Source organism: Dipodomys merriami, unplaced genomic scaffold, assembly GCF_024711535.1.
Source record: "Dipodomys merriami isolate MVZ:Mamm:240054 unplaced genomic scaffold, mDipMer1.0.p SCAF_2402, whole genome shotgun sequence".
Taxonomy (NCBI): domain Eukaryota; kingdom Metazoa; phylum Chordata; class Mammalia; order Rodentia; family Heteromyidae; genus Dipodomys; species Dipodomys merriami.
The window spans coordinates 1-53,061 of record NW_027203830.1 but is presented as its reverse complement, the minus strand read 5'-3'; the positions used below and the strand labels follow the sequence as shown (position 1 = coordinate 53,061).

General features: G+C 41.5%; 2 long non-coding RNA genes across 5 annotated transcripts; one reads left to right on the top strand and one right to left on the bottom strand.

The window, feature by feature from the left end:
- The first annotated feature begins 478 nt into the window (after positions 1 to 478).
- On the top strand, positions 479 to 12,947 carry LOC138835912 (uncharacterized). The gene is made up of 3 exons (XR_011374795.1): positions 479 to 586; positions 3,104 to 3,256; positions 10,410 to 12,947. It is a non-coding gene; the product is annotated as an uncharacterized lncRNA (long non-coding RNA).
- A 5,237-nt stretch (positions 12,948 to 18,184) lies between these two features.
- LOC138835911 (uncharacterized) lies at positions 18,185 to 51,620 on the bottom strand. Of its 4 annotated transcripts, none has more exons than XR_011374793.1 (7): positions 49,906 to 51,620; positions 47,937 to 48,058; positions 46,421 to 46,459; positions 41,959 to 42,074; positions 39,630 to 39,714; positions 30,407 to 30,623; positions 27,356 to 29,320 (listed from the first exon to the last, which is right to left on the bottom strand). It is a non-coding gene; the product is annotated as an uncharacterized lncRNA (long non-coding RNA). The 4 variants fall into 4 exon arrangements; XR_011374792.1 differs by lacking the exon at positions 41,959 to 42,074 and having other exon boundaries at positions 49,906 to 50,060; positions 50,585 to 51,620; XR_011374794.1 differs by lacking the exons at positions 27,356 to 29,320; positions 41,959 to 42,074 and adding an exon at positions 18,185 to 20,235.
- Positions 51,621 to 53,061: the final 1,441 nt, after the last annotated feature.

The window sequence follows — 53,061 nt, the reverse complement described above, 5'->3', positions numbered from 1 at the left end:
AGGCTGAGGTCTAAGTATACTGGTTTGAAGCCAGCCCAGATAGAAAAATCTATGGGATTCTTATCTCCAACTAATGAGCAAAAAGCTAAAAGTAGAGTTTACTCAAGTGGTAAAATGCTAGCCTTGGGGAAAAAAAAAACTAAAGGACAGCCAGACCTTGGAGTTCAGTCTCTGTACTAGAATAAAAAGAAAAGGAAGGAAGGACAGGGAGGAAGGAAGGAAGTAAAGAAGAGGGAGGAAGTAAAGAAGAGGGAGGAAGGAAGAAGGACAAAGAAAAAGGGTGGGAGGAAAGAAGAGGGGGTTAGAGGGAGAGAAGAAGGGAAGGAAACCTAGTCTCATATGTATCACTATGGTTCTATCTCTAGCCAAGTAATTGCTTTGTTCAGAGACCTGGAGGAAGTTAATACTCTTTAAAGGTCCTGGGAATGTAAACGCTTACACCTTTACAAATGCACTTCCATTCTGCTGAAGAGAAAGGGTCTGTGCAGGAGCTCTGAGGGTAGATGGAATGGATGCAGTCCTTCTCTGCAAACATCATTTCTACTTTGAGGTTCACTGGAGACCTCAGTAGTTACAGCCATTTAAAGTGAGTTGGCAAAGAGAGAAATCCAATAACACAACTGGCATGAGAAATTAATCTACAGGTTAATACTTTCACATCCCAGACTCCTCTGGGCCCAGGGTTTGAAAGAACTGTAGCCGACTGCAATGTTAGCAGAGGGAATTGCTAGTCAAGGGCACCCTGAGAAGAGATGAAGATCTCGTTCCTGATAGGATGGAATTCAATTAGAAACTGGTCACACCCCACCCAAGTTTTTCAAAGCAAACCAGCCTATGGCCTTTCCCTGATGCCTATGCCCAACGTCCAACAGAGACAGACATGTGGCATTTTCTGTTTCTTTTTGGAGTCCCAGGTTGGGAAAAGCATGTACTCAGATAGGACAATGGGAGAACTGAGCATCTACATCAGGATACCACCAAAAAAAAATGTATACCAAAAACTAATGGACAACAAATCAAAAGAGCTGCTTTTACTAGTACTCTGCTGCTGCTGCTGCTGCTGCTGCTGTTCTGTTTTGTTCTGTTGCTCTAGCTACTGAGCCAGTATGGTGGAGTGGGGATTTTGCTGATTGGCTGTCTCCCTTTTCATGGACCCTGTTGATGGGTTGTCTCTATTACAGACCATGGTTGGAAAGTTGCATACATGGGGAATATCTTGGGAGCATCTTCCACTTAGTCCCTTTCTTGCTCTTGGTGCACCTGGTCATTTTCTCCTGGCTATTGTGATTTCTCTGTCCACCATGTTTCCTTAAATGGGATCTCCACACTGGCTTCCATCTGACAGCTATAGAAACACATGTTCCTCAATTGGGAATGTTTTCCTAAGTCTACCTGTCCATCAATGGGAACCAGTGAACCTGGTTAGCTCTGAAAGTGAGTCGAAGGAATCTGTACTCAAATACTCATGGCAATGAGAGGAGTTGTTACCATTTGGGAGTGAATTTCATACGTGCAATTGCAAAACCCTGTTTTCCCTAACTTCAAGAAACTTGTTTAAGCATGATTGCAAATGAGAAACAGTTGTAATGAAAATAAAATTCAAGAACATATGTTGCTTTTTTTTAGTCAAATGTTATTTTATTTAAAGATATAAGTAAAGCAGGTGTTAGTACAATGTCAAGGACACTGAAGACACAGTAGTTTAAAAAGATCCCTTATGAACCCCACACTATGGTGAAAAGATGAATATTAATCAAATTGTACTAATGAAACTGCACTGAGGGTTCTTCAAAAAATAGCCATCTCATTCCTGTCATCCTAGCTAAACAGGAGGCTGAGATCTAAGGATCATGGTTCAAAGCCAGCTACAGCAGGGAAATCTATAATGTTCCTATCTCCAATCAACCAGGAAAGAGCTAGAAGTGGTTCAAGTGACAGAGTACTAGCCTTGAGTAAAAAATGCTAAGAGATAGCACCCGGCCCTGAGTTCAAATCTTAGTACCAGCAAAAAAGAAAAGAAAAGAAATGGAGAGAGGGATTGGAGAAAGGAGAAGGAGTGTGGGGAAGGAGGGATGGAGAAAAAAGAGAGAGCAGAGCTTTGTTGTGTTTGAGTGATATGTGACCTAAAATGACACATGATAGGAAAGTAGCCCTGAGAAAGGAAGGGAGGGAAAGGGGAGGGGTGTAATAAAGAGTTTTGCGGGACTGGGAAAGTGGCTCAGTGTTAGAGTGCTTGCCTTGCATGCATGAAGCCCTGGGTTCGATTCCCCAGCACCACTTAAGCAAAAAGAAAAAGCCGGAAGTGGCACTGTGGCTCAAGTGGTAGAGTGCTAGCCTTGAGCTGAAGAGCTGAGGGACAGCACCCAGGCCCAGAGTTCAGGCCCCATGACCAGACCAAAAAAAAAAAAAGAGTTTTGCTGTATTTGAGCCATGTAAATGACCTAGTAATGACCTGGTCAAAGGCCCTTGAAATGGGACAGGAAAAGCAAATGCTTTGTTCTCTGCAGCAGTGGCAGCTAGCTGGACCTAAAGCTATTCTATGAGGTCATAAAAGGACTATAGGCCAGGTGTTTGGTGGCTCATGCCTGTAATCCTACCTACTCTGAAGGCTGAGATCTGAGGATCAAAGCCAGCTTGCACAGGAAAGTCCTTTAAGACTCTTATCTCCAATAAAGTGCTCAGAAAAACCAGGATTTGTGCTGTGGTTCAAGTGGCAGAGCACTAGCGTTGAGCATAAAGAAGCTTAGGGTCAGGGCCCAGGTCCTGAGTTCAAGCCCCGGGACTGAAAAAAAAAAAAAACTATACACAGTGGAAACATTTCTCAAAGGGAGGCAATAACAGCCTAAACAACCTTGCCTGGAAACAGGGGATAGAACTGGGTGGGCCCAAGTGTATGTTTCTAGAAAATTCTGACACATGATAAACTCAAAGAAAGAGCAATTGCTATTTCAAGAGGGAAATATGCAAGGTACCATAAACATCAAGAAGTTCTCATAGAAGTTTTTTAACCTTAGACTTAAAGCTACAAGGCCAGTTCTAGCCACGTGAATATTGACAGCTTAGAACACTGACTTTTCTTACCTGCTGTTTCCTTCATAGCCAGAGAGGCCCAATTATGTCACCGCCTTCAGCCCAGCAACAAACCATGCCTGCTAATGCTTTCACCCCACCAGTGGCCACCACTAGAGCTGCAGCAGATCCTGATCTTGCTGTGTCACTGCCTGGAGAACTCAAGGAATGAAATCCACAGCAAGGAGTAAGTGTTAAAAGTTTTCAATTTATGCATGTGAGAAGAGGAGAGAGAAAACGTTCTTGCTGGGTGAGAGGGGTCATGATAGCGGTTTGCCAACTAACTGGTTTAATCTATGGTGGGTTCTTTTCTTTTAATGTATATAGGTGTCATTTAACTTTTATGCTAATGATTTGCTGGAAGGTGACTTGCTCATTGGTCACGACCCATGATATTTTTAATTGGTCATTCCCTTTTAGCTCTTGGGGCATGGAATTACCTAAAGACATTTAAGACTATCCTACTTTCATTTTATCCAACCTATCTGGGTCAAAGGGAAGTTAGAATGCTTGGGAAGTTTTCTCAGATCATCCTCTCTCTCTCTCTCTCTCTCTCTCTCTCTCTCTCTCTCTCTCTCTCTCTCTCTCTCTCTCTCTCTCTCTCTCTCTCTCTCTCTCTCTCTCTCTTTTATTTATTTTTTTGTTGGTTGTGGGGCCTAACTCTGGGCCTGGGTGCTATCCCTCAGCTCTTCAGCTCAAGAGTAGCACTCTACCACTTGAGCCACAGTACCACTTCTGGCCTTTTCTGCTTATGGGTGTTGAGGAATCAAACCCAGGATCTCATGCATGCAAGGCAAGCACTCTACCACTAAGCCACCTTCCCAGCCCTATTTTTCTTTTTTTTTTTTTTTAAGAGAAATCTTGCAGGCTTATTCCTGATTTCTTCTGCCTGACTAATCTACCTATTCCAAGATATCTCTTTCTTTCTTTCTTTCTTTTTCTTTTTCATTTTTGTCAGTCCTGGGGCTTGAACTCAGGGCCTCAGGGTTGTCCTTGAGCTCTTTTGCTCAATATGAGTGCTCTACACTTAGAGCGACAGTGCCACTTCCAGTTTTCCGGTGGTTAAATGGAGATAAGCGTCTCACAGAACTGAGCTGGCTTGGAGCATTGATCCTTAGATCTCAATTTCCTGAGTAGCTATGATTACAGGCGTAACAGCTCCCAATACTACAGTTCTTTACATCCACAGCACTTGTGTGAATGTAACATACTACATACAGTATAGTCTATGTGCTTTCTATTCCTGGGCATAAGGCCTGCTAATGGATTCACTACCTGTGGAAATGGCCTACGGTAGACTTTTTTGATTGAATGTTAGGCCCATTTCTCACAAATCCATTTTCTTCCCTTCTTTTTTCAAATATGTAAGCAGCACCAAGTTTTTATTTTCTCACATGTTGCTCATCCAGTACGGGCTTTGTAGGTGCCTCCTCTAGTCACCTTCTCCTTTCCCCAGTACATCTGAACATCACCCCTGAAAGCTATAAGGTCTGGAAGGAGCAGCTGGCTGCTCCTTTATATTTGAGCTTAAGTGAATTAGAATGATCCCATCTCTGATCAGTCAATTCCAGGCGAGGCCTAATGTGGAAGAAAGAGCCTTCCTCCGGGATTTATTTATTTATCTATCTTTAAGTAGTTGTACAAAGAGGTTTCAATTCAACACATCAGTTTAGAAGCGCAGGGCATCTTTTGAAAAAAAAATTTGGTTTTTGGTTTGAACTCAGAGCCTAGTCGCTGTCCCTGAGCTTCTTTACCCAAGGCTAGCCCTCTGCCACTTTGAGCTACAGCTCCCCTGCTGGTTTTCTTGTAGTTATTTGGAGATAATCTCATGGAATTTCCTGCTCAGGCCAGTTTGGAACCTTTATCCTCAAATCTCAGCCTCCTGAGTAGCTAGGATTATGGGCAAGAGCCATCAGCTATCAGCTGTACAATGCATCTTGATCCACGCCATTCCTTCCATCATTCTTCCCATCTCTCAACCCCACCCAAGTTACCTAGTTCCATTTTCACAGATGTACATTGAATATGATGATTGCATTCTCCAACCCTTCCTCTCTCCATCCCTCCACATCGTACCACCTCATCCACCTACCCCCCACCTCAAGTTCCAGCTTCCTGTTATCCATTTTGTTATAGTTTTTCAAAGAATTCTCCCCTGCATATACCATGTTATTTCCGTTAATGATATACCATATACTTTAGTTAATTCTTTTGTAGTATGTATCTCTGTGTGTGTGTGTGTGTGTGTGTGTGTGTGTGTGTGTGTGTGTGTGTGTGTGTGTGTGTGTATATATATATATATATATGCACATGACTCAGTGTGTGCTTATATATATTTATAAATGAGGTCTGTCTTCCATCTATGAGAAAGAACATGTGATCTTTTGTCTTTCTGGACCAGAGTTACTTCCTTTAACATAATTTTTTAGCCTGACACCAGTGGCTTACACCTGTAATCCTAGCTACTTAGGAGGCTGAGATCTGAGGATCACGGCCCAAAGCCAGCCTAGGCAGGAGGGTCCATGAGACTCTTATCCTCAATGAACCACCAGAAAACTGGTCACTATGGCTCAAAGGCTAGCCTTGAGCAGAAAAAGCTCAGGAACAGCACTCAGACCCAAGTTCAAGCCCTCCATCCAACAGAAACAAAAACAACTATAATTTTCCCCAGGCCCATTCATTTCTAGAGAGCTTCCTTTTCTCCCTGTATAGGCATTTGCAATTGCTGGCTACAGAAAAAGCTATTTTAACTCAAAAAAGTCTGGTACCGCACAGGGCTAAGGGGAGAGGTGAAATGATATAGACAGATCCTTCATGATATTATTAAAATGCAGAATCCTGCTAGCCTTGAAATTCATTTAAATGCTGTACTTGCCAGTTCTATGAGCCTATAAATCCCCTTTATTGTTTAAATCAATTTGCTCAGGGACAGCGACTAGGCTCTGAGTTCAAACCAAAAACCAAATTTTTTTTTCAAAAGATGCCCTGCGCTTCTAAACTGATGTGTTGAATTGAAACCTCTTTGTACAACTACTTAAAGATAGATAAATAAATAAATCCCGGAGGAAGGCTCTTTCTTCCACTTTTTTCTTATTTGTAACTCTAATGCGCCCCAAATGCTATTGACCATTCCATTAAGGATAGCAATTTGACATGTTCAAAAGTCTGAAAAGTGTGTATTACCCTCCAAGTCAGTACTTCCTCATCTCAGAATTTATCCTAGGTAAACAGTTGAGTGGCTATGAAGATATTTACATGCTTAAGCCCATACATAATGTTTCTCAGAACAGCTAAATACTGAAAGTTATGTAAATTGAAATATAAAGACACTGCCAAACACTGTCCAGCTCATGGATTATGCTAAATGAAATAACTACACATAGTTGACAGTGAAAGCTAGACCTCACTGATTAACTGGTTTTAATAATCTACTCTTATTTAAAAATATAGAACAACGATGATGTATTAAAAAAAAACCTTTTAAGTATCAAGGTCATTACTTCAGAGCTTCTCATCCCTGTCTATATATTAATTATCTAGGAAAACCACTTAAAATTGGGCTCTCTGGTGATATGCATTTGAGTGGTTCAAGTGTACAGTGAAAAGTAAAAATTATTATTTTTTTAACCAGTAACTGGGCTTGAATTTGCTGCTTATGGCTAAGTGCACTACTGTATGAACCATTTCTCCAGCCTTGCTTTTTGTTGGTTATTTTGGTGATGGATTTTTGCAGACATTTTTGCCCAGTCAGGCCTCAAACTACAATCCTCTCAGTCTTAGTCTCTTGAATAGCTAGGATTTCAGACACAAGCCATTAGTGCCCACCTTACTACTTCTTTAATCCTCAGTTTTGCAGTTTTGACAATTCTTCTAAATATTACTAGTGTCACCTGCCTTGTGTGGATGATCAGATCTCAGATAACTTGTTAGTGGCTTGTGATATAGAAGGGTCTAGACTGTATGCAGAGAAATTTGATTTTAAAAGCCATCATGTTGACAGTAACATTGAATTGTCTTTTAGTGCATGAGGATCAACATGAGAGGAATTCTGGAGCAAAGAAAAAAGACTGAAGCCAGGTACCAGTGGTTCATGCCTGTAATCTTAGCTACTCAGGAGGCTGAGATTTGAAGATTGCAGTTCAAAACAGAAAAGTCAGAAAAGTTCAGAGCAGAAAAGTCCATGAGACTCTGATCTCCAATAAACTACTCAGAAATTGCCAGAAATGGTTCTGTAGCTCAAGAGGTAGAGCACTACCTTTCATCAGAAAAAGCTTTATTTATTCAAGGATGTGGGCTGAATGTTGAGCTAGCCAGCAAGAATTAGATTGACTACAGAAGGAAAGTAAGGTAGTTCAGAACCATTAACGGTAGGAGGATCAACTAGCTTCTAGGTATGGTTACATTTAGAACTCGTGTTTCTTACTGGTCATCATATGGAAAACTCTAGAAAGTGTCAGACAGAAGGTGGTGTTCTGTCTTTGTGTGAAACCCTGAAGAGCCTCAGAAGGAGATGGAATACTTGTGTATGCTTGTGTGTGTGTACGCGCATGTGCACATACATGAACAGACTTAGGGTTTGAACTCTCGGCCTCGATGCAGTGTCTGAGCTTTTTTTTTTTTTTTTTTTTTTTGCTCAAGGCTGGCACTCTACCACTTGAGCCACAGCTCCATTTCTGCCTTTTTTTCTTGGTAGTTATTTGGAGATGAGAATCTCAGAGGCTTTCCTGCTTGGGCTGACTTTGAACCACAATCCTACCACTACTCAGCCTCCTGAGTAGCTTGGGTGACAGTTGTGAGCCGCTGGCAGCTGGCAAAGGATTGTTTTGAATAGTCTAGAACTTTGGTTGGGAGAGGGGAAATGGTGGTAATTATTGGCTGCAAATACTTGGAGAACTAAGATATGAAAATAGAATAGATACTTTTATGTGCAGCAGAGAAGATAAAACCAGAACCAGTGCAAAACTGGGAACTGGTGACTCACACCTATAATCCCAGCTACTCAGTAGGCTGATATCTGAAGAGAGTGGTTTGTAGACAGCCCAGGTAGGAAAGTCTGTGAGACTCATCTCCAATTAACCAACAAAAAGCTAGAAGTAGTGCTGTGGCTCAAGTGGTTGAGCACCAACATTGAGAAAAAAATTTAAAAAATCAAAAGCTAGGGGACAGTGTCCAGGCCCTGAGTTCTAGCATAATTCCAGTATGCATGTGCACGTGCTGTGTGTGTGTGTGTGTGTGTGTGTGTGTGTGTGTGGTGTGGTGTGCTGTGCGCGTGCGTGCACACACACATGCATATAGACACAATTTTTTAAAAAAGATCAATGCACAATTAAAGAAAAAAAGATCAAGAAACAGCTTTTAGCTTAATTTAGGTTGGTCCCAAATAGAATGCATACACTTGTATAGAAGGAGGTTGTCCAGTCCTGGGAATGTTCATGTTATTCTGTTTCATAGGCTAGAATGCTTTCTAAATGGATTATCTAATTTGATCTCCCTAGGGGGGAAAATACATTTAGTCCCATTTCGTGGATGAGTGTCCAGACCTCAGGAATCCTACTTTCTCTGCCCAAAACAAAACAGTGGTGTGTGGGTCACAGTCACACACACTCCTTTTCCAGGTTTTTCATTCATCTTGTTGCTACAGAGATGGGGGATAGGTAGATTCCAGTTTCTTTCTGAGTTTTCTCTTTTCTGAGAGTCCAGGGTATAGCATCTCTGCTTTTCACTTCCAGCGTCTACACATGTAGTGCAGTGACTGACCGCCTGCTTCCTCCTGAGTCTTAGGTGACTAATCTAAGTTTTTGAAAGGCCAATTATACAGTGTATACCTGGAAAATTTCAACTTTGTATTTCCTTCCAGTCTACTAGAATCTTCTCTTTCTCCTCCTCCTCCTCTTCCTTCTTTTGTACCAATCCTGGGGCTTAAACTTAGGGCCATGGTGCTGTTCTCGAGCTTTCTGGGGCAAGGCTAGTACTCTAAAACTTGAGCTGCACTTCTGACTTTTTTATTTAGTCGTTTATTGGAGATAAGAGTCTCATAGGCTTTCCTGTTCAGGCTGGTTTTGAACCTTGATCCTTAGATCTTAGCTCCTAAGTAGGTAGGATTATAAGAGTGAGCCACTGGTGCCTGGTTTTATTATTCTCTTTATACACAGTTGTAGTCTGTCTCTCAAGGTGCAGCTCAAATCTCATCACCCCCTAGAGCCTTCTTAGGGAATGAAATTTGGGACTTCTTTGAGCACCTGTAGTATGTATCCTGTGTCCTGTTTGTCTCAAGTCATGGAAATTCTGCTCTCCATGCTTCACATATGCCAGCCATAGCTTCTTGCTTGTGCTGTGGAATCCTCTATGGTGTATTTTCTTCTCCTTTTCTGGGGAACTGCACACCACCCACGGCAAAGCTGGAGTTGACCCAAAAAAAGGTAAGCAACTACTTGATGATTTTTTGTTTATCTCCGTGGTGTTTTGATCTTCTTATTAATAACATCTTACAATATGCCCCAAAACATTATAGAACTTCAACTCCAGCACTCAACCATCTTGTGTTTGACTTGTGGCTCTGCTACTTTCTATAAATGTGATCTTTTTTTGTCAGTCATGGGGTTTTAACTCAGGCTCTGGGTCATGTCCCTGAGCTTTTTTGCTCAAGGGTAGCACTCTACCACTTTGAGTCACAGTTCCACTTCCTGTTTTTTGGGGGTATTCTCATGGGAGGTTGGCATAAGACAAAGAAGTGTACACCCTGGCTAGTTTCTTAGGACTGGGTCACCAGGGCATTTCATTTTCCTTAGAAGATACTGGAGCCTCAGCAGTTTGCTTACTGAGAGGCTAGGATGACAGGCATGAGCCAGTGGCACCTAACAATGACCCTCATCTAAGTGAGGCCCTATGAAATCACATTTCCCATTAATAAATAAGGGTTCAATAGCCATCTTGCAGGCCTGTGAAGTAATGTAGGTAGAGGAAAGGCTGCAACTTGAACTTGAATTCAAGGCCTTAGTGCTGTCCTTTTGATGCTCAGTGCTAGCACTCTACCCTTTGAGCCACAGGTCCAATTCTGTCCTTTTGCTGATTAATTGAAGATGAGTGGCTTTAGAGTTTACTGACTAGACTGGCTTCCAACTGTGATCCTCAGATATTAGCTAGGATTACAGACATTTACTTTGGACAGATGCATACAAGCCTCTTCACAGAATTTTCACAGTATTGTAGAGACATATCTCATCAGTTTCTCCATCACTTTTCTACTACCATGTAGGACTTAGCCAGTCCCATAGGTGTCCTCTTAGTTCAGAAAAGGAGAACCATAGAGTTGACTTCCTTCTCTCTTCTTATTGGTACAGATCCCTTCACCATAACTGGGAGGAAGATGAACAAGTAAACCAGTAAGTGGATGTTGACACAAAAAGAAGTTCTGTTCCTGAAAACTGGGTATCTTTGAGGCTTCTGAACCAAAGTGCAAGTTTGTTTGTCTACCACTTATGAGGGTTGAGGCTTGGCACTTCAGTGAATGCCAAATGACACAGTTGTGAATGTGGTTGCAATTGTGGATTCTAGTGGATGACAGGGAAAGCAGTGTGCAGAAAATCAGATCCTGTGCAGAAACAACATTCTCACTGCCTATCACAGGGTGAATTTTGGAGAATTGTCTTTCAGAAGCTCCTGGAAGTATGTTGTGATGATCATTCTGCTCCCAGGAGTCTCCTTCCTTTCTCAACAGGCAAGTCTGCATATGTGATGGACAGCCACAGCATGAGTCCTGGCAGAAAGGGGCTGTGGTAGAAGGCTCAAGATTGGGAGGTCAGGCTCTCACTTTCCTTGTCACCAATCTGCCCACAGCAGCATTTGTTTCATCTTCACTGTGTGGATGGACTTATACAACGATGAATTCTATGAGCGTAAGGACCATGACACCCTGAAAGAACTTACACAGTATGGCAAATTCAACTTGCCCTCTTCAGACTGGTCTTCCCCTTACATATTCTTCTTGACAAGTTGGAGGATTGTGTGACCAGTGAGTCCAAGAAAAAGGGAAGAAGTCCTTGTTTAGATGCCTCAAAGCCTGTGAGTAGGGATGGAACCTGGGTGTCTAGGGATGGGCCTGAATGGCCAAGAGCCCCTAGTACTACCTGGCTTGGCAAAATGTTCTTTTATGGATATTCTCTGCCAGGTAATTTTTCTTTTTGAAAATACATGAACATAGCCACTCATCAGTGTTCAGTCCAACTTCAAACTATACTGATCCCCCATTAGATCCTCATGGAAGTTTAGTTGCACCTTAACTTCTAGAGTCCACTCTAAAATCCTGTGCTTATTTCCATTCTCAGGTTAGCATTACTGTAGAGAAGCTTCTCTTGAACTCCAGATAAGGAATCTATTAGTGATGTTGGTGATGGTGACCAATGGAGATCTGGAACCATCCCTGCACTCCAGAAAGCATGTGAACATAGAGGGGTTTGTTCCATTGGTAGCAAAGCCCAAACAGGTTTTGAGTCCTGTGCACATTCCAGTGGTTCTGAACCCCACATGTGATGCAGGTGTACCTGCATGAACCACCAAGGAAGAACATGATCCAGGATGACTTCCATTGATGTTTAGAATCCACCTAGATCAGCTCCAAATTAGTCAAATCAGCACTTGTTTTGTTGTGCAGGATAAAGTATTACCCATGGGGCTAATGGAAAATGCCCCCAGTCTATGTTCAGGGGAATCAATAAGTGCCCAGCCAGTGATATTTGGAAAAATCTGAGTTTCTACAAAATCATATAACGAGGTCCTAGAAAAGTTTTGAAACCTGACTTAAATGTGACAAGCAAAGAAATTTGCCAGTTTGAGGCAATTTAATATCCTGGGTGGTATTTATTGTCATTTTGGGAGTAGAAATCAGACATTTATGACCTACTAAAGTACTGTTCAATTGTGCTATAGGCTCTGAGTCCAGAGATTCAAATTTCTTTTTTTTTAATTTATTGTGAAAATACTGTACAGAGGGGTTACAATTACATGGGCAAGATTTCTATAACATATTAGCTCTCCATCATCTATACCTCCATTTCCAAGGAACACAAAGTTTTACAAGACTTCTACATTTCTACTTCTGTTTCCACAACTGTTCCATTTATATAATTGTTGGTTTGTAAATCTGGTAGTAGAGCTGCATACTGATAATCAACCACAGCTTTTGAAAAGGCAAATCTGAATGCCATCCCAGGGCAAAAACTGAACACCTCGTCTGAAAATTAACTGAAAACCACCTGCCTATGGCAGGGGTCAAGTAATAGAATACTTGCCTAGTCAACTTAAACTTCTGAGCTCTATGGCAGGACAGCTTCTTATTTTTTTCTCTCTCTCAGTGATTCCCAAATTGAGAACACAAAATTCCTTACAACATTGGATATTTTTTCCACAGTGTTTTTGTCCAGGATTAAAACAATCTGAAGATAATTTCTCCTACATCAGAACAAATAATAAAGCCTCTAGCTTCTTGGCTTCAGCATACCTGCTCACTCGGCTTAGTCTTCCAACTCTTCTAAAACTGAATCTTTCAAACTATTATTCCAGCCAGGTGCTTGTGGTTCACACCTGCAGTCGTAGATACCAGGATGAGCTCTGAAGATTACAATTGAAAGCCAGCCTGGGCAGAAATAATCTGCTCTAACCATCCAAAAAAAAGCTGGAAGTGGAGCTGTGGTTTAAGCACTAGAGTGCTTGTCTTGAGCAAAAAAGCTAATGGACGGCACACAGGCATTGAGTACAAGTCCTTGGTCAGAAAAAAACACAAAACCCCATTATTCATAAAAAAATATCTTTTTCTTGTTCAAACTGCTATAATTTTGTTTAAATTTTAATTTCAGATTTTAGTCCTTTATTTTTGTATTATTTCCTTAGCTCCAGTTCTGACTCAATTTTCCTAATTCAGTCTATTTACCCTTGAGTCTGGTTAAGCATCGTCTGGACTAAATACACATTACCAACTTAGGTTATTAATTGTCAGGATTATTTTGGTAATAGAAAATGGTTTTTGTTGCTGTTGTTGCTCTGGTACTGGGATTAGAACTCAAGTCTTGGAGGCTCACAAAATGCTCCCAACTCCATAATTGCAGAGGTCAGCATATATTGCTTTTCTTATAAGATTCTTCTTCGGTTTACAGTATTTTTTTTTTTTTACAATTTGGCTATTGCTCCATTTCCTGTTTTTGACTGATTAAGCGAATATGATGGAGTTATACAGGCTTTTCTGTCCTGGCTGACTTTGAATCCTAGCATCCTCAGAACTTAGATTACAGGTGAGTCTCCAGCATACATGAAATTGATTTTTTGAAGTTGTCCCTCACTATCATTTCTAAAATAGTTACATTGCATGTCATATCTGTAAAATTTAGGAAAATGAATGATTGATGTCAAGAGGTCCACCAGAAAAGCGGTTGGACAGACTCCAGATGGACAAAAGTAGGGAACTAACAGTGAAATCAGAGGTAATGGCAGGTACAGGGCAGGGAGAGGATAGAAAGGGGGATTAAAATGGAAACATTCAATACAATTCACATTTTAAAGGATATGTATGCCTATGTACATATAGACAGACACATATGTACACACACCTACCCAATGGAACATATACATATATTTCTGCCCTTTTTCTTCCTTTCCATTTCTTTATTATGCTTCTGAGTAACGAACTAAGGGTCTTTTACATACTAAACACATCTGAGCTTCCCTTCTGTCATTAAAGAATGACAAGCCAAATGTTTTCCTTCCATGTCAGTCTTGAGTAGCTAGGAGTACGGGTGTGAGCCACAAGTACCTACTCTGAACAAATTCTGGTATATCAAATTGTTAATGGAGAAGATTCATACACATGAATTTTTTTTTTTTAAAAAAGGAGATTGCTGATGAATACTTGCTTGTCTGACAGAAGGCATGGATTGAGACTAGAATAGCTGAATTCTAAATTTGTGATTGTTTTCTGTTTGGGTAGAGCTTGTAAGTGTTGATTCCAATATATTAAGTCTCTAAAGATTTTGGGGGAAAAAGGCATGGGTTGTGGAGGTTTGGGTTGTGGAGGTTTTTTCTTCCCACAAGCTCCCATTCTTCCTTTTTCTATTATTTTGTTTTTATCATCATCCTAGTTGTATATTTTAATTATTGAAACTTTGTAACTCACCAATGTGAATTTTCCAAGCCTTATTATAATAATGTATTTCCTGACAACAGTAAAATAGATTTAGATTTAGATAATTATCGTTGTCTACATGGTTCCATAATTAATCAGGAAGGAAATCCATAATTAAATTAGTTATATGTAAATACATGTTATATTCTTTACACTATATTATATATAATATATTATATAAGATTGAATATGATTTTTTCAAACTATAAGAGCATTTAACATTTTTAGTCTCAGGGGTATTTTTTCACAAACTAGTGTAAAACATTATTGGGGAAAGTGGTGATATAACTTTGATTATAATTATATAAATATATATTTGTGTGTGTAGATATAACACTGTTTATAAATAGATGAATAAATACATGTGTATATACATTTGTGCATCTATCTACAAAGTGAATATAATTAAGTTGACCACATTATGTACCAAAAAAGAGCTATGAGTTGTATGTACAAGGTCCAGGCCTATAACCCTAGTTGTATAGGAAGGTGGGTTCTGAGTTTTAGCCTCTTTTACCATCATGGCATTAGACTTTGAGAGGAAGTCTGGGTCCCTCCAGGATAGCAAAGACACATATGCCGTGGGATCACCCTCCCTGACCCCAGAGAAAAGTCAGTAGAAATAAGGACAAGCTTCTTACCCTATGATAATCTACTCAATTCCTGTACCAAGATGGCCACCTGTAGATGGAAAGATAGCATTCCCTCCAAAAAGGTCTCAAAAGAGCCTTCTGAACTATAGTCTCTGACTATGCTGAATTAAAGCTTATTTTTGTTCCCAAGCTGCAAAGACATATAAATATGCCAATGGCTCCAGAGATGGACAAAGTCTTACAAATACTCACATAAAATTATATACTATGTTTCAATAATTCTGTGACAAATCATCAAAGGCATGTCTTGAATTTTTCTTTTCTTTTTTAAAGAATGGAAACACACTGAGTGCATCAGGGGGCGAGGGATGGTTTGGTTGCTGAACTTTTGAATGTACTCCTGGGCATGGGAGATCCCTGTCTGGGTGACCTTTTATGGGGGTGGGTGTCCTCACAGCTTCACAAAACAATGGCCATAACTTCTATGACATCACAGATACTTTTGCCATGGCAGCAGATAAATTTCAGGCACTGATCTGGCCCTGAGGTGGACTCAGTTACATAGAGAGGCACAAAGCATGAGAGGAAATGACTGCTAGACACCAGGCTACAGCTTGATGAGCTGTCCTGACTGGTAACTAGGATTACTTGAGCTGGGACAGGCTCATTCCCATGCTAAGGCTCCTGAGCACTGTTGCAGGGGTTGGAGAAAAAGAAGTGAATGTGGCTGCCTCCATGCCTATTTCATGCTGAGAAGAAAACCAGAAATCATAATCACAATGTCATTGTGGTATTGTGGGTACAATTTCACAGTGGGGATAGGAAGAGACATCCCTGAGGAGGGGACATTTGATCTGAAAGCAGGGCCATCATCCATGCAATTTTCTGGGGGCAGATGTTCCAGGTAGCAAGAACAGCAAGTACATCCCCAATGGTGGGAATGGACCTGACTTGTTTAAGAAAAGGAAGACAGCACTGACATGCTGAGGTTCATGGAACAAGGAAGGACTGGAACAAGGAAGAAGAAAGAGATCAGAGATGAAGACAGGAATAAATTAGATATTGTGTGCTACTTGTTACAGGAAGAAAAGTTCTGATTTTACTCTAAATCTGACATGACCCACCAGAACCAATGTTCTTAAATTGTAACCAGACACACCGGACTAACCTAGAGAATACTTTTAAAATGTGGTGCTAGCCGGGTACTGGTGGCTCATACCTGGAATCCTAACTACCCCCAAGGCCAATATCTGAGGATGAGGTTTGAAGCAAGCCCAAAGAGGAAATTTGGTAAGACTGACTTTCAATTAACCACCAAAAATCTGGAAGTGATGCTGTGGTTCAAGAGGTAGAACATTAGCCTAGAACAAAAACACTAAGGGACAGTACCCAGGCTCAAAATTTAAATCTTCACAAGACAAACCAACAAACAAAATGTGCCCCGTTGTTCATCATTGGGCAATCTAGTTCAATATATTTGGTCTGAGCCTTGGAAATTATATCCTTAGCAAATGCTCTCGTCTGAAATTCTGCTTCATAGCCAGTTTTCAGAGCTCCAGCATCACCACTGTCTCCTCCCAGTTAGCACAGCAGCCTCTCACTGGAAATTTGAAGAAATCTTTTTAGTAATCATAAGAAATCTGATCATTTGTCCACATACATCAAATCAGTACTTGCCACATTCCACTATTCTGAATGTATTTAATCCCTTTTTGAGTTAATAAGCCTTAAGGATTAAAATCTATAGAATAGTTACTAAATTAATTCAACAATCACCATTCTTCCACCCAATCTTATAAGTTTATAAAAGCAGAGACTGCCAGGCACTCGTGGCTCATGCCTGTAATCCTAGCTACTTAGGAGGCTGAGATCTGGGGATCATGGTTTAAAACCAGCCTGGGAAGGTAACTCCGTGAAACTCTTATCTCCAATAAACCATCAGAAAACTGGAAGTGGTGCTGTAGCTCAAGAGGTGGAGCACTAGCCTTGAGCTGAAGAGCTTAAGGAAAGCGCTTAGGCCCAGAGTTCAAGCCCATGACTGACCTAAATCAATCAATCAATCAATCAATAAAAAAGCATAGACTATACTGAAGTGTGCATATGATAATTTCTAACTATAATACTCTCATGAAATTGGGTTTTACAGAAACATCTTGATTGTTTGCCAAAGCAAAGAATAAATGATTTAAATAAGCTACCTAACATCTCAGAAGGAAAATGCTACTGGGTTTAGATCAACTTCATATACCCAGTACTGAGGAAATAAGTTTCAGAAATGACAGAGGCAAAGTATTATAAAAATCACTTTATCATGAGGTACAACCAGGCTGCCTACATCAACCTTGCAGGAAAAATGGGATGAATGAAAAGCAACTAAGGCTTCTAAAATGAGCCAGTTGGTGGTGCTATATGCTTGCAATCCTCAGAAGCCTGAAAGCAGAGGGTCTGGATTCAAAGCCTGCCCAGGAAGAAAACCTTTTTCTCTGCAACCAGCAGATTGGAAACATCAGCTCTGTGCTCACAGCCCAGCTGGATGCCTTCTTCCCACAGAGCTTCAGACAACCAAGACCCCCCATCTGAAATATTGTCAAATATATTAAAATATTATATCCTGTTTGGGAGATAATATTTGAAAGATATATCAAAAACATTTCACTGACTTCTAAAGAAAGAGTGAAAGAGGAAATATGTGCTCACTAAAGGATAAGTTACCTACCAAAATGATATTAATATGGCTAGATGCCCATTTGGAAACTTATCCACTCAGCCATCTTTCCTCACATCTTGTCAGTTAGCCTGAACTGTCAGATTTTTTGATGCAAGGGATGTGTATGAGTATGTAGGTTGTAAAAGTAATAATGAAAAGCTAGACACTGGAGGCTCAGGCCTGTAATCCTAGCTACTCAGAAGGCTGAGATCTTAGGATCCCAGTTCAAAGCCAACCCATGCAAAAAGACCCTTACCTCCAATTAACCAGCAAAAGACAGAAAGCTGAGCTGTGGTTCAAAAGGCAGACTACCAGCCTTGCAACAACAACAAAAGTTAAGGGACAACATCCAGGCCCTGAATCCAAGCCCCGGTAGTGGCGCTCACACACAAAAAATAACCATGATACCACCACAGGATGTGCATATCTTAGGTAAGGATGCAGATGGATGGGATGATGACTGTATTGTAGCCCAGTCTGTGAAAAAACCTAGGTGAAATCTTTCCTCAATACATCTTCATTTCCCTCTACACATTTAAAATCACACACACACACACACACACACACACACACACACACACTTACATGGTTATATTTGTCTATATAATTATGTAAAATACATATCATACACACTTGCTTCCGAATTTTGTCCATCTTTTGGTTTTATAGGTAGTACAATATATCCAGGGTTTGGCTCATACTTGTAATTTCAGCTGCTCATGAAGGTGGGATCTGAAGATCACAGTTTGATGCCAACCCAAGGAAACAAATCCTCAAGATTCTTATTTCAATTAAGTAGCAAAAAGCCAGAAGTGGAAATGTGACTTAAATGACACAGTGACTGCATTGAGCAAAATAATCTAAGCAAGATACCAGACCTCCGTTCAAGCCTACGTACTGGCCCACTAGCACTCCAAAAGCCAAAATCCCCAAAAGACCAAACCAAAAACATGTCAAAATATTTTATAACTTTTGAAGCAAAATCCAATGAGGCAATGTAGTTTGTTGAAGATTTGGTGGTAAAATGCTGAAAAACCCCAAATTCCACATGTGTTTAAATGATGCAACAGACAAGCAACCAAGTAAAAATTTCCCAATAATGTTCCTTAGTATCCACTGGGACCCTTGACAAAGATTTTTTTTCTATGCTTTTCAAAAAATCAGTTAATTTTCAGTAGTATAAATCTTTATTATAAGTTATAGAAGTTTTTTAAAGTTCCAAAGTGAATTGAATGTAAAACAAAAAGCACTTAATATTACCAGTTTCTATGCCTCTGGTAGAAAACCTGTAATACTGTGGCCTTTATGAATGAGGAGAGGGAAGACTGGTCATGAAATGTTGGGAAGAAGAGTTTCCAATTGACTGTTTGAAACCCAATCTTCTGCCCCCCACCCCAACAGGCAGAGGCTTGAACTCAGGGATTAGGTGCTGTCTTGAGCTTCTTCTGCTCAAAGCTAGCATTCTACCACCTGAGCCATGGCACCACTTCTAGCCTTTTCTGAGAAGTTTGTTAGAGTTGAGAGACTTACAAACTTTTATGTTTGGGATTGACTTCACATCTCAGTCTCCTGAGTAGCTAGGATTATAGTTGTTAGCTTCCCATGCCTGGCTTATATTCCACACTATTGAACACATAAAATTTAATTAGGAGGCTAAGATCTGGAGAATGGTGATTCAAAGCCAGGCCAGGCAGAAAAGTCTGCAACTCCATCTTCAACAAGCAAAGAGCTGGACTTGAGCAGTGGTTCAAGTAAGGTGAGTATGAGCCCCTGATTTCAAATACCATTATGGGCAAAAACAAAACAAAATAAAGCAATGCCCCAAATTGAAATAATAAAATTGCTCAATACCAAAATAATGGTCATTAAATAATGGTTTGAAGAGTAGAAAACAAATACACCCCTCCATAAATCCACATATAAAAATCTTCCAGTCAGATACCGGTGGCTCAAGCCTGCAATCCTAGCTACTCAAGAGGTTGAGATCTGAGGATTATGGTTCAAAGCCAGCCCAGGCAGGAAAGTCCCTGAGACTCTTATCTCAATAAACTACTCAGAAAACCAGAAGTGGCACTGTGGCTCAAGTAGTAGAGTGCTAGCCTTGAGCTGAAGAACGAGGGACGGTGCTTAGGCCCAGAATTAAAGTCCCATGACTGACAAAACAAAAAACAAAATCCAAAAAACAAAAAACAATAAACAAAAAAGAAACTTCCACAAAATATTTGAAATGGGTGAATTTTCAATAAGGAAACAACATTTTTCTTTCCTTTTTTTTCTTGCAACAGCAAAAGAGATGGTTTATTGTACATGTGTCACACTTGGCCACAACTATGAACAGAACTAGTCCAGAATGTCACAGGTCTGGGGCACAGGACCATCAGGGGATGCTTGGTTATGAGCAAGGTGTGTCTTTCAGAGATGATCTTGGCAATGAAAGTTCTGGATCCACTGGGAAATCACAGCGGCATGCAGTCCAGCATCTCAGTGTCCCAGCCTATGGCATTCCTTATTCCTCCTGCTCCTCTGGCCTCGATGGGTGCACAGACTGGTTTACTTAGACCTCTGCCTCATCTTTCTTCTTTTGCCCTTCAGCCTGCGCATTCACTTCCTCTACTTGGCTCTCATGGTGCTGTTTTTTCTAGGAAGATGGTGCTAAGGCAAAGAGCAGGAAACAACATTTTTCTACCTAAAGATGTCTGTGGGGAGAACAGTGGAAGAAATAGATTTATTCCCAGATATTTAGACCAACATGCCAATTCTGACATATCTATGATGATAGAGACTAGCTTTAGAATGATAAAAATAAACCAAAGGACTACATCCCAAAGTATTGGACAAGGCTAACAAAGCAGAGTAGGGCATCAGGGTATAGGGTAAGAGCTATGTAGAAAAACTAGTTGTTCCTACAATGAAAAGTATTACCAGGCCTAGCAATTCAAGTTTGCCAAACCAAGTAGATTTTGAAAAATAGTCTGTTACTTATTATATTAAAGAAAAATTTAAACTTGTAGGCTCTTCAACTTTATATCAGACAACCTAAACTTTGCTCAGGGGACATGGTACTTAATATTTGGATCATCAAGTGCCAATTGCAAATTTAATTATACAAATAATAACTACTAATAGAGAATGTTAATGGTTTCTTACAGATGGAGCTGAAGGTAAAACTGCTAAGACTTTTCCCACGGAAGAGACTATTCTTATTACACCTCTTCCCATGGTCTTCTTTTTTTTTTTTTTAACAAAACTCGAATATTTCCACTTTATTCACCCAGATGTCCTTTTAACACTTCAAAGGCTGTTTTTGAGAAATAATAAAATTTTCAAAAGCACAAAAAATGCCGCCCAAGTTAAGAAGTTTTGAGATCAAGCAGATGAAAGGGAAAATTTGAGTAAGGAGCAAGTTTAGTGTCCTAGCCATGACAAAATCCTAAGAGTTAGTGAGTGAACACATGACTTTGCACATATCCACAGAATTGAGGTCACATGATGATTCTGGCTCCTGGTCCTCCTCTTTGCCTTCCTGGTCTGACACACCATTCTCTGGGATGCTGAGCTCTTCTTTAGGCTTTCTTCATTCCCCTCAAGTAACTCCTGCCTTATAGGCTTGCGCAAGATAGGCTTTTTCTTCATTTTGACATTTTGTTTAGGTTGAGAAAGCTATTTTTTTCTCCAGTTCAATGCTGTTTGCCTATAAAAAAAATCACAATAAGGGGCTAGGAAGTTGGCTCAGTGGTAGAGCACTTGCCTTGCATGCATGAGGCCCTGGGTTCGATTCCTCAGCACCACATAAGCAAAAAGAAAAAAACCCGGAAGTGGCGCTGTGGCTCAAGTGGTAGAGCACTAGCCTTGAGCTGAAGAGCTGAGGGACAGCGCTCAGGCCCAGAGTTCAGGCCCCACGACTGGACCCAAAAAAAAAAATCACAATAAGAAAAACCCAACTAAGACAAGCATCCTTGGTTAAAGGCATTCTAGGTTGTAATCTCTGAACTCTTAGGAGCTACTTTACTCTTGGCTTTGACTGTCTTTTGTCTTCCTTCTCAATCAAACTCCCCCCACCCCCACTCCTAGGGCTTGAACTCAGGGCTTAGAATCTGTTCTTGTTTGCTTTTTTTCCCCCTCAAGGTTAGTGATTTTCCACTTGAGCTGCAGCTCCACTTCCATCTTTTTGGTGATTAATTGGAGATAACTGAACCATGATGCTCAGATCTCAGCCTTCTGAGTAGCTAGGATTACTCAATGAATTTTCAGGAAGAGGCATCATGATGTTATGGGATTTCATGAAGTCATAAATATGATGATACCCAAAACCTTGAACAAGGATATTCTCAACTTCACCCTAGCATAACCATTGAAGTGAGGGATTTTAAACACTTATACATTAGTACTGCTCATACTCCCCTCAGACTTCAGGATCACACATCACATTTGACTATCAAGCCTCACTGGTTACCTGGAACTCGCAACAACATTTTCTGCTTTCCTTTTACTTGGAGACCTGAAACTTGAAGATTAGGATTTACTTTGTTTAATTTTGAGTCTCCTCGGTATTTTTCTTTAATTTTTGTTAATCAGTTTTTAACTTGAAGTGATACTCTGCTAAGATCAAGGCAACCTAAGACATAGCATATCATTTTTAATTGTCTCTTTGCTTAGTTTACTTTAATCAAGGGATTAAGAAAGCTATTATAAGGTTTTTGGTGGGGGTAGCATTGTGAGGGGAAGGGCAAATGGACAAATGTGGTGGAAGTACTTTATGTGCTCCTAAAAAAGTAAACAATGAAGGTGGGGGAAAGTGGCTCACAACTTTAATCCTATCTATTCAGAAGGTTGTAAGCAGGAAAAATCAGTGAGTCTTATCTCCAAAAAACTACCAAAAGAAAGGAAATGGGTTGTAGCTCATGTGGTAGCATGCTAAGATTAAGCAAAAGGAGCATAGATATGGTACTCAGGCCCCGAGTTCAAGACCTAGAATAAGCACAAAACAAACTAACAAAACCTGCTGAAATTGCTTTAAGAAGGGTCTATGAGAGAAAAATGGTTAGGGTAGATTTGATTTGGGAACATTTGGTATCTGTCACAGTATATGCGAATAGATCCACTATAGGTTGCTCTGGAAATATTATTCCTTGTTCCATTATGAGCTATTTGGATTCACTATTTCAGTGTGAAGTGATATTTCTTGAGAGAAAATTGTCAGTTTGGAGCCCAGCACTGCTGGATCATGCCTATAGCCTTAGCTGCTCAGGAGGTGGAGATCTGAGGACCAATGTTTGAAGCCAGCCCATGAAAGAAAGTCCATGAGACTCATCTCCAAAAAACTACTAAAACACTCCTGGAAGTGGTGCTGTGACTCAAGTGGCACAGCACTAGTCCTGAGCAAAATTAGCTCAAAGACAGCACCCAAGCCCTCAGTTCTAACCCCAGGATCAGCATATACACAGAAAAAGTTTAGTATGACTTCTGAACGAGGTTTTGTACCATTTTTCCATGAGTTCATTTTCAGACAGCACTATGTCCTGTGGGAGGCTTATGTGTTCTGGCTTACATGGCATTTCTATTAGATGATATGTAATAGGCATCTACACAAAATTCCCTCACTCAAATTATATTCTTCAGTTAACAATCTATTATGGGAAAGAATTGAATTTCCCCATTTGTTTAAATACTCAATGAATTTAACAGTATAAATTTGTAGATTGCTATTTAAGTTATATTCCATTTCTATTAGTTTACTCTCTTAAAGTTCTTATTCTTAGTTTATGTAAGTATGTATGTATGTATGTATTTTGTTGGCCATGGGGTCTGAACAAAGGGCCTGGGAGCTGTCCCTCAGCTTTTCAGCTCAAGGCTAGTGCTCTACCACTTGAGCCACAGTACCACTTTCTGTTTTTCTGCTTATGTGGTTCTGAGGAATTGAACCCAGGGCCTCATGCATGTGAGGCAAGCACTCTACCATTCAGACACCTTCCCAGCCCCTCTTTGTTTAGTTTTAAAGTGCCTTTAATGACCTTTCTTATTATAAGATGATATAATTCTATAACTATATCTAGTTTTTTAATTGGTTGATGATTTCCCATAGATTCACAGCCATCAAAAGATACAAAGTATTTCCTTCACCCTTAAAAGAACAGCCAACTTCTGTTTCCTCAGAAGTTGCACAGAGGTTCTTCCTGCAGAGTATCCCATACTTATATCTAACACCATGTGACAGAACAGACAATAACAATGTCTTGTTATTCTGTTATCCTCAGAAAATAAAATGCTATTCAAAAAGACTTTGGACCTTTGTTTCCTCATGTTATTTATAATTTAAGGGAGCTCAATGCCAGACATTACTATTTTCTGTAGTTGTATGTTACAAGATCTACATTCATTCCCATGGAATGTTTTATTTTTGTTGGGTGTGGTGGTCCTTGTACTAGGGCTTCAACTCAGGACCTGGTAATGTCACTTCAGTTTTTTGCTCAAGGCTGGGACTCTTCCACTTGAGCTACCTCACTGCTTCTGGCTTTTTAGTGTTAACTGGAAATAAGACTGGGTAGGTGATGGAGGGGGTATGACTGTGATAAATTGTATCCATGTATGGGAACTTCACAACCTCCTTCTTGTACAACCAATACTTGCTAATAAAAAGAAAGATAATTAGAGGTCTAATTGTTCACAGTAAGTTTCTTGTAATTTCCCTTGTAATTTCCCTTCTTATGTCTTTCTCATTTTTTTCATGCTAGCATGTGCTCAGTGCTGACCCTTAGCTCTTTTTCTTATGGCTAGTACTTCAGCCACAGCTCTAGTTCCAGTTTTTGCTAGTTAATTGGAAGAAAGAAACTATCTGATATTTGTGCCTAGGTTGTCTCTGAACCTCAGTACTCAGATCACAGCATCCTGAGTAGCTAGGATTACAGGTGAGAGCTACTCAGATCCTTGTTGTCTCCTAAATTATCCCATGTCCATTTCACAATGGCAGTCCATTTCCATGGTTCCCAGCTTTGCAGCAAGAGCTTAATTATAATCCAACACCAAGTCTAACCTCACCACAGATGCTATGTTTTGTGTCATACTCTGACTATAGACACCCTTCTCCTGGCTGATGCATTGCAACAACCTAGATGGCTCTCATACTAGGCCACAAGGATAGGAAGCCAGGAAACACTAGCTTAGAAGCTGTTAAATCAGAGGAGCAAAAAGATATCGTAGTGCATTCTGCTGTGATCTTATTCTGATTTAAACAGCCTTGTCATCTATTACCAGGAGTAGCTTTGGCATCACATTCTGAGTAGTGACTGGGTGTAAGCTGGTGTGTCCGAGCTGACTATAGTATTGTCTTGAGCCTGTGCAGACTGAAGAGACAAGCCAGTGCCAGTAGCACACACATTGGAATAACAAAGCAACCTATAGTTAGGCATTGCCACTCTTTGTTCTAGAGTAATGAATGAATGACTCTCTAATTTCTTGACAAGAAATTCCTGCAGACCCATATGCAGCTGCCTCATCAGAGCAAGTAAAGAGGCTGGTGCTGCCTGGAGGAAACACTGTGAGAAGCTGCCAGAAAGCATCTGTTTACTGGACTCATGGGGCTCCTCTGTCCTCTAGAATTAATAACAAATGAGGAGCAAACACCTCCCCCTCTAGGCAGACATACACAGGAAGAGCATTGCCACAGCACAACAGGGGACTCCCACGACATACACTTGATCTGTGCTGTCAGAACTGAGAGTTTTATTTTGGGGGGGAGGGTCCGGTTGTCGGGCCTGAACTCTGGGCCTGTGCCCTGTCCCTCAGCTCTTCAGCTCAAGGCTAGTGCTCTACCACTTGAGCCACAGCGCCACTTCCGGCTTTCCATTTTGCTTATGTGGTGCTGAAGAATCGAACCCAGGGCCTCAGGCATGCAAGGCAAGCGCTCTACCACTGAGCCAACTTCCCAGCCCCAGAGCTGAGTTTTTAATGACACTTCATCCCACAGTGCTCCCTAAAACCTTCATCCCAACCCTGCTCCTTTCATGTCCCTGACAATGTTTATAGGCATCCCACATCCAGACTGAAGATGTTCCTTCATGTTTGGAGTAAGTCTGATCAGACTTTATATGGATCCACTGCTCAGTCAGGACTCTCGATCCCTCCCATCCCCATTTTGATACTGTGTGTCTCTTGACCTATTCCTGTCTTCTCTTTTCAAGATTCAGTCAGGGCCGGGTACAGGTGGCTCACACCTGTAATCCTAGCTACTTAGAAGTCTGAGATCTGAGGATCGTGGTTCAAAGCCAGCCCAGGGAGGAAAGTCCGTGAGATGCCTATCTCCTATAAACCACCAGAAAACCAGAAGTGGCTCTGTGGCTCAAGTCATAGAGTGCTAGCCTTGAGTTGAAAAGCTCAGGGACATCACCCAAGCCAAGCCCAGAGATCAAGGCCTATGACTCAAAAAATAAATAAATAAATAAAAGAAAGCAAAAACATACAAAGCTCAGAATGGCAAGCAGCTGAAAACAGGATGGAATAAACCAACATTATCTATGACAGTTTTCAGATTATGCAGAGAAATGCCTGCATTGTTGAAGCCCAAGCCCATCTGATAGCTGAGTTTTAGCTGGCTGGCATGCCCATGATGCCAGGTAATGATATTCACAAGTTTTGTGATATTATTCGATGACACAAATAGGCTTCAAGTTGGGAAGCTGAAAATTTTCTATTGATCTAGAAGGAGAAATATATCAGGACAAGAAATGGGATTAACACAATGCCAAAAGCAAAAGGCCATCCAATCCAAGGAAGACAGAATAACTCTGTCTCTGAAAAGATGATTCTCTCAAAGGAATCCTGAGCTGAGTATGGTGGTCTATGTTTGCAATCTCTGAATTTAGGAGGCTGAGTCAGAAGTTAGGTTGAGACTAGCCTAAGTTCCATGCCAAGAGAAGAACACAAAACCAAACCTCATCTTACAAAATAAAAGAAGGACTGGGAATGTGGCTTAGTAATAGAGTGCTGGCCTAGCACATACCTGAAGTCCTGGGTTTGGTTCCTCAGTACCACATAAAGAGAAAAGGCTGGAAGTGGTACTGAGGCTTGAGTGGCAGAGTGCTAGTCTTGAGCAAAAGAAACTCAAAATGCTTATGAATGTGTCATAAACAATCGCTTGAAAGCAAATAAAAAACTTTCGAATAAAAAAAAAGAAACTCAAAATGAATGGTGTTAGGAAAAATGTAAAATTAATGAAATAACATCTCTCTCCCTCCCCTATATCCCTTCCTGCTTTCCTCCCTCCCTCCTTTTCTCAGTACTAGGGTTTATACAAAGGATTTCATGCTTAGGCAGGTGTTTAACTCTTAATCCACACCACGGCCTTTTTGTACTTTAGTTTTTAAGTTAGGGCATCCTGTTTTCTTCCCATCCCAGGACCAGCCTCCCATCTAGCTGAGATTATTGGAATCAGCCCACCTTGATGATTGTGATCAGATCTCAATTTTTGCCTGGGTTGGTCTTGGATTGCAGTCCTCTCAATCTATGCCTCCCAAGTAGATGGTACTACAGGAGTGATCTATTATGCTTAGCCTTTAAAATGATCACTTAGAGCTGGGCACAAGTGGCTCCTGCCTGTAATCCTAGCCACTCAGGAACCTGAGATCTGAGGATCGAGATTCAAAGCCAACCAGTGCAGAAAAGACCATGAGACTCTTATCTCCAATAAACCACCAGAAAACCTAAGTGGTCCTGTGGCTCAAGTGGTAGAGTGCTAGCCTTTAGCTGAAGAGCTAAGGGACAGCAGTACCCAGGCCCAGAGTTCAAGTCCCAAGACAGACAAAAAAAAATCACTTAGGAAGATAAAAGAAAAACTCCTGAATTCTCACATTTATTTAAATAGCGGCTGCCAGTCATATTTTATAAAGCACTTATGGGGCCCATGAAGTCTTTTATTTTTAAAATACAATAAAATAGTACTAGAGCAGTTGGGATATTGTTCTGCCAGTAACACAACTATAAGAGCCTCGGAGGGAGCAAGCAAGCCAGCTACAGGCCAGCGCCGCCGCCGCTTCTTCTGAGCGGCAGTGAGAAGCAGCAAGCAGCCATGGCTGGGGCACAGGCTCCTCAGGCCAGACCCTGCAGACTGGGCAGCCCCTCCAAATCCCTCCAGCGGCTGACCTCAGGCCTCAAAGGCTCCAGCGCCGAGCTTCCTGGGCTCATCCCTAGGCTGGAGGTGCAGTGTGAAACAGCAAAGGAGCCAGCGAGACTCCTCCAGTGTCAGGGCAACCAGGCAGGAGTGGAGCCAAATGGCCAAACTTGCAGCAGCGACTGCAGCAGTTGTTGCTGCCTCGTGCAGCATGGGCCAGGGCTCCTGCAGCTGCTCAGGCACAGCCAGAGGCGGAGAAAAACTCCAGGACTGACACAGCCCCCTTCCACCCAATCTGCCTAAGATCTGGGAGTTGGAGTGGGAGCAGAAGGAGAGGGGTTCATATGGGTGTTGGAGGCATAGGCCTGCAAAACCCCATCTGAGCACCTTTGTGCCCTGAGGGTGCATACAGGCATGCATCCCTTCCTTCCAATTTATTTATTTGTGTTGGTTGTGGGGCTTGAACTCTGGGCCTGGACGCTGTCCCTCAGCTCTTCAGCTGAAAGCAAGTGCCCTACCACCTGAGCCACAGGACCACTTCCAATTCTTCTCAGGGAGGAAGGGACACCCTTTCCTCCATGCTGGGCAAAGGTTCTGCCCCGGTGCAAGACTCAGGTAATGGTTTGCTCAAAGTACCATTCCTGCTTCATCTACTTAACCACGTAGAACAATGCGTGGAGACCCCCCCCCATGTGTAATCACCTGTGCTTTACCTACTTTTACAACCTTGATTAGTGGAACTGCTCCACATTTGTTGACAAGGATTAGCTTTTTCTGTTTAAACTCTCATTGTCTGTGCTCCCATAAAACTGTTTAACTCTCTGCCCCTGACTGAAGATTTACTTCTCCTGCTTGTGTGCTGTATATAAGCATGTGATGTTCCAATAAATTTTGTCTATACCCACATGGTGTAGTCCCTTCTTGCCTATACCACACATCGTGTTCCCAGATCCCGCTGTGGAAACAGCAACAGATGGGGTTATGCCGGTTGATGCCTCTGACATCTCCCCCCTTTTTTGTTTGTTTAAGTACAACCGTAAGCAAGAGATCCTTTGCAGAAGGGATTTGCAGAAACTATTTTGGAATGTAGACAGCAATATCTTGACAAGACATAATGCAATCAATCCTGTAGAAACACTATGGGTAAAACTGTGCCACCAGGTATGAGGGTCCAATTGGTTTAGCACAGATGCAATTCCTCAGCCAGACCTTCATATCCCACCCCAGGGAGTTGTGCCAAGAAAGTCTCAATGACTTCCTGCTGTAACTAGTGGATGTCCCAAGTCAAATTTCCTTGCAAGACCGGCAGGTGGTAGTGAAGTCCCTGCCAAGTAATGTTAGAAGTGTTGAATCAAGTAGGAGTGATGCACAGTTTATTGAGCTCTAATCACACTTGAAGGTTAGCTGTTTCTGCAGATCAATTATCTGGTCTCCCATCCACTGCACCGTGTGTTGCAGGGTGTTCAGACGGGAATCAATGTCCTGTTTAATATTGTGCTGATGAGTCCATAGCTGGTGACAGTCCAGCCACTTCTCTACAAAGTCCTTGGTTTGGATGGAGGAATGCAGGGCCACTCCGGCAGTTGCAGCAGTCATGATGATAGCAGTCATTTCAAGGATCACAGCTACACTCAGACTCAGGAATCTCCTAGTTCTCTTCAGCAGTTGCTGGAAGACTCCTGTCAACAAACCAACAGTGGGGCTCTCCTGCCAAGGTCGGGTGAGGTTAACAGGCACCCAGACCCCTAAGCGAAATCTTAATATCAGGAGAGACTGAGAAGGCATATTAAAAGAAATAGTATGATTTAAGCATGTAAAGAGTCCAGGCTGCGTGGGTTCTCATTGATTGACACTGTCCCTGTGGGCTAGTACATAGGAAAGTTTAATACAACCCTGTACAGTAGAAGAATGGTTCCTGTAAAATGTATAATTTGCCTCATGGGCCCTAGTAAAGTGACCAATCCAATTCTGGGTTGTATAAAATTGGGTGGCAAGTTTTATAAATGCCACTGCTCAGGCCCTAAGTGTCCCCTGAAATTCATATGTGGCCTACGAGGCACAAGGCCTCCATCATGTCAGGTGAGCAAGCCAATGGGTTCTACATGATTTATAACTCCATTGTATAGACGTCACCATCAGAAGAATTATTAGTATACCAATCACCAACATGCTTTTCAGAATAATTGGCAATGAAACATCCATGAGGACCTCAATCTATAAATGAGATGTTATCATTATGCTGTATAATCTTTCCTCTAGGGTTTTGACACTGAGACCACTGAATAGAAACATAAACAAAATTCAATAATTAATGTCCTGGCATACTAGGTTAGGTGGTCGCCCAGTCTTATTTGTATAAGAATGATCCTTACCAATAAAATTTAAGGAAATTGTGCTGAATAGCCCCATATGATTGTTGATTTTATCATCAGGCAAGATGTATGCCCATACCTGTCTTCTGGTTGGTAAGCAAGGTGATGTCCCTAAACACAGTGGTAAAGACTCAAATCCTAAGGAAATAATATGAGGTATTCCTTCCTCACCTGGATGAGTAGGGTCTGCATGATCCCATGGTGGAGGAAAATACGTGCTGTCATTTGTATACACCACCGGACCTTGGTCTAGCTAATCCACTAATTTTAACAATGGTCGGTGAGGGACATAGGCCCAATATGCATGTTCACTACTCACTGCAGAAGTATTCACAAGCAGTGCAATCATGGCCAAAACAGATATTCAGGTATTCTAGGGGTTTTTGTACTGACCAGGGTGGCTTCGGTCTTGTGTCAACACTTATTCTGACCCCATGTTGGTGGGGTCAAGCTGGTTTTCTTAAGATAAGGATGATGGCTTCCTCGGGACTTCAAGCTTAGGTCTGCAAAGCTGCGTACTAGATCTTCCTCAGGATTGTGTTGTGTTGTTTTTGCTTCTCTGGAGGTCGAATGAGTCAAAAAGGGACCCAGATGTTGCCAGTGGATCCATCTGGAATGATAGAAACACTGTTTTCCCTTATGGGGCATTAGTCTTAGTCTTCATTGATTAAATTGTTTAAACCATATGGGAATAGATAGTGAGGTGGTGCTAGAGGGATAAAATGCTTTTCAGCTTTAGTGAAAGGATCACTTTGAGTGAAATTTTAAACATTTAGAGTAAATAAGGTTAAGGCAAAAGTTTCCCTTGGGGATTCCCCTTTTTTGTTTTTTTAATAATTGAAGCTTAAATGTTTTATGGGTGTGTAAACAGTTGGCATTAGTCTACACAGGTTGATTAAAGAAGTTTTACCTAGGGACTAACTTTAGTAAACTCCCCTAATATTTTTCTGATTGTACACTGGCTTTTAGAATATGGTGTGGGGTAGTTTGTCAAGGTGACAACTTTTTACTAATTACATTTTATTCCAAACTAGAGTTTAGGCATAATTTTTTAACTTTTCATAACTGTATGGACCCTTTTGGGGGGGGGCTTTAGCAGCATAGCCTGTTTAGTACTTTGGTTTGTAAAAGATTTAAATAGTCTAGGATGTTTAAAGGTAAGATCCATAAGAAGTTCCACTTGTAGGTGTTCAGTGGCAGTTTTGTAATTGACAAACAATTTATAAAAGCAGAACTAACAGTTAGTGATTACAAATTGCATCAAGGCAAATAGGGTGGTTGAGTCCACACAACTGCCTGTAGACATCCTGGTATCTAGGCTGGAGATGGGGGCATTGCACCCAGCTTCAAGGCCTGGAGGTGGGACAAGTCTTACCTTGAAATCCTAGGAAAACATTACCTCCCCAAATGGGCGAAAGCATTGTTTAGCTCCTCAAATAGCCTAGGTGGAACAGGCAGGCCATCCTTTGGAATACAGATGTTTAGTGTAGCTCCTGGTGCGTAACTCTCTACTTAAGCCCTTATCTTTGAAAATTTAACATTTGGTCTAAATCCTGATATAAATGATCTTTTTAGTAATTATCAGACCACAATTTTGTTTTATTTTGGTGTTTATACCAATGTTTCTCTGCTTACCTGGGACTTATTTGTCTCAGTTAAATTTGAATTTTCTCCTTCATTGTTCTAATTAATACCCTATCTGTTTACTTTTGATCTGGTCCTAACAATTTCATATTTTATTCTTAAACAAATTTATTTGGTTAGTGTCAGCCCAGAATTTTCTGCCAATTAGGGTTTTAAGCACATACAGAGCAGTTTGGATTTAAGCTATTCCCCACATTTCACAACCTCAGCCTTTTACAGCCAACTATTACAAATGGTTGACAAGTTCTTGCCCAGTTATGCATGCTTATAAAGTAGCTTGCCATGACCTCAAGCTCTGATCAATTTTAGAAGAGCCAAACATTATTGCCAAAGTCCCAGGAGTGCCTCTTTCTATGTTAGGGTAAACGCAACCTTGACATTTCCCTTGGTCACTGGACTTGAACTTAGTGCCTGAGTGCTGTTTTTCAGCTCTCCAGTGCAAGGATTGCACTTTGCCACTTCGGACTCCAAAGCAACTCTGCCCGCTTTTTTGGCACTCTGCTGGCTAGTTAGAGATGATAATCTTTCTCTGCCTGGACTGGCTTTGAACTGCAGTTTGTAGATCGCTCACCTTTGGTCCTCAGCTCCACCCTCATCTGGGCCCCCTCTCATTTCTGGAGTTCCCTCCATACAACTGGCCTCTCCCTCTCTCCACCCAGACCCACCTGAACTCCCATCTACCTCACTTCCTTTTCTCTCAGATACTTTTGCTACCAGGATGATGATGGAGGTCATGTGCTCCCTCTTGGGGGAAATATGGCTCCTCTAATAAACCTTGTAATAATCTTTCTCCTTTGCCTGCCTGCCTCTGCATGGTCCCATAGGATGGATGTGTCTGATCCTCTTTCACTGGTGGCTCCATACTGGGATAGGTTCCCCAGTGCATTTGCTCCCCCTGCACTTCAGAAGGGAGTTCAAACAGCTGCCCTGGGACCTATTCTGAGATCCTTCACTCCAGTCACCAGAGGACCATCAAGGTAACTTTCTCCTGACTGAGTGCTCTACCAGCCCATCCAGCCCCACTAATTAATTCCCACTCCAGGGTAAGTGACAAGTTTGTCCGAGGTCGGGGTTTCTGATTCCAATATCAGTGGTAAGGCCACCTGAGCCTTTCTGGGCTAACTGAGCCCCACCCTCACCATCTGACCAAAAACTTGGCCAAGTGCTGGAATTAGCCACTAGGGGCCTACCATGGCCCAAGGACCCACCTTGGACCAACATAAGGACAGTCTCCACTGGTGGGGCCACCACCTATTTAGGAGCCAACCTGCACTGCAGAGGACACTCTACTCTAGGCACATGGCTTCAGATCACTTACCATGGGAAGGACACTAAATTTCTTTACATTAAGGCCACCTGGACTTGGAGGGCTGTTGAGTCCCCATCAGTTAAATTTGGCCCCACATTTAAAACTCCACTTCTGAGAGTGCTTGAGCAAGTAGCTCTCTCTCTCTCTCTCCCCCTCCCCTTAAACTCTGCCTCTTGCCAAAATTACCTGCTTGTAACCTCTTTCACAAGTATTTCATATGCTAAACGCTTTGGTTAAGCCCTGGAAGAATGTAACCAGTAATTGCTTGTTTCTACTCATTAGATAGAAAATGGGTGAGTTTAAGTCTAAACTCCCCGAAATAAAGGCCAACAAGTTTGGATATTACCAAAAGTGTATTAATCTTCTCTCTAGCATTGAGCAAGTGGTGGATGTGCCAAATTGGCCTCTTGGTACTTCAGCTTGGTACTACCCTTTCCCCCTCCCCTGTCCTGTGGTGCCATTATGCTAGGCCAAGTGTATGTTCCTATTGCCTCCTGTTCACTAGGTTTCTTGTTGGCAAAGTTTTGTATTTTAAACTGACCACATGGTTCCATCATAATTAGAAAAGTAGTTCCACTAAAATTTCAAAACTTTAAAAGTCTATTTTAAAATCTAAGCACGCTCTATAATCTGTGCACAAACATGTCTGTCTGTGTCTTATTCGACTATATGTAAGTGATTATGGTTTCAAGGTTACTCTGCCTACTAAAAATCTTTGTCAATGGAAGCTGTGAATTAATCTAAATTGCTTTAAAACTTTGTGACCTGACTAAGCCAAAGAAAAAACAGGCAGTTTTAAAAGACCTTGGAAAAGGACTTAAAAAAGACAATGTCCTTTACAAAGTAAATGAAATTGGTAACTAAGTTGGCTGTGAATTATGTCATTCCTATGTCCATCTATGCTAAGAGTTAACTATTGTACACTGACCATGGCTAGTAAACTAAAGCTAAGGGTTTCATTCTCTGTTTTCTCCCCTGTGTGCTGATCAACTTCAATTAAGATCAAGGGACCAGAGTAACTATGCTCAGGCACAGCTGCCTAAACCAGTGGCACCAGCCTGCAAAAGCCAGTGTAAACCAGGTCTCTAACCAGTATATGTAGAAATATTGCAGGTTACCAACAGGAGGTGCAACAGTCTATACATGCTGGGAGATGCCACAGTCTCTCTCAGACTCTGGCCTTGCATCTCACATGACCAAAAGCCTGTTAATTAAGGGTAAAACACAAGCCACATTAGATATTTGGTTCTGTAAATGTTCATCACCAGAAGTTAGACCATACGGGGTGTATGAGCAAAGGATAGAAATTGATTTCTATACTATTTTACAATTGGAGGTAAATTCCTAAAGGTAACTCAGACTGCAGAAAAAAAAATGGCCACTCTTTCTATTCACTGCCCACAGGACAGCCTACAGGCAAAGAATATACAGCCCAGTGTTTCAATGATGCATTTAAATGCAAATTAAAATAACTTTACAAAATGGATTTAAAATGACATCCCCCTTGTAAAAATTTGAGAAGTTGTGGAGAGTGGCTGGCCTCCCAGACAAGTTTAAAAGATAAAATTTTCCTAAAGGTTTATTTCAAAGTAAAAAAAAAAAAAAATAGGATTATTCTAGTTTGCCCCTAAAATTTTTTGTAACAGTTGCCGGAAGGCCCACAGTAAAAGATAGGACAAGTTTGTCAAATGTAATTTAATAAGTAAAACCATGCTTATAAAACTACTTCCAATGACCATCTTTGTTGCTTTTAGTTGGAGTAAAAGTGACTGTAAAAAAAAAAAACAAAAAAACTCACTGATCTGCAGTTCGAAGCCAGTCCAGGCACAGGCAGACTAAAGTCCCTGTGAGATTGTCATCTCTAATCTGCCAACAGAGTGCTCAAAGCTGAGTTGTTTTGGAGTTTAAAGTGGCCAAGTGCTAGTCCTGAGCTGGAGAGCTGAGGGACAGCACTCAAACCCTGAGTTCAAGTCCAGCGACTGACCAAGGAAAATGCCAAAGATGTATTTATCCCAACATAAGAAAGGCACTCCAGGGACCCTGATATTGTTAAAATATCCAGAGGCAATTGCAAACAAATGTTTGGATGACAAAAGTGGTATCAGGTCCTGAGTTACTTGAGCTTGGTCCTCCAAAAAATTGATCAAGCCAGAAGGTCATGGAAAGATAAGTTTGTAAACATGCCTATCACCCATGTTGGTCTAACTGGGCAAAACTTTCCAGAGATCTGTGATAGTGGGTAGTAAAAGCTAAGATTGTAGAATGTAAATCTCCAAACCCCTGTATCTGCTCAAAGTCCTAATTGGCAGTAACTTTTGAGCTGGTTAAATTCATCTGTTGAAAAGCTTGTAGAGCTGAGATTATGTTCCTATTGAGATCTGTCTAAAGGCCTACATAGGTAGGCATTCCTCTGCCAGACAGAAAATGCTTTTATAAACCAGGGTGTTAAACAGGCTATGTTGCTGTAGCCCAAGAAAAGGCCTGTACATTTGTTATAGGTTAAATGTTGTCTATAAGCCACTTTAAACAGGCTACCCAGAGGCAGTGGGCCGTACTTAGAGTGCCAATCAGTCTCAGGTTAAAAGCATCTACTGGGCTTTCTTTTAAAAATCTCTGACAAGTAATTGTTAGTCAATTGTGAACAAGTTATAGGTAAGCTCCATCTCATTGATCTCCTTGTTGCTTTAACTGGAAATAAAAAGAGCTTTTGTAAGAAAGTTCAAAGCCATCCTGGGCACAAAAAAAAAAATCCTTCTAAAACTCCATCTCCCTACTAATCAGCACAGAACCAGGACTATCCAGCCAAAGGCTGAAAGTGGCATTGTGACTCTAAGTAGTAGAGCATTAGCCTGGAACAGAAGGACTCAGGGACAGTGCCCAGGCCTTGAGTCCAAACTGTAAATGCCAACCAGGACAAGCTATCCCAGCAATGGATGTTGAGACAATGGCCAGGACAAAGTCAGTCCTGACCATGGAAAACCATGGAAAAGAGTAAGAGATGATACCCTAAATGGAGTCACTTTATGCTTTATGCATTGTTTCTGGCAAAACTGGAGCTTCAGCTTCCACCCCCACTACAAAGGCAGAGGAGGGGTCCCGCAGAGCAGTGAGGACCTCACAGATGAAGTCCTTCAGGGGAGGGGGCCTCACAGAAAAGGCTGCAAAAAGGGGTGTACCTCACTGGGAGGCCGCAGAAGTGAGGGTGCCTTGTGGGGGAGGCCACAAAAGAGGGGAGCGCCTCACAGGGGAGACTGCAGGGGAGGGGAAACTGCAAAGGCAGAACACAGAGGAGGAGTTTAAACTTAAACTCATCCATACTTTTACCTTCAGTTACAAGGGAGAGGGAAAGAGGGAGAGGGAAAGAGGAAGAGGGAGAGGGAGAGAGGAAGAGAGGGAGAGAGGGAGAGAGAGAGAGCCAGAGCTATCTGCCCAAGCACTCACAGAAGTGGAGTTTTAAATTTGGGGCAAAATTTGATTGCAGGGGCTCAGCAGCCCTCCAAGGCCCAGGTGGCCTTAATGTAAAGAAATTTAGTGTCCTTCCCATGGTAAGGGACCTGATGCCATGGGCCTATATTAGAGTGTTCTCCACAGTACAGGTTGGCTCCTAAAGGGGGTGGTGGCCCTGCCAGTGGAGAATGTCTTCATGTTTGTCCATTTGTATTCCTTGGGCCATGGAGGATGGGTCATTGGGCCAAGGTAGGCCCCTGGCACTTGGCCAAGGTTTGGCTCTGATGAGGGGAAGGGGGGCTCAGTAAGTCACAGAGGCCCAGGTGGCCTTACACTGAGATATCAGAATCAGAAACCCAGACCTCAGATAAACTGGTCACTTAGCCTGGAGTGGGACTTAATTAGCAGTGTTGGATGGGCTGGTAGAGCGCTCAGTCAGGAGAAAGTTACCTTGGTGGTCCTCTGGTGACTGGCGTATAGGATCTCAGGAAAGGTCCCAGGGAAGCTGGTTGAACCTCCTTCCGAAGTGGAGGGAGGATCAAACCCACTGGGGAGCCTATACCCACAGGGGTGACCAATGTAAGAGGATTAGACAAAAATCCATGCAAGGGGACCATGCAGAAGCAGGAAGGCAAAGGAGAAAGATTATTACAAGGTTTATTAGAGAAGCCATATTTCCCCCAAGAGGGAGCACATGACCTCCATCACTATCCTGGTAGCAGGAGGATCTGAGGGAAAAGGAAGTGAGGTAGATGGGAGTCCAGGTGGGTCTGGGCAGAGAGAGGGAGGGGCCAGTTGTATGGAGGGAACTCCAGAAATGGGAGGGGACCCGGTGTAGGTGCTCATACTTCGAGCTCAGGACTCTACCTGATTCTGGGGCCTGGATGAGTTGCCTTGATCTCTTCTAAGTCATTTACCACATGAGGCTTTTCTGAACTCATACATCACTGCAAATTGCTAACATTCCTCCCTAGCACATCACTCAATATATTTTTTCCATCATATATTTAAACATATTTATGTGTATACATTCCCTACCCTCCCCCAACCCCACACACAAAGGCATAGACCTTCAAAACAAAGCTTTTCTTTTTTTCCTTGCTACAGTGTCTAGAACCTAATAAACTCAATAGATACAAAAGAGTGAGCTGGGTACTAGTGTCACACCTGTAATGCTAGCTATTCAGGAAACTGAGATCTAGAATCACTTTTTCCATTTAGTTCCCATTTTGATTAAAATTTAAGCGTTAAAGGAACTTTTAAAGAGAATCAAGACTTCCTTTTTTCTGGAGGTTTCCTTCACTCCCTTTCACCTAGTCCAGCTCAACCTATGTCCCCCTGGGAGCTTTGGCATCCCAGAAAATCCACAGTCCCCCAGACCCCAGTTAAATTAGACAGAATCCAGCATTGCCTTTAGTCATGTGGTGGGCAGAGCAGAAAGCATCCACCACGTGTGCTACCCAACACCTCTAATCCACACCAGTGCCACTTCCATACTCCTAGCCACATGAGCAGCATTGTGTCACCGTCGCTTGCACTGGCATAGGCTTCCGTGGTCATCAGGACAGATGTCCTGAGAGTTATTTCATCTGCATAAGGTGACATTTCCTGGGTCCAGGTATATTGCTGATCTGGGAAATCACTGGCATTGGAGCAAGCCAGGGCTGCTGCAACCGCACTGTAGGATGCATCTCTCTGCAGCAAAACCTGAGGCCCTTCCTTCCTAGACACAATGGAGATCCTAGAAAATTCCCTGCTTGTCCCTAGATAAGTCCATGAATATATCTACAGCCCTCATCTGTCAGAAATGAACAAAGAGTACAGAATTGTTCAAGTCATTTTCCTTCTTCACAGAAGGGTGCACTATCATCCTGGCCCCCCAGAGCGAGACAGCACACCAAATGGGGGGATCCACTTGGTTTTCATCCCAACCTAGGAATGATATTGTCCCTTCTCATGTTGCTAAGGTGTCAGGATCACATCTTTGTAAACAATCGGTTACCAGGGTAATAGGGTCATAGAAGGAAGACAAGTCATTCTAACCATCAGTGGACCATCCCTAGTCAGGAGGCAGTGTACTTTGGGAGGCTATTGCTCCAAAACAAACATCCTTTTTACCTGTTAATGAAACTGCAACTCCACTGCACCTCACCTTTGTCATTACAACAACAACAACAAAAAGAAAAAGAAAAGGGTGTTTTGGATTTTCTTGTCAGGACTGGCTTGAAACCACAATCCTCAGATTTCAACCTCCTGAGTAGTGCCAAGGTTTTTTATGAGACAATTCTCTCAAATTAACCACCAAGAAAGAAGCAAAAAGGAATAAAGTCCAGGACTTGAGCTGAGGCTCAACTGGAAGATCATGGACAGCACCCATGCCCTGATTTCAAACCTATGACCAGCACATCATCATCATCATCATCATCATCATCATCATCATCATGTGAATAAAAAGACTGTAAGAGCCTATTAAGAATATTAAAATTGAGGGCTGGGATGGTGGCTCAGTGGTAGAGCTCTTGCCTTGCATGCATGAGGCCCTGGGTTTGATTCCTCAGCACCATATAGCAAAAAAGAAAAAAGCCGGAAGTGGCGCTGTGGCTCAAGTGGTACAGCACTAGCCTTGAGCTGAAGAGCTGAGGGATAGCGCCCAGGCCCAGAGTTCAAGCCCCATGACCAACCAAAAAAAAAATATTAAAATTGAGTGAGCCAGGCACTTTTTGGTGGCTGACATGTAATGCCAGTTAGGAGCATGAAATCTCAGGATGGTGGTTAAAAGCCCACCTGGGCAGGAAATTCCATGAGGCTCTGATCTCCAACTAACCAGCAAAAATGCCAGAAGTAGAGCTGTGGATCAAGTGGTAAAGCAACAGCCTTGAATGAAAAAGCAAAATAACAGTGACCAGGCCCAGGTAGGACTACTACTAATTAATCAATTAAATACAAATACACAAATAAAAATCAGAGTGGAAGATGAGCACAAAAGCCAAGAGAATTGCTGGTTTATACCTGGAGCTCAAGCTACACAAAAGACAGAACTTGAAGATCTGGGTTCCAAGGCAACCCAGGCAGAAAAGTCCCTTAGGAATTTGTGAGTATGTATCAGGTGTGGGTGTTGAACCCAGGGGTTGAAATAGAATTTTTTTTTCTTAAAGGTAGCATTCTGCCACTTCCTTTCTTTGGGGGATGAAATGGAGATAAGTTTTATGGACTTACCTGCCTGGGCTTTCAACCCCAATCCTCAGATTTCAGGTGCTGATACAGTACTCTTATCTTCTATGAGATTTTTATCTTCCATGAACTGCCAAAAAAGTAAAAGAAGCCAGAAGTTGATCTGTGTGGCTCAAGCCACAGAGACTGCTTGCTTTGAGGGAAAATGAACAACAAAATCCCTCATACACAGTGGCCCTGCCCTGGTTTCAAACCCAGGAAGTGACCAGGCCCTATGTTCAAGCCCTAGGACCACCACCACCAGCAACAAAAGAATGACTCAGGGACAAGGACTAGGCCCTGAATACAAAGCCTAGAAACAGCATTAAAAATAAAAGAAAAACAAATTCAGAGACTGTGGCTAGGCTCCAGAGTTCAAGGGTCTAGAACCAGCACCAGGACGGACACACACACACACACACACACACACACACACACACACACACATACACACACACACACACACACAAAGAAGAAGAAGAAGAGAGAAGTCAATGAAATATTTTTAAGTAGTGGCTCATGCCTATAATCCTAGCTACTGTGGAAGCTGAAATTTTAGGATTGTGGTTCATAGTCAACATGGGCAGGAAGCTCCATGACACTTGGTTTTATGTGTGCTAGTCCTGGGGCCTGAACTTGTGCTGTTTTGCACAAGACTAGAACTATTCTACTTCCAAGCTCTTGGTGATTAATTGGAGATGAGAGTCTCAACAACTTTCCTGCCCTGGCTGGCTTTGAACCACCATCCTCTGATTTTAGAGCCTGGCTAATGTCCCTGTCTTCCCATGAGAATCTTTCTTTTTTTGGGGTTGGTCATGGGGCTTGAACTCGGCCTGCACACTGTCCCTAAGCTCTTCAGCTCAAGGCTAGTGCTCTACCACTTGAGCCACAGGGCCACTTCTGGTTTTCTGGTGATTTAGTGGAGATAATTGTCTCATGGACTTTCCTTCCCAGTCTGGCTTTGAACTGCAATCCTCAGATCTCACCCTCCTGAGTAGCTAGGATTACAGGCGTAAGCCACTGGCACTCAGCTTTTTTTTTCTTTTCATTTTTCTGTTTTATGGGTTGTGGGGCCTGAACTCCAGCTCTGGATGGTGTCCCTTAGCTCTTCAGCTCAAGGCAAGCACTTTACCACTGAGCCATTTCCCAGCTCCTCCATAAGAAACTTATCCCTTATGAATCACCAAATTTGTTTTACAAAGCCAGATGTTAAAATGTGGCTTAAGTTTTAGAGCCTGCCAGCCTTGCTCAGGACATGGGAGAGACTCCAGCACAGTGACCTTGCCCTGATTTCAGGTTTAGGAACAGTCACCACTTCCTGTGTTCCAGCCCTAGGACCAGAACCAAATAAATAAATAACTCCCCCATTTTCACTGTATTTGATGTTGGCGTAATTTGTGAAGGTGAAGGGAAAAAACAAATTGTTTAAATAGGGATACAGCTAGACCTATTGCAACAATGAGATGTACAAGAAATTATTTCAAAAAATGAACTTTACAACTTTTGCCTGGTGGGGGTGGTAGAGAACATTATATAAACAAAGCCATTCATGCAGCTGTTGCTCAAGCTGTTAAAGTATGCTAGCCTTGAGAACAAACAATACAAAAAATGCTTCATTCACAGTGGCCCTGCCCTGACTTCAAGCCTCAGAAGAGTGGCCATGTCATGAGTTGAAGCCCTAGCAACAAAAATGAAAATAAATAAATAAATAAAGCCAGAACTTTATCTGTGGCTCAAGCCATAGAGACTGCTAGTCTTGAGAAAGAAAAGGGAAAAACCTCAGACACAGTGGCTCTGCCCTGATTTTATGACTAGCAAAAGTTCAGGCCCTATGTTCAAGCCCTTGGACCAGCAATGAAGAAAAAAAAATACAGCAACAACAAAAACTCGGCAAAAATGCCCAAGTCCTGAGTACAAGCCATAAGAGCATCACCTAAAATAAATGCAGAAAGAAAGAAAAATACATAAAGAGCCACAATTTGAACTGTCTTGAGGTGGGAAGCCTACTAGTCTTGAGAAAAAATTAGGAATAATGACCAGGCCTGGAGTTCAAGTACTATAAAAAGCTCAAAAAAAAAGAATCTGTTGGGAGCCAAAAGGAGTCTCTCAACATGAAGATAGGCTTGACTATCTCACTGGAACATCTTGTGGCTGAGTTTACAGAACCACTCTCAGAAATCCGACCCTTTCATCCTGCCTTATGCAAATATCCTGCAGCTGCTAATGACCACCCTTTCACCCTGCCCTACGCAAACATCCTGCAGCTGCTATGGCCAATGAAAAAGCTTCCTTAATGGCCAATTTAAAAGCTTCCTTATTCCAAGCATATAAATACCCCTGTGTGAAAAATAAAAATTTGCAGCTTGATCAGAATCCCTGTCTTGCTGTCATTCTTCATGTCTCTTGTCCCTTCATTCCTTCTCGTTTAGGTTCATCGCCCTCGTTGACATCCTGCAGGTTGGGACAAAAATCCACAAAAAAACTTCAAAACAAAAACCCAGAAAGAGTGGCCAGCCCTAATAATAAGCTGGATGACCCAAACTTGTGAAAAAGAGAAAAAGAATAATAAATTAAGTGAAAAGAAGGACAAAAATATTAGAGCCAATTCAAGATTTTAAAAATATGGTTCACACCTATAATCCTACCTCCTCAAATAGCTGAAATCTGAGCATTTGTGGTTTGAATCCAGCCTGGGCAGGAAAGTAAATGAGAATTCTTTTCATTTATGCTGCTCCTGGGCTAAAACTTGAGTTTTACTCAAGGGTAGAGCTCTACTGCTTCCTACCTGTTGCTGGTTAATTGGTGAAAAACGTCTCATTGATTTTCATGCCTAGGATGGCTTTGAACCTTGGCTCTCAACTTTCTTTTTTTTTTCTTTCTTTTTTTCTTTTATTTTATTTTTATTTTTTGTGAGCACACTGTACAGAGGGGTTACAATTACATGGGCAGGTTAATGCGTACATTTCTTATCAAGCATTGCAGCCTCCTCTTTGTTTACATTACACATCCCTTCCCAGCCTCCCCCCGCAACCGCCCACCCAATCCTCCCGGCTTGCCCCCCCACCAACATTGTAAAGCTCATTTTCCACATGACAACTTGTACTTCTCATTGTTGCAACAGGTCTACCTGTATCCTTAAACGACTTGTTTTTTCCCATCTCCTACACAAGTTATACTGACATCAAATATAGTGAAAGCAGGGTTATACTGTGGGGGAGGGACATACAAAGCTACAAAGAGATAATCTTATAAATGCGTTAGAAACAAATGCATGAAAGGAAAAAAACATTAAAATACATATCTAAGGATTCATTTTCATAACATCACATTATCTGACCTATTCCGCTTGACTCATATATATATACTAGATATTGCAAATAAGGGAAACCATGGGACCTATGTTTCTTTGGGCCTGGCTTACTTCACTTAATATAATGTTTTCCACGTTTTTCCATTTCCTAACAAATGGGGCAATGTCATCTTTCTGATGGAGGCATAGAATTCCATTGTGTATATATACCACATTTTCTTGATCCATTCATCTACTGAGGGGCATCTGGGTTGGTTCCATATCTTAGCTATGGTAAATAATGCTGCAATAAACATAGTTGTGCTGGTAGCTTTAGTGTGGTCTTGTTTGTAAACATTTGGGTAAATGCCCAAAAATGGGATTGCTGGGTCATAGGGGAGTTCTATCTGAAGTCTTTTGAGGAACCTCCATACTGCTTTCCAAAGTGGTTGAACAAGTTTACATTCCCACCAACAATGAAGTAAGGTTCCTTTCTGTCCACATCCCCTCCAGCATCTGTTGTTGTTAGAGTTCTTGATTTTTGCCATTCTAACTGGAGTGAGGTGGTATCTCAATGTTGTTTTGGTTTGCAATTCTTTTATGGCTAGGGAGGCTGAGCATTTCTTCATGTGTCTGTTGGCCATCCTTCTTTCTTCTTCAGAGAAGTTTCTCTTTAAGTCTTTAGCCCACTTGTTTATTGGGCAGTTTTTTCTTTGCAGATTTGTTGTTGGGGGATTTAATTTTTTGAGTTCCAAGTATATTTTAGATATGAGACCCTTGTCTGTTCAATGGCTAGTGAAGATCTTCTCCCAATCCGTGGGCTTTCTATTGATCTTGCTAGCTATGTCCTTTGCCATGCAGAAGCTCTGCAATTTCATGCAATCCCATTTGTCCCACCTTTCTTTGATTTGTTGTGTTTCCGGGTCTCTATTCAGAAAATTTCGGCCTGAGCCAAGGAGACCTAGGGTTTCTCCTATTCCATCCTGTAATGTTTTCAAAGTGTCTGCTTTGACTTCGAGGTCTTTGACCCATTTGGAGTTGATTCTGGTGCAAGGTGATATATAAGGATCTAGCTTTAGTTTTCTACAAGTAGTTAACCAATTTTACCAGCACCATTTACTGAAGAGGCTGTCGTTCTTCCATTCTATTGTTTTAGCTTCCTTATCGAAGATTAGATGGCTATAGGTCTGTAGGTTCATTTCTGGGATTTCAATTCTATTCCATTGGTCCTGATGTCTGTTCTTATGCCAATACCAAGCTGTCTGGATAGTCATCTTGGCTTCCGGTAGTACTTTTTTCCTTTCTGTATTTTTTGACAGTTGTGGGGCTTGAACTCAGGACTTGTGTGCTGTCCCTGGGCCTCTTGTACTCAAGCCTTGTGCTCTACCATTTGTGCCATAGCACCACTTCTGGGTTTTGAGTGGTTAATTGGACATAAGAGTCTCACAAGGACTTTTCTGTCTGGGCTGGCTTCCAACTGAGGTCCTCAGATCTCAGCCTCCTGAGTAGTTACAGCCATAGGACACTTATCTCACTTGTTAGGTTTTAAAAAAAGAGATAGCCTAGTAAGAACAGCACCATGCACGTGCTATTCAGGTAAGGGATAGTAGACCTGCTGGGACCAGGCAAGGTTGGAACTCCACATGGCTGGGAAAGGCCTTGGAATGAGAGAGAGCTGGGAAAGAGAGGAAAGAGAGAGGAAAGAGCTAGAAAAGAGCAGAGAGAGCAGAGAGAGAGCAGAGAGAGAGTGTCTGGGCCTGGGCTAGGCCTTATCTAGGGTACGGGCAGAGAAAGGTGTGGCCACATCAAATTCAGATATGACCTCAGTGGATGCAAATGTGACTTCTTCCAGGTGTTCCAGTTGCCTAGGTAATGCAGTTACTGGGTGGAGACTTTGCTGTGAGGAGGGTGGAGTCTGCTCGCCATCCAGGAGCAGACCTTACAATATTAACCAACAACAACAACAAAAAAAAAATCAAATGAGGTTTAGAGATATCAGTGGCAAGCACACTGACAGTTCAAAGAAGTAAACAGAGAGCCATCTTTAAAAGCACTAATATTTGGAAAATTTTCATCTGGCAGCTCTCAAACATGCTAGTCTCAGGACCTCTTAATACTCTTAAATTTTGAGAGCTCCCAAAGAGCTAATTAAAAAGGTAAGGTGGCTCAGTGGTAGAGTGCTTGCCTTGCATACATGAGGTCCTGGGTTCGATTCCTCGGCACCACATAAGTAGAAAAAGCCAGAGGTGGCACTGTGGCTCAAGTGATAGAGCGCTAGCCTTGAGCTGAAGAGCTGAGGGACAGTGCCCAGACCCAGAGTTTAGGCCCCACAACCGACAAAAAAAAATGTTAGTAGAGCCAGGAACTGGTGGCTGTCACCAGTAATCCTAGCTACACACTCAGGAGACTGAGATCTATAGATTGCTATTAAAAGCTAGCTGGAGCAGGAAAGTCAATGAGATTCTTATCTCCAATAAACTACTTAGAAAACAAAACAAAACAAAACAAAAAAAACCCAGAAGTAAAACTATAACTCAAGTGGTAGACTACAGCTCAGGATCAATGCCTAAGTGCTGAATTCAAGCCCCAGGACTGGCACAAAAATAAATAAATTAAATAAAAAATAGGGGATACACATGCATTTGCATGTGCACGCACACACACACACGAGAGAAACAGACAGATATGTTAAAAAGTAGAACTCAGCTAATGAGCAAAGCATCAGGTATTGAGTCCTAGTTTCACAACCCAAACAAAAGAAAATTTAGAACTCAAGTGCTTATGGTAGTTTTGTAAACTTAAGAACAAAAACACTGGGGATGGGAAGGTGGCTTAGTGGTAGAGTGTCTTGTATGCATGAGGCCTTGAGTTCAATTACTGAGCACCACATAAGCAGAAAAAGTTGTAAGTGGTGCTGTGGCTCAAGTGGTAGGATACTAGCACTGAGCTAAAGAGCTGAGGGTCAGCACCCAAGCCCAAAGTTTACTCCATACAACTCACCAAAAAGAAAAAAAAAGAAAGAAAAGAAACACTACTTATTAATATACACTTATTGAAAAAAAACTGTATTTTCCAAAAAAGGTAAAATTTCAGCAGAATAGTCCCATTGTTTTACATCTTTAATAAATCTCTTCATCCTTTAGCCTAATGAAAGACACCTGTATTCTCTCATCTGCTTTTATACTGTCTGTTGGGTTATGTTGTTTCAAGTATATGCAGAAAATCTACCTTACAAAGTCACTTAGTTAGAAAAGGAAGAAGTATTTTAGTTGCCTTCTCAGATTATCAATAAAGCTAATGCTGGCATACTCCTTAATATTACACTAAAACTCAACTAGTGGTCATCTCTTAAAATTTAGTTGTAATGAGATACATAGCAATGAGCCTGAAGCTATACCATAAGATTTTCTGCTTGGATGTATTAAATTAAAATCAGTTAGTCTTTTCTTTTCTTTTGCCTGTACATGATTTGCTAACATCACACATTAAATAATGGGAAAATACTCACACTGAGTCACACAAATCTTCCAAATGCTGACCAACTGTCCTGAAATCAATGAATATAGCTGTTATTATCAACACAGATTTCATCAGCATAGTCTGTAAACAGCACTGGGAAGCTACAAAGCTCAACAGAGCAATAAATACATTCTACAAAATTGAAACTTAGTTTCAATGTGTATCATGACTCATACATCGTTGCTTTTCTCGTGGTAAAGGCTCATTTCATTCACTTTTAAGAAATGTTCACCAAATAAAATTCTAGTCTCTATGACCACTTGTATACTTCAGAGTGAAAATGTCATTCCATGGCAAAGTAAATAGTTCATTTAAACACTACAAATGGGCTAGGCACTGGTGGCTCATGCTTGTAATCCTAGCTACTCAGGAAATTAAGATCTAAGGATCATGGTTCAAAGCCAGCCCAGGCAGAAAAGTCTGTGAGATTCTTATCTCCAATGAACTATTCAGAAGAAGCCAGAAGTGGTGCAGTGGTTCAAGTGGTAGAGCACTACCCATGAGCAAAAAAGCTTAGGGCAACATCCAAGCCCTGAGTTCAAGTCCTAGGACCAGCTTAAAAAAATAAGACAAAACTGAATTCATTGGATTCCACTTTCTTAAAATAGCCAATTAGCAGATAATATGTCTTAGAAATATATCTAATTAAATGTTAAAATAAAACAACCTTAAGATTCATTTGTCCAGAAATTACATTTTATACTAACTGCCACATTACCTAATTACTATAAAAAATGAGCAGCTTCAACATTCATATTTTCTAAGAGATACAGGCTTTAAATTGTGGAGGCAGGGAGGGGGAAGATTGTCACTCATGTTTTAGGTACTACCACCTTTTCTGCCTCAATTCAAGATGGGATTAAGGATCCCACAAGTCACAAGGCACAGATGAAGTATCCAGAGATATAAAGAAACATCAGCCAAACTGAGGACAAACTCTGTAATCACTGGCAGGGGTGTATGAACAATATCAGTATGAGGGATGCTAAGAGGAGTCTGACAGGGAACAAAAAAAGAAGACATAAGCAAGAGGCTGACGTGTCTGAACACCTAGATGGGGGAAAGTTGCAAAAAGAATTCTACATGAAAATTCTCACTGCAAAAAAGAGAGAGATGCAGGGTGCCAGTGGCTATCCTTGTCAGACTGCTACTCAGGCAGCTGAGATCTCGGGATCACAGTTGGAAGCCAGCCTAGGAAGAAAACTCCATGAGACTCCTATCTCTAATCACAAAAAATAAGCTGGAAGTAGAGGTGTGGCTCAAGTCCTTAAAGGTCTAACTTTAAGCAAAGAAGGTCAGGGACAGCAAGCAGACCTTGAGTTCAAGCCCCAGGACCAGCACAGGCATTGTGCGTGCACACACACAAACACACAAATTACTCTAGTAATAATAAATAATCTAGTAATAATATTAATAATAATAATAAATACCCTAGTAATAATAAATACTCTAGTAATAATAAATACATTGCATCTTCCCACTCCGATTCTGAATTTTCATATTACCTTTTTTCTCTTCTTCCTCTTCCTCATAAAATTCTGCTAGGGAAAATGCTTCTGAGTTGTTCTAATTCAAATATTAGAGCCTCTAATTCTTCTCCACTCAGAGAATTAAGGAAAGATTTCACCTGAATGAAAATAATAAAATATTGTGTAAATATTAATGAAAAAAATCTCATAAGGAGAAAAGACTGAAGAGCTCATGCCAGCACAGCTCTGTGTGTGTGTGTGTGTGTGTGTGTGTGTGTGTGTGTGTGTGTGTGTGTGTTGTGTTGGTCCTAGGGCTTGAACTCAAGGCCTGGGGGCGTAGCTTTTGTGCTCAAGTCTAGCACTGCATTATTTGAACCACAGCACAACTTCCAGCTTTTTGGTGGTTAATTGGAGATAAAAGTCTCACAGACACTCTTATCTGAGCTGGCTTCCCACCATAATCATCAGATTTCATTCTCCTAAATAGCTAGGATTGCAGTACCCAGTAGTAATTTTTTTTTTTTTCAGATCCTGGAGCTTGACCCGGGAGCTATCCCTGAGGCTCTTTGTTCTCAAGGATAGCGGATATACACTTGGAGCTACAGCACTACTTCCAGCTTTCTGAGTTGTTTATCAAAAATAACCTGTCTGGTGTGGCTTTCAATTAACCTCAGATCTCAGCCTCCTGAGCTAGGATTAGAGCCAGAACTAATTTTTTTAATAACCGTAACACTAAAGGGTAGATATTATTGGAAACTAGACAGAATTTGTATTTCCAAAAGTAATATAGGCCAAAAGATAAATGAAAATTATCAGTGCTTAAGCATGACTTCGAAGCCCAGGCAGGAAAAGCCATGAAACTCTTATCTCCAATAAACCACCAGAATAAATACTGAAAGTGTTGCTGTGGCTCAAGTGGTAAGTGCCTGCCTTGGGCTGAAGAGCTGAGGCACAGCACTCAGGGCCAGAGTATAAGCCCCAAGACCAACGAAGAAGAAGGAGAAGAAGGAGAAGAAGGAGAAGAAGGAGAGGGAGAAGAAGGAGAAGGAGGAGGAGGAGGAGGAGGAGGAGGAGGAGGAGGAGGTGGAGGAGGAGGAGGAGGAGGAGGAGGAGGAGGAGGAGGAGAAGGAGGAGAAGGAGGAGAAGGAGGAGAAGGAGGAGAAGGAGAAGAAGGAGAAGAAGGAGAAGGAGAAGAAGAAGGAGAAGGAGGAGAAGAAGGAGAAGAAGGAGAAGAAGGAGAAGAAGGAGAAGGAGAAGAAGGAGGAGAAGAAGAAGAAGGAGAAGAAGAAGGAGAAGGAGAAGGAGAAGGAGAAGGAGAAGGAGAAGGAGAAGGAGAAGGAGGAGAAGGAGAAGGAGGAGAAGGAGAAGGAGAAGGAGAAGGAGAAGAAGGAGAAGGAGAAGAAGGAGAAGAAGGAGAAGAAGGAGAAGGAGAAGAAGAAGAAGAAGAAGAAGAAGAAGAAGAAGAAGAAGAAGAAGAAGAAGAAGAAGAAGAAGAAGAAGAAGAAGAAGAAGAAGAAGAAGAAGAAGAAGAGATTGTCTTAGATTATCAGAGGAGATGAACTAACAGGAAATTATATACAAATTAGCAGCTATAACAGGCTTTTTGACACCTAAAAACCCATGACACTGGAGAAAAAACAGAAAATGAAAGACTAAAGTGAAAGAAAAGGATATCTTATACTAAGACCTCTGTTCTTTTTCTTTTTGCTTATGTGGTGCTGAGGAATCGAACCCAGGGCCTCAGGCATGCAAGGCAAGCGCTCTACCGCTGAGCCACCTTCCCAGCCCTGTTCTTTTTCTATAATTTTAAGAGAAATATTTGACTTATTCACTATTTCTAACAATTAAACAGTAGGGGATATTTTTCTTCTATTATAATATTTCCAGCAACCCACATCTCCTTCAGAGACACATTTCATCTTCCAAATATACAAAGTGAAAAGAAACCATGCAACGTTTTTTCTTTGAAGACTCTTTTCAGCTGGGAGTTTGGGATTGGAATTACCTTTATTTCACTTTCTTGGGAAAGCATCGCCAGAACTTCTAGATGTTCTTGAAGTTCATCAAAGGGTAGCTCACAATGAGTTTTCTTGTCTATTTCCATGGCTACCTCATTGGAGGTGTTAGCTCTTCTTTTTCCTTGGCCTCTTACTGTAAAACCTAAAAAGAGATGGAAGCATAGATGCAGCAAATAATAAGAGCTCAAGGGAAAGTTTTTAAGAGTGGAAAGAAGCAAAGCTAAGTTCTAGTATAAGTTCTAGTATAAAGTACTACCCTTCATTCAGCAAGTCAAATTCACTAAGGATCAGGAGCTGCATAGAAATAAAAAAGAAGCTAAACAAAATTTGATGCTAGACAGCAGCACCTAAGGAGCCACATGCATTTCCAAAAGTGGTTTCAACAGTAACCTAATAAGTAATCTTGACAGTGCTCAGGATTTTGTACTGCACTGACAGAGGCGACTGCAGAAAGAAAAGAGCTGGCTGTTTGTCTAAGCATTAGACAAACCCATAAAAAAAATCCAGCCCATAAAAAATGCCTTAATTTTATAATGCATTGATAATTCTTTACAAGAAAACACACTAACAAAGTCCCAAGGTAACAAAGGGAAAAATTCAAATTAAAAAAAAAAAAAACACACAAACAACAGAAAACAGCAATCAAACCAGTAAAGGTAACAGTACCTGAGACAGTGCAGAATTCCGGTTCATCAAACCCTTAGTCATTTTAAATACAGGATCCCGTTCTGCTATTACATCCATTGTCTTCTTCCCAATGAATTCTAAGGCATCTAAACCCCCGCTAATAATGTCCTTTCCCTAGATAGCAACATCAATGTCATTACTACTATACTGGGAAAATACATTTGCATATATTGTGGGGGGTTTGTGGCAGTCCAGGGACTTAAAACTCAGGGCCTAGGTGATGTCTATGAGCTGTTTTCCTCAAGGATAGTACTCTACCACTTGGGGAACAGCTCCACTTCCTACTTTGTTTGCTGGTTCATTAGAGAGAAGAGTCTTGCAGATTTTCCTGCCTGGGCTGTCTTTGAACCACAACCCCAGGTCTCAACTTCCTGAAGAGCTAGGTTTACAAGCATGAACCACCAGTGCCCAACCATTTATATGTTTCAATTCTTTAAGAGTGACTTACAATACTAAGTACTGGGAAGAATGTGGAACAGCAAGGGAAATAAATACACACCGCATGTGGAACCATAGTAGGTTCTCCTCTTTGGAAAACTGGCCAGTATCTACTATGCTACATATGTGTAGTGGTTCATCAGAAGACAGCTTAATTGTACAGTGCTTGCCTAGCATGCATGAATCCCTGAGAACAATTCCTCAGTACAACAGGAAATAGCACTGTGACTCAAGTGGTAGAGTGATAGCCTTGAGCAAAAGAAGCTCAGGGACAGTGCCTGGGCCCTGAGTTCAAGCCCCAGTATTGGCCAAAAAAAAGACATAAACAAAAATATTCAGAGCAGCCGTATTTGTGATAGCTACAACACGGAAACTATTTCAATGCTTAACAACTGTGGGATAAATAAAATATAACATAGTGACAAAATGGAATACCACATCCAAAATACAACATGGTCAAATAATACAAAAATGTTGTGGAAGAAGCTAGATACAAAATGTACTATAAGTATGTAAAGTATAAAAGCAAACAAAATTAATCTAAGATAAAAGTCAGGACTATAGTTATCTTCCTAGAAGGGGCATACAGTCTCTTAAAGATTCTGAACAATGCTGGGCGCTGGTGGCTCACACCTGTAATCCTAGCTACTCAGGAGGCCGAGATCTGAGGATCGCGGTTCAAAGCCAGCCCAGGCAGGAAAGACCGATAGACTCCTATCTCCAATAAACCACGAGAAAACCGGAAGTGGCGCTGTACCTCAAGTGGTAGAGCGCTCGCCTTGAGCTGAAGAGCTGAGGGACAAAGCCCAGGCCTAGAGTTCAAGCCCCATGACCGACAAAAAAAAAAAAAAAAAAAAAAGATTCTGAACAAGTTCACATTATGAAAAGTCACTGTTTTAATTTTCAGTATGAAAATTAAGAAAAAATATAAAGCATAAAGCTAAAGTATAACCAAATATTGTAGTGTAGTGCATGCCTATAATGCCAATACTCTAGAGACTAAGATATGAGTATTGTGAGTCTGAGGCGAGCCTAAGCTACATTCATATCCATTCAAGGATGCTCGGGCTACAGAGTGAAAAGAATAAAAAGAGAATCCAAAGACACAGTGTATGCCTATAATCACAGCTGCTTACAAAGTAGAGGCAGAATTGTAGTCCAAAGCCAGCACAAGCAAAACCGATGATCAGAACCAAAAACAAACTAGCTATTTCTGCTTTCTAGTTGCCATCGTATGATTGATTCTGCTTTGCCATGCCCTCCCTGCCATTTTGAACTGACATCTCTGAGAATATAGAGCAAAATAATAACTACTCCCTGTAGATAGATAGATGGATAGATAGATAGATAGATAGATAGATAGATAGACAGACAGACAGACAGACAGACAGACAGACAGACAGACAGACAGACAGACAGACAGACAGATAGATAGATAGATAGATAGATAGATAGATAGATAGATAGATAGATAGATAGATAGATAGACAGACAGACAGACAGATAGACAGGTAAATAGGTAGATAGATAGAGGCATGCAGAAGAAAGGACTAAGGATGTGGCTCAAGTGGTACTTCATATTGCCAAAAGAAAGAAAGAAAGGTTCCAATAGCCAGGCAATGGTGGTCTGCTGACTCGTGCCTGCAATCTTAGCTTCTCAGCTACTCTGAAGACTGAGAGCTGAAGATCATATTCGAAGCCACCCAGACAGGAAAGTCCACGAGATTCTTATTTTCAAATGACTTCTCAAAAAATTTAGGAAATAGTGCTGTGGCTCAAGTGGTAGAGTGCTAGCCTTAAGTACAGAAAGGGTCAGGGACAACACTCAAATCCTGAGTTCAAGCCCCAGGACTGGCAAAAGAAAAAAAAATATTGATCTGCACATAGTAAACATTTTTCTAAACAAGGGGAAACTATAGTCAGAAACAGATCAATGGTTGGCAAATGCTGTGAACAGACAGAAAGGTGTGGCTACAAACTGGCATGAAGGAACTCCCTCAGATAATGAAAATATTCTT